The sequence below is a fragment of the Sus scrofa genome, chromosome X (genome assembly GCF_000003025.6).
Source record: "Sus scrofa isolate TJ Tabasco breed Duroc chromosome X, Sscrofa11.1, whole genome shotgun sequence".
In the NCBI taxonomy this organism is placed as follows: Eukaryota; Metazoa; Chordata; class Mammalia; order Artiodactyla; family Suidae; genus Sus; species Sus scrofa.
Window position 1 is genome coordinate 111,646,425 of NC_010461.5, and position 71,668 is coordinate 111,718,092.

The 71,668-nt window shown below is 47.8% G+C and overlaps 1 protein-coding gene across 1 annotated transcript; it reads left to right on the top strand.

Moving 5' to 3' along the window:
- VGLL1 (vestigial like family member 1) lies at nt 16,141-38,252 on the top strand. The gene is made up of 5 exons (XM_021079892.1): nt 16,141-16,344; nt 20,887-21,113; nt 29,586-30,005; nt 31,959-32,018; nt 37,025-38,252. The coding sequence occupies exons 2-5, from the start codon at nt 20,912-20,914 to the stop codon at nt 37,066-37,068; spliced, it is 726 nt and encodes a 241-aa protein (XP_020935551.1). The 5' UTR covers nt 16,141-16,344; nt 20,887-20,911; the 3' UTR covers nt 37,069-38,252.

A 71,668-nucleotide genomic window follows, 5' to 3' on the forward strand; every position in this document is an offset into this window, starting at 1 on the left:
GGAAATTATGGACGGGGGTAATAATTTGCATATCACTTCAGTGCTTTTTACCGGGAGCGTATTGATTACCATCTTAAGATATTAGTAGTGTTAGGCTATTGGTTCGGTGTGTTTACGTTCACTAAAGTATTTATTTAGCAAGTATAGATTGGGCCAGTGTGTATCTAGTAATACACTAGATGAAGTGAGGAGGGGGCTTTGAGAATAAAGGCAGCATTAGACATGGACCCTCCTCAAATGGCAGCTGCGAGCTGTTTTGCCATAAGACATCCTCCCCCAGAATGGGGCAGTCGTCCAGCAATACCACTTCTAGAGCCTAGCACAGTGCCTGGCACATAATAGGGGCTCAGATAGTTGTTGAATGAGTGGATTTATTTTATGGACACACTGGCTCACTCCCATTTATTTGAAGAAGGTCATTGGCTTTACCATTACCTTGTCATCATTTTTGGTGATTTCTTTTTCTTTGGGGGGGGGGCCCCTCACCTGTAGCAGGCGGAAGTTCCCGGGGCCAGGTAGCAAATCCATGCCACAGCAGTGACAACACCGGATCCTTAACCCACCAAGCCGCCAGGGAACCCCCATTCTTGGCGATTTCAATATTGAAATAAATGATCCCGTTCTTCCCCCAGGCCTCCCACCTCAGCAGCCAACTGTCCACACCCCACATCCATGAGTCTGCTTCGCTTGCTCTCCTTCGCCTCTACATCCTCAGACTCCAAACACACCCGCTATCTGATCATCTGATGACTTCTTCCCACAGCCACTTCTACCACAGTTACTGCCCCCAGTGCCCTGATGGCTTTCTATCAAAATGTCCCGGTAGCACTTAAAGTTCAAACACCTTCCTGTGCACAAGGCTCTGGGCGATCTCGTCGGGCCTCGCCAGCCTCCTCCCAGAACTCTCCCCAGCGCAGGGCTCTTCAGTCACTCGGCCATCACCTTGGTCTCTCAGTCCCGGCACCTCCGCACAAGCCTCAACCTGGGACGTGCTGCTACCCCTCATCTGCAGCTGCAGCTCCGATTCGACCCCTAGCCTGGGAACTTCCGTATGCCGCAGGAGCAGCCCTAAAAAAAAAAGAAAAAGAAAAAAAAAAGAAAGAAAAAAGAAAAGAAAGCAGGCCTGCAAATCTTAGAACTTTCCATGTCTGAGTCCCACGCAATTAGGAGTCTGCTTATACAATTTTCAGAAGTACCAGTTAGTATGTTCATTCAGTGAATACAGACTATGGCCCAAACATTGTTTTAGGCCTGGGAATACAGGAATGAACAAGGGGGAATTGGAGGGGAGATAGACAACACACCCCCCACACACATTTGGCCACGCCCAAGACATGAAGTTCCTGGGAGGGCCAGGGATCAAACCCATGCCACAGCAGTGAATATGCCAGATCTGTAACTGCGAGGCCATCAGGGAACCCCAACATGGGAACTGCAGTTTGGCTTTTTTTTTTTTTTTTTTTTTTTTTTTTTTTTTTGTCTTTTTGCCTTTTCTAGGGCTGCTCCCGTGGCATATGGAGGTTCCCAGGCTAGGGGTTGAATCGGAGCTGTGGCCACCGGCCTACACCACAGCTCCCAGCAACACCGATCCTTAACCCACTGAGCAAGGCCAGGGATCGAACCCTCGACCTCATGGTTCCTAGTTGGATTCATTAACCACTGCACCACGACGGGAACTCCTGCAGTTTGGCATTTTTCATCCACCTCTACATGGATTAAATCTTGAGCCACTGCAGCTGCGAACCCGCAGCCCCCGCTGAGCAGAACTCAGGGTGGAGACCAGGAGGGAGGCGCTCTGTGCTCTGGGAGACTGGAAGAACAGGTCTTCAGAGAGTCAGATATTTTGAGGAGAAGCTTTTATGAGCCCAATTCTTGCATCTCCTCATAGCTAGGAAAACACTAGAATCCCTCCTGGTGCTGTCTGCTCCTTGTGACTGGTAGTGACCTTCAGGAGACCAGCAACACACTTCTGTAAAATGTGTGCCTGTCTGCACCCCCCCACACCCCCCTTTATCACTTAAACTGATATTATCTCCCCTGCCTCTTGGGGCAGAATTTCAGTCATCTGCGAATGCAGCCGCCTCAGAGGGTGAGAGCCGGTGGGCCTGCAGCCTGTGAAAATTCAGTTGCATATCAAAGGAATGATTTCGGTGAGCTCAGAACTCTTTTGTTCTGCCACCAGCCCTTTGTTGCAAAAACTCCTATAAATCCTAGCTCCGCCCCCTCCTCCTGGGAGCTGTTTCTCAGGGCTACCTGAGATGCTGTCTCCCAGGTTTAAGTCCTAATTTTGCCCCAAATAAAACTTAACTCTCAACTTTCAGGTTGTGCATTTTTTTAAGTCGATAAATACATATTTTTTTCTCTGTTTTGGCCACCCCCGCAGAACATGGAGTTCCCAGGCCAGGGATCAGATTTAAGCTGAGGGAGTTCCCACTGTGGCTCAGAGGAAATGAACCCAACTAGTATCCATGAGGTTTCTGGTTCCATCCTTGGCCTCGCACAGTGGGTTAAGGATCCGGTGTTGCCATGAGCTGGGGTGTAGGTTGCAGACACAACTCGGATCTGGCATTGCTGTGGCTGTGGTGTAGGCTGTCGGCTACAGCTCCGATTAGACCCCTAGCCTGGGAACCTCCATATGCCACGGGTGTGGCCGTAGAAAAGACAAAAGAGAAAAAAAAAAAGATACCTTGGAAAAATTTCACATTCTGAAAAATTTGTGCTAAAAATTATAGGTCTTGGAAGTTCCCTTGCGGTGCATAGGTTAGGGATCTGGTGTTGTCACTGCTGTGGCTCAGGCTTGATCCCTGGCCCAGGAATTTTGTACACCTCAGGTGAACCCCCCTCAAGAAAGAAAGAAAGAAAGGAAGAAAGAAAGAAAGAAAGAAAGAAAGAAAGAAAGAAAGAAAGAAAGAAAGGAAGGAAGGAAGGAAGGAAGGAAGGAAGGAAGGAAGGAAGGAAGGAAGGAAGACCAATTCCAGGGATAATAATAATGGGGTTATGTTTCTCTGGTATTTATGACCTGAATCCCAGCTAGTTAATCCTCCACAGTCTTAAACCCTGGCTCAGCTTCTTCCTCTAAGATGTGTGCCTTCAGGGCACTCGGGTCTAATAAAGACCATCCTCACTGAAATGAAATGATTCAGGACATAGACTTTGTTTTTCATCATTTTACCTTGGGAGAAATGCCTTTGCAGTACCTCCTCTGCATTCACAGCTTTGATGGATAACTTACCGTAGCCACTACCGAAAGCACTGAACTAGCCACACCAGTACTAAAGGAGCTTCTCTCTGCAGATATCCTGCTTTTTGCTTAGGGTCTTGATATATTGTTAAGGCCCCCTCACCCCCCCTTTTTTTTGGTCTTTTTAGGGCCGCCCCTGAGGCATATGGAGGTTCCGAGGATAGGGGTTGAATCGGAGCTGCAGCTGCTGGCCTAGGACACAGCCACAGCAACACGGGATCCGAGCCGTATCTGTGACCTACACCACAGCTCACGGAAATGCCAGATCCTTAACCCACGGAGTGAGGCAGATCAAACTCGCGTCCTCATGGATGCTAGTCGGGTTCGTTAACCACTGAGCCATGACGGGAACTCTGCTAAGGCCTTCTTAGGCCTTTTTAACAGCAATGAAGTTTGTCACTTCAAAATGTTACCATGCTAGGGAAACAGCGTGATAACTGGCATAATTTCTGTGTTAGCTCAACAGCAGTCCCCTATTACTCAGTAAGTAATTGCCAACACAGAAAAACTCACTGTTGCAAACAAACTCTGCAAAAGAAAGCCTTTGGAGCTCCTAAGCAAAGGAGTGACATGATTTGCTTTCTGCTTCAGAAGGACCATGCTGACCGCTGAGAGGAGGATGAACAATGGAGGAAAAGGGCGGCCCTAAAGGGACCACGCGAGGGTCCAGGTGAGAGGTGATGGCAGTGCCTATGAATCGAATAGCGGTAGAGATGGGGAGAAATGATGGCATTCATTCTGGGTATGATTTGCTGGGAGAGGTGATAGCATTTGCTGATGGAGTGGATATGGGGATTGAGGGCAAGAGAATAATCAAGAACGAATTTTTAGGGAGTTCCCGTCATGGCGCAGCAGTTAACGAATCCAACTAGGAACCATGAGGTCGCAGGTTCGATCCCTGGCCTCGCTCAGTGGGTTAAGGATCGCCTGTTGCCGTGAGCTGTGGTGTAGGTTGCAGACACAGCTCGGATCCTGCGTTGCTGTGGCTGTGGTGTAGGTTGGCAGCTGTAGCTCTGATTTGACCCCTAGCCTGGGAACCTCCATATGCCACAGGTGCAGCCCTAAAAAGACAAAAAGACAAAAAAAACAAAGAATGAATTTTTAGGGGTTCCCATTGTGGCTCAGCAGGTTAAGAACCTGACGTATCTTGGAGGATGCAGGTTTGATCCTGGCCTCACTCAGTGGATTAAGGATCCCAAGTTGCCATAAGCTGTGGTGTAGGTCACAGATGAGGCTCAGATCCATTTGGCTGTGGCTGTGGCCTAGGCCTCAGCTGCAGCTCTGTTTCAACCTGTAGCCCGGGAGCTTCTATCTGCCACAGGTGTGGCCTTAAAAAGAAAGAAAAAAAAAAAGAGTGGTTTCCTAGGAGTTCCCTGGTGGCACAGTTGGTTAACCCACTGAGCAAGGCCAGGGATTGAACCTGCATCCTCATGGATACTAGTCAGGTTTCTTTCTGCTGAGCCACAAGGGGAATGCCTTATACATTCTTTTTCTTGTATTATCTCCCATCATGTTCTATTCCAAGACACTTGATATTGTTCCCTGTGCTATACAGCAGGGCTGCATTGTTTATCCATTCTTTTTTTTTTTTGCTTTTTAGGGCCGCACCCGCCACATATGGAGGATATGGAGGTTCCCAAGATAGGGGTATAATCAGAGCTGTAGCTGCCGGCCTAGGCCACAGCCACAGCCACGCAAGATCCGAGCTGTGTCTGTGACCTACACCACAGCTCAAGGCAATGTGAGATCCTTAACCCATTTCTGGAGCTTTCTGGATCTGTGAGTTGATGTCTTACATTAATTTGGGGAAATGCTCAATCACTATTGTTTCAAATAATTCTTCTGCTCCTTTCTGCTATTTTCATTATGTGCCTATTACACCTTCTGTATTGTCCCATAGTCCTTGGATATTCTGTCTTTTCTCAGGCTTTGTTTCTGTTTGCTTCTCAGCTTTGGAGGTTTCTGAGATATCCTCAAGCTCAGAGATTCTTTCCTCAGCTGTACTCGGTCTGTTAATAAAGCCCATCAAAGTCTCCTCCATTTCTGTTACAGTGCTTTTGATCGCTAGCATTTCTCTTTGGTTCTTAGAATTTCCACCTCTCTGCTTACCTGGCCCACTTGTTTTTTTTTTTTTGGCTGTGCCCACAGCATGGACCAGGGATCAAACCTGTGCCACGGCAGCCACAATGCCAGATCCTCAACCCTCTGCACCACAGGAGAACTCCTCGTGCACCTGTTCTGGCACAGTGTTTGTGTTATCCTGTAAAGCCCTTGGCATCTTAATCATAGTAGTTTTAAATTCCTTGGAGTTCCCTGGTGGTACTGTGGGTTAAGGATCCAGCGTTGTCACTGCTGTGGCTTGAGTTGCTGCTGTGGCTGGAGTTGGACCCCTGGCCTGGGAACTTCTGCATGCTAGTGGTGGTGGGGGGGTGGCAAAAATAAAATAAGTTCCTGGTTTGTTAATTCCAACATCCCTTTCTTTTCTCTCTCTCTCTTTTTTTTTTTTTTTTTTTTAGCTATTTCTTGGGCCGCTCTCGCGGCATATGGAGGTTCCCAGGCTAGGGGTCGAATCGGAGCTCCAACTGCCAGCCTCCACCACAGCCACAGCAATGTGGGATCTGAGCTGCATCTGCAACCTACACCACAGCTCACGGCAACACCGGATCCTTGATCCACTGAGCAAGGCCAGGTATCGAACCCACAGCCTCATGGTTCCTAGTTGGATTCGTTAACCGCTGAGCCATGAAGGGAACTCCAAGGTCTCAGTCTTTTAGTGAGTCTAGACCTCTGGACTGTGAAACTTACAAATGTTTCTCCCCTTTAAGTGGGACAGTATGGTTAGAGGGGGCTGGAGTTGGGTATCTCCTTTCCCTCAGGTCAGTTAGGCTCCACTAAAAACCCCAGTGGGTTAGGATCTGGTCAACTAGTTTCTCTTGAGGGTTAGACCTTATTACAAAAAAACCCGGCGCCCTGGTGTCTTCCCAAATGGCTCTTCTTCCCCTCTCTCTGTCGGCAGCATGAGGAGAATTTTTGTCAGACATTTACCATGAGAGCCTGGACAAGTCCCCAGAGCTAAAACTCATCAACTGTGGGGGGTCACTGAGGACTGGGCTCCCCGGGAACACCTTCCCTCTCATACTGGCCCGGATGGAGCCTCCAGCAATTTGTCGATTACAGTCGAGAGTTTCCTGTCCAGGCACTGCCTCCCTCAGTGGCTTCTGATCCAGGAAGTTGCGATTCTCTGTGTTCCCTTGTCAGTCTCTTGATGTTGGGGGCAGCGGTTTGCCCTGTGACCTCACTTCTCTTGGGAATCTAGGAAGAGTCGTCGAGTTTTCAGTTTATTTTGCTTTTTACCTATTGGTAGGATGGAGTGTGACACACAAGGTTCTTACATGCCAAACCAGAACCTCAAGTGTTTTCTTAAAAGTTGGAATATACAGGGCGTTCCCTGATGGCCTAGTGGTTAAGTATTGGGCATCATCAGTGTTGTCTCTCGGGTTTGATCCCTGGTCTGGGAATTTCTGTATGTGTACGCCACAGGGACAGCCCCCCAAAATTTTAAAAAATAAAATGGATATATATAGGTGTACATACACCTATATATATCATGTATCTGTATATATCAGCATACATATGTATGTGTATATATATATATCTGTATATATCATATTTTATGCTGATGGGATGCTGTACAAAAATGGATGTGCACGAGAGGAGAGGATAATTGCAGGTCAAAACCCTTGAGTAGGCTGTTTCAATCGGAGAGATGCAAGCAAGTTGCCTTTTGCAGGGCAATTCAGTTGATCAGTGCAAGTTGTAGGGCAGCTAACATCGGGTTTAGCCTTACACTGCGACCAGCAGTTACCCACATCTCACTCCACCAGGCCAAAACACAGCCTGTGCTTTTGCTCACTTGATGGACTGGATTATGCAGAACCATCAGCTTGAAAGTTGCCTCCATCAGTGGAGACTGAGCATGGCAGAAGTGAACAGCGGCGCTCATCAGCTCTGGAGCATGTGTGAACACCCCAGAGACTCCCCGAAATACTTTGTAGAGGAGGGATTGACCTGGAAAGGACTGCAGAGTCCCACAAATGTGGGTGCCCAAGGGAGCTAGTGTCATTTGGATAGTGGTGTAAATGTGACTTCATTTGTACCCAGAGATTGATGAGGCTCTGGTCAAGTGCCCCTAGGTCAGTGCTTCTTAAATTTTAGCATGAAAAACCTGAAAAACTAGTTAAAACAGTGGGCCCCACCCAGAGAGATTGTGATTCAGTAGGTCTGGGGTAGAGCCTGAGATTCTGGACTTCTCAGGTTTTTTGTTTGCTTGTTTGGTTGTTGGGTTTTTTGTTTGTTTGTTTGTTTGTTTTTGCTGCACGCACAGCACGTGGAAGTTCCCTGGGCCAGGGATCGAATCCGTGCCACATCAGTGACCCAAACCACAGTAGTCACAACGCCAGATCCTTAACCCGCTGAGCCACCAGGGAACAAGATTCTGCATTTCTAACAAGCTCTCAGGTGCTTGCTGGTGCTGCCAGTCTTGAGAGAAGTCTGGCTTGGAAGCAGTGGGGCCACAAAGAAGCAATGATCCCCTTTCCATGGGCAGGTGGGGGGGTGGAGTCAGGAAAAGCTCACATACCTTTCCTGTGAAGAAGAGGTGGAAGTATTGGACATGACAAGAATGGGAGGAGAAGGAGGGCACTTAACGTGATGGTGACACCCGAAACTAAATTGATCATGTGTTGATCGACATTGATAGTTAACACAACTGCAATGAACGCACCTGCTGTGCTGTCAACCACTGCAAGGAGACACGCATCTTAGGTAACGCAGTCTTCATGGATGTGTTAGTTCTACTGTATAAATATGATAGGAAAAGATTTGAGTAACACTTTGGCTCTTTCGGTCCTGTGAAGTTAGATTATGGGAATCGAAATTCATTTACAAAGGAGGAGAGGAGGGCCATGTGTTTCATTCCCTACCACGAACCATAATAGATTTTTCATAAATACTTTAAATATCCCCCTCCACCCAGAAAACCTTGCTTATTTAATAGCTGCAGACTCTACCTGTCAGATAGAGAATTTGGCGATGCCTCCTTATTGATTGACATTCTTTAGTTTGATAGTTTAGTTTTGTTTTTAAATTAAGCAAATATCAATGGTGTTATCAGTCTCTCTGGAGGTTTGCACAGATGAACAGTGTTCACAGTGACTTGCTGTGACCTTGTTATAAATCAGAACATTGTTGGGGTTCCTGCTGTGGCTCAGCAGTAACGAACCCAACTAGTACCCATGAGGACTAGTATCCATGGGCCTCGCTCACTGGGTTAAGGATCCGACATGACCGTGAGCTGTGGTGTAGGTCGCAGATGTGGCTCGGATCCTGCATTGCTGTGGCTGTGGTGAAGACCGGCGGCTGGAGCTCCAATTCGACCCCGAGCCTGGGAACCGCCATATGCCATGGTTGCAGCCCTTAAAAAAAAAAAAGGAGCAGAAACATTGAAGTGATGAGAATGGATGCCCCCCCTAGACTGGGTTTGGGAGGGAAAGGAAAGGTGAGAAATATAGTGAACTACCATGGACCGAGCATGGGTTCGAGAAGCGTTGCTGTGAAGGGGGACAAAAGAATGGACATGGAGGTGAGTGGGGTGTTACTAGTGGGAGATACGTGGGCATATCTGAATAGTGATCCAGGAGAGATGGCGAAATTGAGGAGGGAGAGAAAGGAGATAACTGAGTTTAAGACACGCCTCGAAGTTAATTGGTTTCTGAATGCAGAGCCAATTGTCCGGATACCATCAATTAATTCATCCATCTGTTCCCTACTGATCTGAAACCTTTAAAAATGCGAAATACTTCCTTGTACTCCGGAGTCTGTCCCACGGATTGCCACGACTTGGCTTCCAAGCTCCTAAGAGCGTTTTCAAATGTGCCCATGGCGATTGACCTGTTTTATTTCAGCAGTGGTTTCCCGTTTGTGACTCTCTCGGCCTCGGCCTCTGACCACCTCTTCTTAGCAGACTGCTCTTGTTCGAGGGGTACAGTGTTCTCTGGGTCATCTCGCAAGACACGAGACGTCTCATCCGTGTTCCGCATTAGCTCTTCCCTCAGAAGTCCGTGGTCTTGCTCATCCTGGTGTTTGTCTCTCGTGCCGCTGGTTGTCCTTGGACGTCTGGTGATGGACCATTCACGTGAGGGACTAGAGGGCTGTGTTTTGGTCCCTTGGTTTGGAGTCGCCCTTCACCTGGTAGGTTTCCTCTCGCAATGTGACAGCGCTGCGAGGATGGATGGTTGGGACGCGTCGCACACGAGGATCCTAGTCAACCTCTCGGCTCGCTCTTCCGTGACTCGCTTTAGCTCCCCGCCCCTGCGAATTCGGAGCATTTCGGGGGCTCTATTTGGGAGATTCATAATCATTTCCCCAATATCCTTCTCCTAGTTCTGGGTTAGCAGGGTGTGGGGTCCATGGTATAATTTCTGGAAATTTCCTATTATTTCTGAAAGGTCATGTAACAGTGGCGTAAGAGTCCGGACTGCCCGGCTGGGGCAAACTCTTAACTAACCTCTGTCAACTTATTTTTGAATTGGGTAATAAAAGTGCCTTCCTTGTAGAATTATTTAAATGGTTTAATACATGTAAATGATTTAGTGCAGTAGCCGGTCTACTGAAAGCGCTGAACAACTATTAGCATTACGCGTCTCTAGTCTGATACCTTTTCTGGCTTTCTAGCACTGCTCTGGATTTTGTTCTTGTTTTTTGTTTTTTGTTTTTGTTTTTGTTTTTTTTTGTCTTTTCAGGGCTGCACCTGTGGCATGTGGAGGTTCCCAGGCTAGGGGTTGAATCGGAGCTGTAGCTACTGGCCTACACCACAGCCACAGCAATGCTGGATCCGAGCCTCATCTGCAACCTACACCACAGCTTATGGCAACGCCGGATCCCCAACCCACTGAGCGAGGCCAGGGATTGAACCTGCAGCCTCATGATTCCTAGTCGGATTCGCTTCCACTGAGCCATGACGGGAACGCCTCCGGATTTTGTTCTTATTTTTATATTTCTTCAGGCATTTTAGTGGGACTTGAAGGGAAGATGAGATTAAATACATGCGCTACATCCATTACCTTGAACTGGAAGTGAGCCCTACATTTGAAAACAATAAAAATAAACACTCCAGGAGTTCCCATGTGATGCAGTGGAAACGAACCCGACTAGGATCCTTGAGGATGTGGGTTCGATCCCTGGCCTCGATCAGTGGGTTGGGGATCCGGCGTTGCCATAAGCTGTGGTGTAGGTTGCAGATGAGGCTCGGATCCAGCATTGCTATGGCTGTGGTGTAGGCCAGTAGCTACAGCTCCGATTCGACCCCTAGCCTGGGGACTTTCCATGTGCCATGAGTGTGGCCTTAAAAAGACAAAAACAAAAACAAAAAAACTTCAGGTTAATTTTCTACTATTTTGACTTTCACATTCTCTTGATTTACTTAGAATAAGCACAGCTGTGAGGAACCAGCGAGATCATCTAATAGAGCACTCTCCCTTTAAAAATGGGCAAAGAGGAGTTCCCTGGTGGCGCAGCAGGTTAAGGATCTGGTTTTGTCACTGCAGTGGTTTGGGTCACTGCTCTGGCACAAGTTTGAGCCCTGGCCCAGAAACTTCCACATGCTGCCCCCCCCCACTTCAAAAGTAAAAATAGGCAAAGAAATGAGAAGTAACTCCCTCAAGTCTGTGAATCTATTTAGGGGAAGATCCTATACAAGAGTCGAGATACTCTCACAACATGGTAAATCAACTATCCTTCAATAAAACTTTACAGTGGGGCGGTGGGGGGAGAGTCAAGATCCCTTGCCTCCTAGCCCAGGTCCCCTACAACCGAAAATAAGTAAATCATGACCGCAGGTGCCAAGGTTATAAACTCTGAATGTCTGGGACCCTCTTCTGCCCCTTTCCTCCTCTCGCAACAGAACAACCCCTTATAGTTAAAGCCAATTCTTCTACCTGGACTTTGATCCCATCCTCTCCTGCTTCCTCCAATATTTTACATTATAATAATACCTACTTTTGTAGTATATTCAACCTCTTGCTCTTAACTGGATCCTTCCCACTGGCCTTGCATCATGTTGAAATCTATCCCTTCTAGAAAAAGGAACAGTGGAGTTCCCTGGTGGCTCAGCAGGTTAAGGACCTGCTGGGGCTCTGGTTACTGCTGTGGTGTGGGTTCAATCCCTGGCCCAGGAACTTACACAGGCCACAGTGTGGCCAAAAAGGGGGAAAAAGGGAACAGTGAAGTCATTCCAGCCCTCCCACTCCCAGTCCTAGATTCTGCTCTATCTTTCCGCTCTCTTTCACCTCCAAACTCCGGCAATGTACTCTTCGAATTGTCCAAACTCTTCTCTCATCCCGCGGGAGCCTGCCGCTGGCCTCCTCACTCCAGCAAACATCTCTCACTAAAGTCACTTATGATTTCCAGGCTACTGCATCCAACAGAAATGTTTCAGGCATCAGATTCTCCCACTTCTCAGCGGCATTTGACTCACCTTCTTGAAACACGTTCTTCTTTGGGCCGTGGGAATCCGACGGGCTCCTGATGTTTATCCTGCCTTCTTCTCAGTCATGTTTGCTGGCTCATCGCTCTGACTCGGCCCATAAATGTTGTGGTTACACAAGCAGGTCTTGGTCCTTTTTTATCCCTTTTAAACAAATTTTATGGGGAGTTCCCGTCGTGGCACAGCGGAAACGAATCCAACTAGGAACCATGAGGTTGTGGGTTCGATCCCTGGCCTTGCTCAATGGGTTAAGTATCCAGCGTTGCTGTGAGCTGCGGTGTAGGTCATAGACGTGGCTCGGATCCCGAGTTGCTGTGGCTGTGGCGTAGCCTGGCAGCTGCAGCTCCAATTTGACCCCTAGCCTGGGAACCTCCATATGCTATGGGTGCGGCCCTAAAAAGACAAAAGACAAAAAAAAAAAAAAATTATGGCTCCACCCTTGGCATATGGAAGTTCCTGGGCCAGGAGTTGAATCCAAGCTGCAGCTTCCACCTTTGCCAAAGTGGTGGCAGCTCTAGATCCTTTAACCCACTCTACCAGGCCAGGAATCAAACCCATATCTCTGCAGTGACCGGAGCTGCTGCAGTCAGATTCTTAACCCACTGAGCCACAGTGGGAACTCCTCCCTTATTTTTTTTTTCCACTGTACAGCAGGGGAGTCAAGTTATACATACATGTATACATTCTTTTTCCTCCCATTGTTCTGTTGCGATGTAAGTATCTAGACATAGTTCTCAATGCTACACAGCAGGATCTCATTGTAAATCCATTCCAAGAGCAATAGTTTGCATCCCTCCCATTCCCTCCCTCTCCCCCTCACTCCCTCCTTCTCCCCCCCGGCAGCCACAAGTCTATTCTCCAAGTCCATGTCTTTCTTTTCTGTGGAAAGGTTCATTGTGTATATTAGATTCCAGTTATAAGTGATATCATATGGTATTTGTCTTTCTCTTTCTGACTTATTTCACTCAGTATGAGAGTCTCTAGTTCCATCCATGTTGCTGCACATGGCATTATGTCATTCTTTTTTATGGCTGAGTAGTATTCCATTGTGTATATATACCACACCTTCCGAATCCAATCGTCTGTCGATGGACATTTGGGTTATTTCCATGTCTTGGCTATTGTGAATAGTGCCGCAATGAACATGCTCCTCCCTTATTTTTTAAGGTGCTTTAGTTCTTCTTAATGTCTCTCTCTGTTCTCCCAGGGTGAGTAAGAGCAACAAGGCTTCAACGGGCATCTGTATAACATCATTTCCCACATCGTATCCCCAGCTTGGCTCTCTCTCCCTCTGATTACTGTCATCCCCTCTAAGATTCCTCAGAATCAACATGTTCATGAGCTCCTCTGTAGCTCAGTGGGTTAAGGATCTGGTGTTGTCACTGCAGTGGCTTGGGTCACTGCTGTGGCACGGGTTCAATCCTTGGCCCAGGAACCTCCACATGCTATAGATGTGGCCCAAAAAGAAAAAAAATTAGCATGTTCAAACAGAAATGTTTATTTCCTGAAGAAGACATGCTTGTGATTTTCCATAGCTCAGTGGAAGACATACTAAGCGATCAAGTCACACAACCCCCAAAGCTAGGCACTACCCTCAAGACCCCTCATTCCGTGTCTCCGATTCGCTATCAACTCTGTGGATCTTATTTTCTAAACAGATCCTGAATCCACCCCCTTCTCTCTGGTCTCCCTCAACCCCCAGGTACAGCTGCCATCATCTCTCCCCTAGACAAAGTGAGCTGCCCTCTAAGCAGTCTGTTCATGGCCTCGTGCTCCCTCTTTGCTTTTTTTTAAATTTTATTATTATTTTGTTAATAGTTATTTCCCCAAAACAATTTTTTTTCTACTATACGGCATGGTTCCCTCTATGCTTTGTCTACACTGCAGCCAGACTTGCGTTTTCCAAATGCATATCTGATTAGGTCACGTCCCTCCCTGCTTCCCCACCCTCCTCAGCACCTATCTCTGTGAAACCGATTAATAGCTGCTTCCTCTTCTTAAGAAAGAGGCAAAATTCTTCCATAGGGCCCGTGAAGCCGGGCTTGCTCTGACCCCTGCCTCCCCTTCCAGCTCCCCTTGTACTGCGCTCTCACGCCTGCATTCCTTTTTGCCTGTTACTCGGATTCGCCGGGGCCCCTCCTGCCGCAGGGCTTCTGCACAAGCCGTATCCTCGGCCTGGAGCAGTCATCCCTTCCCTCTTCTCATGCTTACCGCCTTCTCTGCCTCCCCGATCTCCACTCAAGCTTAATTTCCACTCGGAACACGACCCTGCCTTCCATGACGAAGTCAGGTTTCCTTATCAGAGGCTCCCGGGACCAGACGTGGATTCCTCACCGTTGCAGCTGTCTGTTTATCTCGGGGGGGGGAGGAGTTGTTTTTGTTTGTTTTTCTTTTTAGGGCCACACCCGTGGCATATGGAAGTTCATAAGCTAGGGGTCTCGGGGTCTCCAGGTCGAATCGGAGCTAAAGCTGCCAGCCTACACTACAGCCATAGCAACGCCAGAGGCTTAACCCTGTTAGTGAGGCCAGGGATCAAACCCGCATCCTCATAGATACTAGTCAGGTTTGTAACCCGCTGAGCCACAACGGGAACTCTTGCAGTTGTCCCTTTATTTGTGTGAATATCTGAATAATTTCTCTCTCCTTCGGTACTCATTCATTCATTCATTCACTCATTCCACAAAGGGTTACCAAGCCCCTACTCTATTCCAGGCATGGTTTTAGAAGGGGTGACTGACTGCAACACGACGTCAAGCGGTGGAAAGAGCCACGGAGAACTAGGAAGCAGGAGAAGAGGACAGGTTGGCTTGGACGGGACCGTTAGGGAAGGCTTCTCGGAGGAAGTGGCTGAGCCGAGGTTTAAATGCAGGGGAGGGCGAGTGGGGAGGGCCCCTGGTGATGAGCGTGGAGGAGCCTGAATAGACAGCAAGGTGTTTAGCCTGTTGGAGGCCCAGTGCGGAGTCAGGGGGGCTGGAGGGGAGCAAAGGGGACAGGTGGTAACGGATGAGGACAGAGAACAAGGCAGGAGCCGGCCCGGAAGAAGCCACTAGGTTTCCTGTTTTCAGGAAGAAGCCACTAGAAGTTCGTCAACGAGGAGGGACAGGACTTAATGCACATTCTCAGATGCTCACTGTGCATGTCTTGGGATGACAGATCAGAGATGATGGAAGTAGAGTCAGTGAGGCGGCAGGGGACCCGAGGAGGAGCGATGGCGATGGCGGTTTGGACCAGGTGGCCACGGAGGGCAGATAGGAATGCGCTGGAAGGATTTGCGTTTCAAGATGTGTGGATGCTCCAACCTCTGCAACGGGTTTCCTTCTCACTTAGAGGAAAAGTCCACCGGCGAAGGGTGGCCGGGGAGGCCCGCTGTGCCGTGGCCCTGTCGCTCCTTGCTCCCCCTTCCAGCCACGTGAGCTTCCTCGTCCACCCGTGAACAGGCCAAGCGTGATCTCACCTTTTGCATCAGAGGCTCCCCCCGTATCAGGAGAGCAGGTGTTAACAGGGTGTTCCCTCAGGGTGCTGCTCAAGGGTCATCTTATCAGAAAATTCTTTCGAGACCGCCCTGTATAAATGAGACACTTCCTATTGCCTGTCCCGCCTTCATTTCCCTGATTCCACTTCTCGCTATAGTACTGACTCCACCTGACAGTCCACGGGACACACACGCATCTATGTACCCCCACCACACACACACACAAAATGTGGGTGTGCTTATTCCGAAAAGACAGGGGTTTGCTCTGTTTTGTGCCCTATGGTATAGAACTCCCAGAAGAGCACCTGGCATGTAGTAGGTGTTTAATAAATGTCTGTTAAATTAATATGCTAGAAACAGAGAATGGGAGGAGCCAAGGAGAAAGCCAGGCTTTGGAGTCTGAATGATGCTGCCACTTATTGACATAATAGTGAAGATTTGTCGAAATGAGGCTTGGGACTTCTTTGCTCCAAACCTCCATCCAGTGGATTCCTGATCTGCCTCATCTATTGCAGATTCAGAGAAGCCCTCAACCCCTCCGGGGGCCCACGGAAGCCTGAGAAAAGTCCAGAACCCTAGGGAGCTGGGCTCCCCTTCTCTTCCCACGGGGCAGAGAGGAAGAAACGAGTGACCAGCCGAATTGATCCTCTCCCTTCCCAAGACTGCTAGGCACATCAGTCGATCCCAGCCCCACCACTGCCGCTTTAGACGCTCCTACTCTGTGTGTGGTTTCCAGGCAAACAGTTGGCCGCCCACCTGAAGAGACAATATGGCTAAGTGCTTTTTTTTTTAATGCAAAAAGAAAGAAATAGAAAAGAACTACCTATTTTCCTCATTCCTGCAGGAGCCCAACCCGATTGACTCGTTGGAGTACATTTTCCACATTCTTAATAGATAGCTAGCAGGAAATGCCTCGTCTAGGCTCTGCTAGAGAGTAGCGAGGGGAGGGCACGGAACCGCCGGGTCCCTCTTGGGCCGGCACTGAGCGGCTCTAAAGGGGGCCAGGCAGCTCTGGCCTTTGAGACGCACCTCTTTGCGCAGCCCCAGTGGCTCGCCTTGCTCTGTCTCAGCCGATGGTCGAGAGTTAAGGTAAGAGAAGGTGGAGGCTTTGGGGAGGCAGGAGGGATGGAAATTCAGCTGGGGAGGAATCGAGGCCGGGGCGTCACATCCTTTGCTCAGGGAGATCCGAAGCCTTTGGGGCTTTCGTTGCAAGCCATCATTGTGCCAACCTCTCAGATGCCCCACGCGGGCCCGCAGGGTGCTGGGTACCATTTCACAGAAAGGTGGCAAGCATGTCCAGGTCGGCAGACTGACCAAACCGCTGCGATCGGATTCCGTGTTAAAATATTTGCATGGAGGACTCGGCGGTATTTCGATGCCTACTCGGTGCCTTTATGTTTAGTGCGCTGGGGAAACGGCAAACCACGGTGGACTTTTGGAGTTTTGCGGTTGGAACGGCACAGGTGGCCAAGCTTGGCCCTGGTTTTTGTTTTTTCTTCTGCAAGAGGCTTTCACTACAAAGCCAGGCACTGATCCAGAAACATCTTGTCCAGGAATGTCCCACCCTTTCTTCCACCCCGCTCTCCTCTCCGTCCCAGCTTTGCGGCGGCCCCTCCTAAACCAGACCCACCCCGACCATTCCCTCCTGAATAGAGACCCCCGGGGCGGGCCCCGGTGGAGCTAGAACCGCTCCAATTTCTCCAGATGTGCTGTGAGATGCGGTTCTGCAAAGGATTAAACCAGATTACAGTTCTCAGAATTCGAATAGCCCTCAAATACGGATCCTCTCCCCCGAGGTCCGAGGACCGCCCAGGGAACTGCTGCGAACTGGATCCAGAGATGTAAAGCCAGGGCTGTCTGTTGAGGGTGTGTCCACCTGTTCGGCGAGGAAAAGAGGGGCAGAGGTAGGAGTTGTGGTTTATTTGGGATCCGCAGTTGTGGAAAGTCCGAGCCCGCCAGGTGAGGGAGCCGAGGCGTTGCTCTGACCTGCTCGGGCTCTTGGCTTTCCCGGCTGTGGCCACTTGGCCTGTGGTCTCTGCCCAAGGCGGCTAGGAGTGTGCTTCACGGCCCTGATGTCCCACGGGTCTGGCCGGCTGCTTCTCGTGGCTTCAGAGAGACTTAGCAAAGACGGACGGTAGGCTGGGTCGAACCTGAGCTAGAGCAGTGGCCTCTGGCAAGAGGGTAACAGGGCAAAACCCACACAGGTGCTAAACAGCCCTTGCAGGTAGAGGCTTTCAGCACACGCAGGCCGGCCTGCCTGCCCTCCAGGGAGCCAGGGTCCTGACGTGAGTCCCACGGAAGGGACGGGACTGTTAGTCCCATCAGGTTGTCAGAAAGGGATGATGGGAAAGACAGACGTTGAATTGAGGCACCTGCGTTCCAACCCCACCTCTGCACCCACCTAGCCGCGTAGCCTGGGCCCTTGATTTCCCTGCTCCAAGCCCAAGTTTGCTCATCTGTAAAATGGGAATAGTAAGACCTACTCTTAGGGTTGTAAATATTGGAGCAAATATACGTGGAGCTTCTGGCATTCAGTAGGTCTTCTGTTATACTGCAGCTTTACAAAAAACACCGCGTCCACATTTCTCATTACTTTATAACTCCTAAGGCCATTGCTTTATTTGATTTGCTATCTTTTGAAATATATTTGACTATAGCGTTGTGTAGATTTAAGGCATACAGTATGTTCACTGACACATTTCTATGTTGTAGTGATAATAGCACCTCTATCATGATGCATAATTATCCATTCTTTTGAGTAGTTGGAAATGATTAAGTTCTAGTCTCTCAGCAAGTTCAACAACTATAATACAGTATTGTCTGCATACACTGCACTGTGCCTTTGATCTCTAGGGCTTATTCGTCACTTACTGCAAGTTTGTACCCTTACATGACAGCTGTCCTGCCTCCCATCCCCTGGGAATGACCATTTTATTTTCTATTTTTACAAGTTTGGCTCTTGAAAATTCCACATATGAGTAAGAGCATCATCCAGCACTTGTCTGTGATTTTTCCCATAACTCACTCAAGGTTGACGTCTTCACTTTATTTCTACAAGTTCAAGTATCTGAACACATCATGTGGTTCTTCACTGAGGAATCATCTACCTTCAGTGAAATGCACAGGTCTTAAGTGTACAACTTGATCAGTTTTGACAAACGTCGATATCCGCATGTAACCTTTACACCGCTCCCCCCCACACACACCCCCGGCCGGTGGAAAACATTTCCAACACCCCTGAGAGGTCCCTCCCGCCCCTCCCCAAGCTCCACGCCACAGGCAACCGCTGTTCTGACTTTTATCACCATAGGTTATTTGTGTCTGTTTCATGTAAATGGCATCATATAATATGTGGTCTCTTGTGTCTGGCTTTTGTCACTCAGCTTAATGTTTTCGTGATTCATCCTTGCCGTTGGGTGGATCAGTAGCCTGTGCCTCTTTAGTGCTGAAGAACATTCCATTGTATGAGAATGTCACAGCTCGTTTATTTGTTCTCCTGGTGGTGGATATCTGTGCTGTTTCCACTCTGGGGGCTCTTACAAATGAGGCCGCGGGGAACACACATGTAGAATCTTCGGGTGGACATCTGTTTTCGCTTCTCTTGGTTGTGCTGTGTACCTCGAGAGGGGTTGCTGGCTCACATGGGAAGCACACCTTTAACTTTAGAAAAAAGCGACAAACAATTTTTCAAAGTGGATGTTAACCATGGGTTTTGAAGTGAGGATAGAGTGGATTCATTTGTCATGTTGTGCATGGCTGTCACCCTGGGTGAAACAGGTTGACTTGCTCCATCAAAGGCTTCTGCAGACAACAGAATCCAGCCGTGACTGGGGCTAGAAGGATGCTGAAAGGAGACCTTCTTCTAAGTAAGGGTCCCCGGCTCGCAGCCGGATTCCCTCCTAATGTTGCCATCATCATCTGCTGACACGTCTAGCAGAGCCGTAAAAGAAGGCTGCGAAATTTTCATATACCTCCATGCCTTCATTTTATCCAAGAGGCATGTGAAGCCCAAAGAGGCCCCGTGATTCCTTCAAAGTCCCACAGGCAGCCAAGGAAAACTCCAGGTCCTCCGACTCCTAATTGGTGTGATTCCTTGTGTTTTTCTTTTTTCTTTTCTTTTTGCCATTTCTTGGCCCGCTCCCGCGGCACATGGAGGTTCCCAGGCTAGGGGTGTGATCAGAGCTGTAGCCGCCGGCCTACGCCAGAACCACAGCCAGGTGGGATCCAAGCCACATCTGCAACCCACACCACAGCTCATGGCAATGCCGGATCCTTAACCCACTGAGCAAGGCCAGGGATCGAACCTGCAACCTTGTGGTTCCTAGTTGGATTCGTTAACCACTGAGACAGGATGGGAACTCCTCCCTTGTGTTTTTCTGCATGAAACGGCATTCCCTTACTCAGCCATTGTTTACTTAGTGTTGGGTGCTAAGGATAAAAAAAAATGACCAAGAAATGGCCCTCATCCTCAAGGATCTCAGAGACTAGAGAGGGAGACAGGCTATTAAATTCAAGCCATGTTTATTACATGCATCAGAATGAATAGATTCAACGCATCTTTAGCCAGAGCGCAGGGCAAGTCCGATTGGATGACCACAGGTAATAAAGCCTCCAGCCCGCTTACTTCCTAGTAAAGGAAGGCCACAGCCTGTTTCCAGTGCCCGCTCTGTGCCAGGTCCTGGGTGCAAAAGGACAGCCTCTGCCTCAGGGAGCCCACAGCTAGGATCCCACGACGGAGGCTAAGTTTAAGGCAATTCAGCATTGCTCACTCTTGAGCTGGATTGCAGGCACCGTTCTAGACCCAGAGGAAGTGCAGTGAGCAGAGCTAACAATCCGACAGTTTTTCAGGGGCTTTTCCCCAATGTTGCTGCAACGTATTAGTGTGAAGAGTGTCTTTTGCATTTGGTTGACAGTATGTCAGTCTAGAGGCCTTGGGACTGGTGTGGTTTATAACCGCTAGTTTCTAAGATGGGGGGTGGGATGGGGTGCATGCGGGACACCATGGCATGTAGACGGCAGCATCCGGGAGATGCTTCTTAGGGACCCTGAAACTGCCCTGGGGCGCTTAGCCAAGTCCGCTGGGGCGCTTGTGCCCTTGTCCAAGGGCATCTCCACGTAGTTCCGGGGAAATGCAGGCACTTCCATAGAATGCAAGTTCCTCCACTCTGGGCCTCAGTCTTCTTTCTCCCCCATTTCCTGATGCTTTTTGTTTTTTTAAGGGAGGGAGAACTTTATTTGCTTATTTCAGCTGCACCCACGGCATATGGAAGTTCCTGGGCCAGGGATTATCCAAGCGGCAGCTGCCACCTACACGACAGCTGAGGCAACGCCAGATCCTTAACCCACTGTGCCGGGCCAGAATTAGAACCTGTGCCACTGCAGTCGCTTCTTAACCCCCTGAGCCACAGTGGGAACTCCTCTGCTCTTCTAACCATGTTCCCAGAGAATTTTTCTCATTTGTAAGAGAGGGTCCCTTCATCTAGTTGTAGAGCTGTCTTGTTTCCCTTGGGGTCCCAGAGAGAGAGCCTGGCCCTTGGGAGCAAACTGCTTGCCCTTAAGGATGCCGCTCATCCAAAGTAGCGCTGAGCCACTTGGAAAGAGTGCCAGTGACATTTTGTGTTTGGTCCGCAGCTATCCCCTGTCCCCTTGCGCGACGATGGAAGAAGTAAGGAAAACCACGGTGCAGAGGCAGAGCCCCATCAAGACTGAATGGAATTCCCGCTGTGTCCTTTTTACCTATTTCCAAGGGGACATCAGCAGCGTGGTGGATGAGCACTTCTCCAGAGCGCTGGGCACTGTCAGGAGCCCCCAGGGACTGAGCCCTTCCGGCCGCAGCGGGGATGTGATCCTGAGGAATGGTGAGCACGTCACAAGGGAGGGGCTGGAATTTTCTATCAGGCCTTCACGGAAAGACCCATTCTCATGCCCTCGATCCTCTTAGACCATGTGTACCTCTGCTGAGTTTGCAACACGCTGTCTGGTGAGAAGCCACGCGCCTTTCTCACTGTTAAAGCGAACTGGTTTACCTATTTCCATTGTCTTAAAGGCTGGGCTCACTACCCAGGGTCACAACTGTTCACTATTATCGCCATGATCAGTATTGCTGTCAGGACCACTGCTGCTGCTACCAGGGGCTGACAGGGCAGGAGCACACTGTACCTGTGCCCGGCCGCCTCTCCATCAATAGGGAATGCTCTGGGGAGAAGGGGTGGGGCCAGAGGGGGACAGATGAAAGGTCTTGCCTCATTCCTCTCCCAACCCTTCAAAGCAAAAGGGGTGCCTGTTGCACACCTATTGGTTTTTTGTTTTTTGTGTTTTTTTTTGTTTTGTTTTTGTTTTTTTTTTTTTTTGCTTTTTCAGGGCTGCACCTGCAGCATATGGAAGTTGCCAGGCTAGGGGTCGAATCGGAGCTGCAGCTGCCGGCCTACACCACAGCCACAGCAACACCAGATCTGAGCCACATCTGCAACCTACACCACAGCTCACGGCAATGAAGGATCCTTAACCGTTTGAGCGAGGCCAGTGATTAAACCCACATCCTCATGGATACTAGTTGGGTTCATTACCACCGAGCCACAATGGGAACTCCTACTATTGGGTAATTATAAAAAAAAAAATAAGCATCCTTTCTTCTCAAAACAATTACTTCAAGAGAGCTATGTCAAAAGATGCTCATCGAAATATCCAGGTCTGGAGACAGCTGTGAAAATGAAGCTGGCAAGCACTGCCCTGTGACCTTCCTGGCCCCTGGACCTGATCGCCTCCACAGGCCCCTCCCTCCAAGTGAACAAGGACATTTTGTGACTGCATTGGTATAAAAACAAATCTAGGAATTCCCGTTGTAGCTTAGTGGTTAACGAACCCGGCTAGTATCCATGAGGATGCAGGTTCGATCCCTGGCCTCGCTCAGTGGGTTAAGGATCCAGTGTTGCCATGAACTGTGGTGTAGGTCCCAGACGCAGCTCGGATCCCGAGTTGCTGTGGCTGTGGCTGTGGCATAGGCCGGCAGCCACAGCTCCCATTTGACCCCTAGTCTGGGAACCTCCATATACTGCAGGTACAGCCCTAAGAAGACAAAAAGACCAAAAAAAAAAAATCTAATCTGGGGTGGATTCATTTTTATATATTCATTATCATTTTTATACTCATTTTTCTTGTGGTTTTCAAATATTTTCCTGGGCTCCCAAATGTACCCCTGGGTCCTGGCATTGTGCCTGCTGTGCCAGGTGGAGAGGTCACCTTGCCACTTGGATGTGCGCGGAAATAGCTTCTCGTCACCTCTTTGAAACGTGAAAACAGAGCAGGGTCTGGAGGATTTATGGCCGAGCTGGCGTGTGGGTCGCCTTGGTCCCACTGGATGATGTACAGGCCTCCAAGGGGGCCCCTGCCTGTGGCTGACGAGCTCACCTGGTTTCAGACGCCGTCACCCTGGCTGGCCAGACTCTTTGGGTCTGGACAAGGACTTGCTATATTTTCTGCTACAGCTTTGACTTCTGTCCTAGAAGGAACTTTTCCAGTCAGGTGTCGTGATTCTCAGAGACTCTTGGGAGTTCAGGAAACACGCAGAAGGGAGCGTAGTAGCAGCAGGTGCTAAAGGAAGCCCTGGGTGCTGGGGCCTCGGTGGAAAGCAGGGCAGTGCTGTCCAAAGTGTGCTCAGTACTTCAGAGCAGAAGCAGGAATGGCTGAGGTTGAGTCCTTGGGGGAAAGGGTAGGTGGTGAGCGGGATTCAGAGGATCTAACCGGCTCCTCCTCAGCGGGGTCAAAACCCAGAGACGAGTCTGCCCACTTTGGCTGTTGGACTGGGTCAGTTCAGAACATGCTGGTTTGGATTATTCGTCACTCCCTTGTCAGCACCAGCAATTCATTAGCGTCTCGCTTCCTCCAGCCTGCTTGCCTGGTACACCCACCCTGAAATAACACCAACCCTTGGCCTCTTGGCCCATTTCTGGGCTTCATTCTGCAGTAAAGCTTGTAAGCGTGTCCTCGCGCTCTGCCCACTTCCCGCCTCTCCTGCTTTCTAGCTTTTTCTTTCTTTTTCGGCCGCCCTGTGGCGGATGCAGTTCCTAGGCCAGGGATCAGATCTGAGCCGCAGTTGTGGCCTATGCCACAGCTGTGGCAACACCAGATCTTTTAACCCACTGTGCTGGGCCGGGGATTGAACCTGCGTCCTGGAGCTGCAGAGACGCCGCCGGTCCCATTGCCCCACAGCGGGAACTCCTCTCCTGCTCTCTTGAATCCACTCTACTTATGGGTTCTTTCTCACCACTCCTCAAAACCACTTTTATCCAGGTTAGCTGGGACCTCTACTTTCCAAGGCAAAGGGTCCTTCTCTGGTGTCATCTAATGTGACCCATCGCAGCAGTGGCTGCAGTGGCTTTGCCCTCCCCCCTTGCAAGTATCTCCTTCACGCGGATTCCACACTATCACACGCTCAGGGTTTTCCCCCTATAGCCCCTGCCTACCATCCCTTCTCAGTCTCTCTTGCTGGAAGTCCTCTTCAACTCTTTTTTTTTTTTTTTGGTCTTTTGTCGTTTTCGTCTTTGTTTTTATTTTTTTTTTAGGGCCGCACCCATGGCATATGGAGGTTCCCAGGCTAGGGTCCAATCAGAGCTGGAGCTGCCAGCCTATGCCACAGCCACAGCCACTTGGGATCCGAGCCTCGTCTTCGACCTACACCACAGCCCATGGCAATGCCGGATCCTTAACCCACTGAGCGAGGCCAGGGATCGAACCCACACCCTCATGGTTCCTAGTCGGATTCGTTTCTGCTTCACCACAATGGGAACTCCCAACTCTCTTTTTTTTTAATGGCCACACCTGCAACAGGAATTGAGTCCAAGCTGCTGCAGCAGTGCTGGATCCTTAACCCACTGTACTGGGCCAGAGATCAAACCCATGCCTCTGCAGTGACCTGAGCCGTTGCAGTGGGATTCTTAACCTACCACACCACAGCGGGAACTCCTTTTTTTTTTTTTTCCCCATTCTTCAACTCTTTAAACATTTGAGGGCCCCGGGACTTCCATTTCAGACAATTTCTCCCTCTACCCTCAGTCCCTGGGGATCTCGTCCAGTCTCTTGTTCTTAAATACCATCTATATGCTGCCCAATCCCAAGGCATAGCTCTAGACTGGGTTTCAGACCTATACGCAGCTGCCTACTTGATACCATCACCTCACATAGCTCATAGGGCTCTCAACCCGAACAGGTCCCAAGCTGAACTCTTATCCCCCCCTTCCCCACCCCCACCCTGCTCTGTCCGTACTCTCCCTGTGTCCATAAATGGCAGCTGCATCCTTCCGATTAACTAGCATCTGACTCCCTCTATCCATACCCCACATCCCATCCTTTGAACAATTCTGTAAGTTCTACTTTGAAAATATATGCAAGCTCTAAGCGAGTCTCCTCACCTCCACTGCTACCCCCTTGGTCTGAGAAGCCATCGTGTCCTTGCCCCGCAGCACTGGATTTTTGCAGTAGCCTCTTCATCGGTCTCCCTGCTTCTGCCCTTGCTCAGTCTGTTCTCAAGGTAGCAGGAAGACTAATGCCATTAAAATGAAAATCATTTTTGTGTTTAAAGCCTTCTAATAGCTTCTCATCACACTTGGAATCAAATCTGAAGTCTCAGGGGGCCCAGCATCCTCTTGGCCCCTGTTATTTTTCTAATCTTGTAACCTAGCATTTCCGGCTCCTTGCCTCCAGTCTAGCCTGCTCGCTCTTTGTAGAACACGCCAGGGACAATCCTGCCTCAGGCCCTTTGCACTTCCTCTCCCTTCTGCCTGAAATGCTCTCTCCCCAGATAACTGCATGACTTCCTCTCTCATCATTCGAGTCTCCATCCGCATGTCAGCCCTTCAGAGAGGCCTTCGCTGAACAATCCACTTTAAAAATAGAAGCCCCCATCCTGTCACTCTCTGTCTCACCCCCTCTTACTTCTCCTTAGCATGTGTCCTCACAGGGCATATGATATATTTCTGTGTTTCGTTCTTGTCTCCTCTCACTCGCCTCGACTCTGACTTCTGGGGCAGCAGGGACTCGGTCGGTTAGGTGCTGTTTTCCGAGTACCCAGCTCGATGCCTGCCGCCGGGTAGGCGCTCCAGAAATATCGCGTGCATGCGTGAAATTGTGACTTGGCTCCCAGGGTGCCGATGTCTGTCACAGATGGAGTCCCTGTAGAGAGAGGATCCTCTGGTGTCTGGCTTTTGAACCAGGCATCCTGGGGCCGCGCCAGCTCCACCACCATCAATTAACCGCGTGATCTCAGGGCTCCAGGTCATCCGTCTGGGCCTCTGTTTCCTCGTCTGCCAAACCGAGGGCGATCGACCTATAGGAGGAACCAACGCTGTCCCGCATGTCAAGTGGCACATAGTGCATGCCAGCCATGTGGGCGGGAGCCGTTTCTGGGGTGGGGGTGGGAAGGCTGGGCGTGTTTGTGTCTGGCTACAGGGGAAACGAGGGTCTGCCTGCGAAACCTCAGGCTCACTGTCAGCTTCATAGCTGTGCAGGGCCTTCTGCTGCATGGCCGCGGCCCTGTTTCCATGTCTGCTCATGTCGCCCTGGCAGAGTGGGCTGTGCACTGAGCAAATGATTGTCAAGTGACAGGCTGCCTTCTTCAAGGCCTGTCTTATCACAGTTAGGAGTCAAGGCTCTCCTCAGCTCTGCTGCCTCCAGGGAGAGGGCCCCGAGAGAAGACAGGTCCCCAGGGGCTCCCGCTGGAAGCGTTAGAGGAGATGGTCGCAGCTTCGACAGTGGCAGGACATCTATAAAGTGGCTCTTCATCGCTGACCATTAGCACCTGCCCAACCCCTGCAGGCCAGTCCCAGGCCCCCTGGCCCCAGTGAGGCCCCGGCTAAGCCTTGCGGAGAACAGGCTCCCTTTCACGGGCTCCCATCTAAGGGTGCTCTGTCAGGCCGAACACTGGGACCCGTGTGGCCGGGAAATGCCGTCGAATCTCCTGGCTGCTTTTCCCAAATCAGAGTTATTTTTTTATTGACTCATGTATAATGTATACGGGCCCTACTTGTAGAAAAGAAAACACAAGCTGAAAGCATCTTCGAATTATCTCCCTTTAAAAAGGGCATTGGGGATTTCAGCAGCCTTGAGCCTGTCCAGGCTACGGTTTAACTTATACCTTCGCCGGCTCACAGGGTAGTTGGGCACGGTTGCTGGAGCACTTTGCCCAAGAAGCCTGAGAAAGAAGCCCACCAAAACCCAGGGTCTCGTTCCACCGGCTGCCACACCCAAGCCTGCTCTGTAGCCTCCCCGGGCCACCCAGTCCCCACTCTCGGGTTGCTGTGAATTCTGGAGTGGGACACTTTGGGCCTCCCCCCGTGCTCCCATCCAAACTGTGCCCCGCTGCACTCAGGGACCAAACAGGACCTTGGACAGGGGCACACCGCCTACTCCCCTTAATGCTTCAGTCAGATAATTCTGGAAAGGCAACAGGTTTTTAAAAGAGATATTCAAAACATGCTGGGGCCCTGCCTTCCACATTTCCTGCATCCAAAACCTCGGTCATATGCACGAGGTCTGGAAGGCCAGTTCAGCTGGCAACGGTCCAGTTGTCAGAGACTTCTCATTGCTTCGCATTTAGCCTTAGGACATGCAGCACCCTCATTCAGGAAGCGCGGGCAGTGATTAGCCAGCTCAGCCACTCTATGCTGCACAGCGCCCTGAATCGTATTAGCCCAGAGATAACAGTTTTCAAAAGCAGCAATCAGCCCCAGGAACAAATCTTTTATTCTCTATTTTTTTTAATATTTTAATTTAATTTTTTAATTTAGTTTTGCTTTTTAGGGCCACACCTGTGGCATATGAAGTTCCCAGGCCAGGGGTCTAAGAGGAGCTGCAGGTGCTGGCCTATGCCACAGCCACAGCAATGCGGGATCTGAGCCGCGTCTGCGAGCTACACCGTAGCTTGTGGCAACACCAGATCCTTAACCCACTGAGTGGGGCCAGGGATTGAACCCGCATCCTCATACGAGTTGGGCTCATTTCCGCTGAGCCACAGCGGGAACTCCCCCAGGAACAAATATCGATATGTGTTTCTTTGCCCTTGGCTTCACTGGAAGAGGCCACACTGGCTGTTGCTGGCTGTGAGCCAGGGAAAGGTTGGCCAGAATGTCTGTGCGGTGTAGATGGGAGCTTGTTTGGCCCTCATTGTCTGTGCCGCATGAAAAGCCGTGGGCAGACCACTCAGACTTTTTTTTTTTTTTTTTGCTATTTCTTGGGCCGCTCCCGCGGCATATGGAGGTTCCCAGGCTAGGGGGCGAATCGGAGCTGTATCCACCGGCCTACGCCAGAGCCACAGCAACTCGGGATCCGAGCCGTGTCTGCAATCTATACCACAGCTCACGGCAACGCCGGATCGTTAACCCACTGAGCAAGGTCAGGGACCGAACCCGCAACCTCATGGTTCCTAGTCGGATTCGCTAACCACTGAGCCACGACGGGAACTCCCACTCAGACCTTTTGATCTTGTACAGAAGCCAGGCAAATCGAACACTCGAGAGCCGGGAGAGGCGCGCGAGGAGGGGAAGGGGACCAGACAGACGGCCTCTTCAGCCCTCCAGCCTTCCTCTGTCTCCACACCCACGGCCCCTTCATTATCTTGGCCGATGAGAACCTCCAGGCTTTAGGCACCATCTGCCAGAGCGCTCGCCCCCATCTCTCCCTTGGCTGATGGGTGCTGAGAATGGGGAAAACATCCGTTCGTGTCGTGAGCGGCCCTCAACTTTTCGAGTGCTCCGATTCAGCAGCTGTTAATGGCATCATTTGAATAGTGTCTCTGAGACCAAAAGAGACTCCATTCCCGCAAGCTCGTCCACGAGATCTTGGCGAGAAGACACTGAGTCACCACTTGACCTCGAGCGTTTTGCTTTTGCCACCACTTCCTTTCCATCACTGATGCCTCCAGCTCAGCTCCCTCCTTGGTGGATCTGCTTTGCTAACTTGGTCTCTTAACATCCTCATGCCCCAGCTCCCCCCCTTGAAAATGGGGTTTCTGAGTTTCTGTTGTGGTTCAGAGGTAACGAACCTGACTAATATCCATGAGGATGTGGGTTTGATCCCCAGCCCTGCTCAGTGGGTTAAGGATCCAGCATTGCCGTGAGCTGTGGTGTAGGTTGCAGATGCTGCTGGGACCTGGCATGACTGTGGCTGTGGCAGTGGCTGGCAGCTGCAGTTCCAATTGGACCCCTAGCCTGGGAACTTCCAAATGCCATGGGTGCGGCCCTAAAAAGGCAAAAAAAAAAAAAAAAAAAAAAAAAGAGGAAGGCTTGTAAGTGGGCTTTCAACCTGTAGACTTGTGTCACGCAGGCAAGTGTTAAACCCTTTATGAAATTCTGTGGAGTCCACCTGTTCAGTGTATGCCAAACACCAGCTATAAAATAAAGCCAAACAAGGGCAACAAACAAGCACCAATCACCTTTAAGTAATTCTACTTTTAGAAAAGTTTCCTTAAGGAGCAAGGTGGACAAGGTACAAAGATGTTGGAGTTCCCTAGTGGCTCAGCGAGTTGGGGAGCCAGGATTGTCACTCCTGTGGCTCAGGTCATTGCTATGGCACAGGTTCGATCCCTGGCTTGGGAATTTCTGCATGCAGTGGACACGGCAAAAAAAAGGGGGAGGGTATACAAAGAGGTGTGTATGAAGGTGGTCGTCCCAATGCTAATTTTTTTGTTATCGCTATTTTTTTTAGGGCTGCATCTATGGCATGTGGAGGTTCCCAGGCTAGGGGTCGAATCGGAGCTACAGCCGCCGGCCTACACCACAGCCACAGCAACACAGGATCCGAGCTGTGTCTGCAACCTCCGCTGCAGCTCATGGCAATGCTGGATCCTTAACCCACTGAGCAAGGCCAGGGCTCAAACCTGCGTCCTCATGGATACTAGTCAGATTCGTTTCTGCTGAGCCACGATGGGAACTCCCCCAACGCTAATATTGAAAAAATGGAAATAACCAAGCTGCCCGGGCACCATGCTTGCTAGTCACGCTGCTGCCTTTTGATGGGATCCTATGCAGCCATTTAAAAAGCTGGTGTTGGCTCTGCTCATTGCTATGGGAGGATGTTTCAGATATTTCGGTAACAGGAAAGTGACCTCAAAAACAATATATGATATGACAATGCACACACAAATAGACACAAAATCTACAAAGAAGTTACACCTAAAGGTAGACAACAGCAGTCTCTGGATATTATGCTTAGGGTAATTTTTTTTTTACATTTTCTATATTTTTCACATTAAAAATAGTATATATCAACCAGAAACAGATGAAGCTAATCCCATTTTGAAAGCAATAAATAAATCTATCTTCTAAATCTTTCCTTCCCAGATAGTGCCATGCCTCCAAATCAGTGGCGTTTCTCTTCTCCGTGGACAAAGCCACAGCCGGAAGCATCTTTTGCAAATGGTGCCGCCAGCTGCAGCTTGAGCGGATCTGGTCCCCTGGCGGTGGATCAGTACCCACTGTCTCTGACCGGGAGCCCCTCCGTTCAGCCCAGCGAGCTGCGGCATTTCTCCTCCCTCGCCAGCCCCAGCTTCCCAGAGCCTGGCTACCCTCATGCCTTCTCCACTGGGCACTTGGTTCCAGAGCCCCAGCCCGATGGGAAATATGAGCCTCTCCTGAGTCTGCTCCAGCAAGAGAGATGCCTTGCGCATCCTCAGGAATCTGCCTCGTGGGAGACCGGCAGCTCTGCCCAGACCGTCGGAAGCACCGGATTGCTCTTGAACCTGCCTCCCAGCTCAGCCCCCTGTAAGGAAACGCCTCCGAGTACTTGGAGGATCGCCTCGATGGGTTGTGGTTGAGAGTCAGTTGGCCAGAGATGGGGTGCCGAGATTAATCGGTACTCCTCCAGACCCGGGGCTTCTGGAGGGCAGGATGTTCTGCTGAAGCCGTCAGTATATCTTCTCTAGGCTGCGCCGACCCTCCCTTTTTAATGACTAAAGGCTTACAGAGAAAACTAGCCAGATGCACCTGGCCCAGAATAGCCACCCCGGTCTGCCGACTTGGACTCACCCTAGAAAAATGACAGGCTGCTGCCTAACATCTTAGGGTACCGCATTCACCTCACTGTGAGCCAGCAAGTCATCCACGTGCAAACAGAACTCTGTGATGTACCTGCAGGCTCCAAACTCTATCCTCCCAACAGGTTGGCAACTGGCCACAATGCCAGACTCCTGGGCCAGCCAACACAGGGCAGCTGTGGAGGCAGCCCCCTTGCTGCCTGGAGACCGTGGCAGTGCTGGCTGTCTGGGGCTTCTGCTCCCTGACCGCCCCCCTCCCCCAAGGGAAAAGTCCTTAAGGCTCGTTCACCATTTCATTGACTCACTCACCCAACAGATATTGAATCAGCACCTACTAGATTCAAAATACCCATAGAAAAGCAAGACCCCCTTCTTTGTAAACGGATGGGGAAGAATTGGCCTGGGTGTACTTTCACCCAAAGAGCAAGCCCCTCTGCTGTAAGATTGGCCTTTCACACGAAATATCGGTAGTAATAGTTAATAGTTTCGTGGGGCCAAGTCTGCATCCTTTGGCCTTCTGCACCCTGGAGGAATTTTCTTTGACAGCTGCCTGTTCCATATATATCTGTGGTTCTAGTGTTCCTTGCCTGAAAGAACTTGCTAGAAGCTGCCTTTGCTTTTTTGTTGTTGTTGTTGTTTTTGTTTGTTTTTTTAGGGCTGCACCCACGGCGTATGGAAGTTCCCAGGCTAGGGGTCCAATCAGAGCTACAGCTGCCGGCCTACGCCAGGGTCACAGCAACACGGGATCCGAGCCGTGTGTGCAACCTACACCACAGCTCACGGCAATGCTGGGTCCTTAACCCATGGAGCAAGGTCAGGGATCGAACCTGCGTCCTCATGGATGCTAGTCGGGTTTGTTAACCGCTGAGCCATGACGGGAACGCCAAAGCTGCCTTTACTTCTGAACTAAGTATATATAGCACACAAAGAGCCTGCTGGACATGGCCTACCTAAGTCAGGCGCTGGCATCCATCCTCATGACAAAAACAAATTTCCCATTAAAACTCCACTCTGTCATCACCAGAGTTTGATTAGGAAATGTACTTAAGTGTAAATCATAAAAAAATGTCGTGCTTGGGAAACCTATGAAAAGTCCCACCCCATACTCTTTTTTTTTTTTTTTTCCAAAAATCTTCTCCTGGATTCAGAGGGAAAATTAGGCCAACAGTCGGTGGATATATGCTCGCGCGTACACACGGCAGAGCCCTGTCTCGACAGTTGGTTAGAACACATGTGGCTCAAATCATCGCCTCCCAGACATAAGCTGACGCAGTTCAAATCCAATTCAGCAAATATTTAGTGAGCGCCTACTATATGCCAGGCACATGGTAGCAAAACCATAATGCAGACGTTATCTTATTCCTGAAAGCTCTAGATATGTTCGCAAACAAATGTTGACCACTCAAGTCTCAACTGCTGCAAACCCTTCGCCCCCTTTTACTAAAGCTGGTATCTTCATACTGATCCGTGACAGAGGTCATGCATCTTTGAGGAAGTCAGTGACCCCTGGGGACAAAACCCAAAGGGCCTTAGAAACAGAAGCTCACCTGTTTTTGCAGCATCTGATAAAAGAAAATGTCACATGTCTGAGGGGCAGCGACTTGGGGTCCCTGGGGTGCTCCTGGGCACTTGGTAACCCAGCCCCAGATTTCATTTCCAATTGTATTTTCTTCCTTTCCAGTTAAGAAAATCTATTTCCCCCCAGATGGTGGATCTGCTGGTGCCAGCCTTGCAGCCGAAAGTAAGTACCTGCCTCTGCCTCTGATAACACGTCTCTGCATCCTGAGAACAAACTTGAGAAGCTTGTGTAAAAACCAGGATCCCCAGCCACTGAAATGGCCCTCGTTTCTAAAATTTAGGATTTTTGCCCTTAGAATTTGTTTCCGTTTAGTCTCAAAGAGCCCATGTGCTTGGCATCTCGGGAAATGTTTGGCCCATTTTCTTACTTTGCTGTTAAAACAACTCTACTGAGTTCTTTAACCTGAGCTGGATTTCAGCGCGGTAACCAAGGCGACGCAGGAAAAGGAGCAAAGTCACGGGGATTAGCTTGCTCTTTCCCAGATGTTGTCATTTGTAAGATGAGGATCAAAATCGTGCCCACGTTGTTGGATTTCTGTGGGGATTAAATGAAATAGTGTATGTAAATACTTAGGATTTCCGTTCGAACGGAAAGTAGCCCCACTAAGACCGGCACAGAGAGGCAGCAAGAAGTGCCGTTGAGGAGGACGCGCGGGTGCTTTGGGCTCTGCTCCCGCTGTGTTTGAGAAGCACCAAAGCAAGGGCGGCCACGGCCCCGTGTGGCTGGTTACGCTTTGGTGTGGGGTCAGCGTGAGCACCGCACACAGGCCTCAGGAGCATGTCAGCTCCATGATGGCCAAGACAGAGGGGTGCGCCCCCAGCACCCCCCCCCCGCCCCCTAGCTCAGCCGTACCTGGCACAGAGCTCAGCACATAAGTGTCGAAGGAATAAGTGAGCACATGCTGGGCACCATAAAAGAGCATTGAAAAAGGACGGGGTGAACGTCTCTCTGCCGATCGAGTACAAATGATTTTGTTTGGCCGTGCCCAAGCGAGCAGCTAGATTTAGGGCTGATTCAAGAGCCTTAGGGTGGGGAGTTCCCACTGTGGCGCAGAGGAAATGAATCCGACTAGGAACCATGAGGTTGCGGGTTCGATCCCTGGCCTTGATCAATGCGTCAAGGATCCGGCATTGCCGTGAGCTGTGGTGTAGGTGGCAGAAGCGGCTTGGATCCCGCGTTGCTGTGGCTGTGGTGTAGGCCCCCCAAAAACCCAGAATCTTAGGGGTGGCTCTTGCAGGCTTCATGGAAGCCTCTGCCCAAGGGGTTGAGCTGTGCCAATTCAGGATTATAAAGTCCCTCAAGTACTTTGCAAGAATTCATACATTTTTACATTGTAAGCCTTAGAATTACTAAAACCCCAATGCTTTAAATTGTTCAGGGGCCCCCAAATAGCAGCAATGACATGCATGGGTGGTGGCAACGGGCTAGATACCACACTCTGCCACCTGCTCAGTCCCCACAATGACCTTGTGGTACATGGGTGAGGACGTCCTAGATGCCTTATGTGAGAGGTGGGCAGGACATAGGGAATGAATGAATGGATGACTCTCCCCATTTTGTAGATGAGTAGACTGAGTCTCAGAAAGGCGGAAGGACTTGCCTTCACATCGCACAGCAGCCTTCACAGTGTCATACTATTGTCAGAACCATCAATTCCACTAAACGTAAACCATCAAAACCAATTCCAATTTAACACAGTGAAGATTAGCATTTCACTGTCCACAGGTCCACTCTGCATCCCCAGTAAGGGGCGGGGGTGCTGAAGGCTTGGAAAGCATGCAAGGGGCAAGGGGATGAGGTTGCCACGCAGAGAGGAGGTGACAGGGTGGGGAGTGGGTATCGGGCTATGCCAACAGCCCCCTCACCTATCCTGCCGCTGTGGCTCTGGGCAGAGGGAGGCAGCAAGATGTGGGGACTGGGAGGGGGGTAAGGTCCTAGGGCTCTGAATAAAATGACCAGGAGCCTCCTCCCGCCCCTGCAGCATGGCCCAGTCCCCTCGTGCGCTTGCACACCCCATGAGGCAGGCACCACCGGGAGGGTGGAGGTGAGTCTTCAAAACTTACAGTGCAAAATGTTTCATGAATTTGATTTTTTTTTTTTTTTTTGTCTTTTGTCTTTTTAGGGCCGCTCCCTCCACATATGGAGGTTCCCAGGCTAGGGGTCGAATCGGAGCTGCAGCCGCTGGCCTACACCACAGCCACAGCAATGCCGGATCCAAGCCACGTCTTCAACCTACACCACAGCTCATGGCAACGCCGGATCCTTAACCCTCTGAGCAAGGACAGGGATCAAACCTGCGTCCTCATGGTTCCTAGTCGGATTCATTTCCACTGTGCCACAACGGGACCTCCATGAATTTGATTTGGTTTTTTATGTGAAGAAACAGACACTGATTCATTGCACATTGTTTCAGCGTCTCAGGTAGTAACACGGAGATTGCTCTTTGCCAGACCCAGGGCTCTTTCATTCATCCAGCTATAAACACAGTCGTGTATAACACTGCCTTGGTCCCTGCTCTCAGAGAGTTTCTAGTCTAGGGGGGAAGATAGAGTCCACTTGGGGGGAAAAAGGAAAAAACAAAATATCTGTAGGCTAAGAGGCCACAGAAGCTGCCGTGGAGAGGAGAGACTGCAGAAAGACAGGGACCAGGGGAGCCCAGAAGCCGGAGACGGCAGCCTGGGTCAGACGGCGGCGCGGGAAGCCGAGCGAAGTAGATGGATTTAGATCTATTGGGGGGGGGCAGTGAGCTCTTCCATTTCCTGCTGGAGCAACTGGGTGGAGACTGGTCCATGTGCTGAAGAAGATCGTTCGGAACACAACTCTGGGCCGTGTTCAGTCCCGAGGCCTTGGCGATGGACACCTCTCCACAGTTGTGTGTGTCGCTATGGAGGTCACGAAGGGGGGCTGGGGTAAACGTTCCAGATCGAGCCATATACAAATGACGTTTAAAGCCATTGAATGATGCCCTGGGCAGAGAAGAGAGTTGGGCAGAGGACAGAGTCTTGGTGTGCGCCGGTACGTAGAAGCTGGGCCGTGGCGCGGCCCAGTGAGACGGCGCGGTCCCCGTGGGAGGCGAGCCGGGAGCGTGGCCTTTCCGAAACCGAAAGAGGAGAATATTTCCAAACACAGAAAGTGATCAGCTGGCTCAGAGGCTTCCAAGAGGTCAAGGAAGAGAGGGCCAGACACATTTCTATCAGATGTGGCATCAGATTTTGAGACCCTGGTGAAGAGCAGGTATAGCATGTGGATGGAAGGCAGGCTGGGTGCGTTGAAGAGGGAATGGGAGACGAGGCAGCAGAGACCATGGAGTCAGCAGCTTCTTGGAGAAGCTTAGCATGGGGCAGAGTGAACAAAAATGAGGTGTTAGCTAAAGAGACTAGTGGGGTGGAGAAGGTCTTTAAAAAAAAAAGAACTAGAGCCTAGACAAAGACGAAGAGACCAACGACGGAGGAGGAGGATGGCGTCGTGGGTGAAGTCATTGGGAATAGAGAAAGGACGCAGGGAAGCTATGACATCTGCTAGGAGGAGGGGACATTCTACCACTGAAAGCGGACAAAAGAATAAGGACACAGATGCAAATGGCTTGGCAGGCTTGTGTGTGGGGGGAGTCCGAAGCATACTAATCAGATGACTTCTACTTCCTCAATTAACTATGGAGCGAGATCATCAGCGGGGCGTGAGAATGGATGGGCTGCTGAGGAGAGTGGCAGAGTAGGCACGAGTCTTCTTGGGCACCAGGGAAGCAAGTCGGCTGTGGGCAGACACAAGCAGGACTTCAGAGTGCCCACCTGAAGGCTGAGGTCAGGAGTTTAATTGAAAACCATCAGCTGGCTCATGTGATTTTCATTTTTTTTCTTTTTTTTTGCCATTATGTATTACTTTTTTATGTATTACTTTTTAAAAATTACAGTATAGTGGATTTACAGTGTTGTGCCCATTTGTGCTGTACAGCAAAGTGACCCACTCATACATATGTACACATTCTTTTTCTCATATTCCATCGTGTTCTATCATAAGGATTGGCTAGAGTTCCCTGTGCTGTGCAGTAGGACCTCATTGCTTCTCCACTCTAAATGTCATAGTTTGCACCTGCGTGTGATTTTCGCCAGTGCTGCTGGGTTGGTGTGATGCACAGAGAAGGCAAAAGGAGAGGCTCATCCAAGGTTGAGGTTTTGCCAAGTGAGTATGTGGGTGGAGAAAGAGGAAAAGGAGTTGAGGGGATTTGCAAGAGAAGGATGATAACCAGGTCCCATGGTATCTAAGCTGCTCGAAGAAGGATATGGAAGCAGATGGAAGGTGACAGGTACTGAAGGTTGGTGGATTGGGGGATTGGGTTATATAGAAATGCAGTGATAAGACTACTTAAGCCAACGACCCTGGGAGGTGATGGTTAGAGAGTGCCACCTGTGTAGGTGATGACAAGGTCCAACACGTGACCACAGTGAATAGCTGACAGAGGTGGCATGATGTGAAAGTCATTAGAAGGTGAGGAGAATGACCAGAATCATGGAAGTGAGACAAAATAAGAACTAGTAGCTCCCCACAACACAGGTGCTGGATTTGGGGAGGGGGTGTTCATTTGATTGTTTTTTGGGGGGCCGCACCCCCGGCTTACTGAAGTTCCCTGGCCAGGGATTGAACCCATGCCACAGTACCAACCTGAGCTGTGGCAGTGACAATGCCAGGTCCTTAACCCCATGCACCACAAGGGAACTCCCATGGGTGGTGTTTTTAGCCTCGTTCACAAATGGGAAAATAGAGTTTAAGTAACTCTTCCAAAGTCAAGCTAAGTGCCAGTGTCAATTTCCTGTGTCCCTAGTCTTAGCCACTAAGCTAAGCTAAGCTGCAGGGTGACCAGACAATAATTCCACTCTGCTACATGCAAAGTCACTGCCTCTTTAACCAAATAAGACCTAACATTTATTGAGCTTGTATGTCCCAGGCACTCTTCTAACCCTTTACATGTATTTAACTTAGGTAATCCTTACCAGAATCTTGGGAGGAAGGTATCGTGAATATTCCCTTTTAACAGATGAGGAAAGTGGGGCTTAGATGGCTAGGTCATTGCCCAAAGTCACAGAGCTAGGAACGGTGAAGTCAGAATTCAAACCTGGGCTCCTAGGATCCCAAGCCAACTTCTTCCTGATCACACTTATCCTATTTTTCAGAAAGCCGGGCTCCAGAGAGAAGAAAAGATTTGTTCTTTTACTGAAGCTTGGTCTGAAGATGAGAATTCCCTTTTGCGAACCTGCCTATGGTTTCCTCCTGCGAATCCGCGAGTCCAGAGACTTCACCGTCCTTTTCTCTTTGTGCCACGAAAGAGTGCCGAGTCCGGAGCAAGTTGCTGTTCTCCCCGAAATTCAATACTTCTCTTCCTTGGCACCCGTGCCCTGTGGCAGGTTTTTTTTTTTTAACTTGTTAAGTGAATCCTGAGCATGGAAGATGGTTAAAGAGCTGTCCAGGGTCCAGCTGACCCTTTGCACCCATTGCCCTCCTACTCAGAAGTCAGCGCCCTTACTCTCCTTCAGTATCGTCCACATCAAGTGAGCCTGTGGTACCCAATGGGGTTGTCCCACCCTTCCACCTGAAGTGTCCTAGCCTTGACCCCAGACCATGGGCAATTTCCCTCTTTCCTCTACCCAAAGCAAAATGGAAATGGGGTGGGCAAGACCCATTGAGAGTAGCTTGAGGCTGGGCACTCTGCATCCTCCAAGTCTGGAAGGAAGCTGAAAGGGTCTCAGGCTGATCGTGATGAAGGAGATACTTTCACTTGGAAAATTGGATTCTTCCACTCCGAAAAAGTGATGGTTGCAAATGGAATTGCTGAGCAATCTAAGAACTAACTTTCTGCACATTAGGAAGCAAACTCTCCCAGCCCAAGTGGGGCCTAGAGTAAGTTCTGTATCCAGAACATTTCTGAGATGCAATTCCCTGAGTTCCTGGCTGCTCTCACTCTCGGGAGAAGGAGCCTGGCATCTGACACCCCACAGGCGCACATCCGTGCCTTTAAGGCTTCAGCAGTGGCTCAGAACCTTTACTGTAGCTCTTCCACTGTCGATGACATCTGGGAAATAGTAACTTTCTGTTCAGCACAGAACCGCTGAGGCCACACATGCGGCCGCCCACAGCATCTTTTACACGAATTGGAGGTGAAAGGCAAGGCTGGCTCCGAGACACAGCAGCAGGATCTCCTTGCAGATAGTCCCAGATAAAATGACAGATTTTCCCAAACCCATTCATCTCTCCAATCTGGTAGACAGCCTGGGGTCCAGCGTGAGCTCAGTACTTAACCCCCGACAAGCCCCGAAGCCTCTGCCGCCAGCGTCCCCCATATGCACACCCCACTTGCTCCCATGTAACAGCTCAGAGGGTGAATAATAAAATGACATCTCTGGCTTATGCTATTCTTCATCCCGAGTTCTTTCATGTCCGTGATCTCATGCAAACTTCCTGGCAACCTGGGATTGATATCATTCTCTTCACATGATACCTGTGGATACCGAGGCTTAGAGTTGGCCAATGACCTGCCCAAGATCACACAGCCACCAGCAGGGCCAGAGCTAAGCCAAGGTCTCTGACTTCAGAGCTCTTTCCTCTCCACCATAATACTTACCAAGGGTTACCGTCAAGGTGGCTCTTAGCTATTTTGTCCTCCCCTCTGCTATATAAATAGAGACCACAGCTCTGGCATGAGTGAACTGGTCACTTTGGCAGTAATACAGTAATTCTCCTGTCTCAGGTTTTTCCAGTGTATTACATATGTTTCTGAGATTTAGTAAGAGGAGAAAAAAAAAAAAAAAAACAACAACCGCTCAGCAAGTACATTTTCTCTCAAAGTTATTTACCTTCAAAAGCCATGTTCTTCTTAAGGTAGATGGTTGGGGAAAACTCAGGGTCGAGGCTGGTTCTAGCACTTGTGATGCATAATTACACAAGTGCGTGTGTATCTTGGCTCGCTGCAGAAAGCCTCGTCTGTGTTGGAAGATAACATGTACCATCAGAATCGAACTCTTAATATGCTATTTAGGGACAAGAAGAAATGACTCCAAGTGGGCTGGCCTTTCATGCAGGCTGGGTAATCTGATAATATTTCCCTGTAAATCCCTCCGCCTGGAAGCTGTCTCTGGAAGAAAGCAGAAAGCCGTCCTCAACGCTCCCAAGTACAAGAGGGAAGAAAAGGCCTCCCTCTCTCCCTCTGAGACCCCTGCTCCTCTGACAGTCAAGCCCGGCCCAGATCGTCTCCTTGGTTCCAGACTTTGACTTCGGTCTGTCGAGATCTATCCTCTCTCACTTCCTCAACTCACAAAAAGCTAACTTCAAAGGCATTTCTTTGACTCACTCAACCACTTTATTCTTGATAATTGCACACACACACACACACACACAAGATGTGTGCTGCTATTCACACACAAACACGGGGCGGCTGGCCCCCGTGTGTTGTCTGGAGCTTCACCTATATGCCTCGTTGATAATCTTGTGAGAAGCTCATTGGGGATGGGGTGGACCTAGCGGATGGATAGGGCTGGAAGCCATAAACTTCATTCACATTTTTCTCCACCCTGTAGAGAAATTGACAAGTGGCCTGATGGGCTCTGATCCGCCAGCGGCTGCCCCTCCCCCCAAGCACACCCATTCCTCAGCTTTACAATCTGAAAGAATGAGAATTGTTTCAGATGGGCTGAAAACTCACATACTTAAATGATGCCTGGGTTAAAAAAGCAATAAAAGGTGACAATTTCCTTTTTCTGGTAGCAAAGACTATCTTTCAAGAATTCCAAATAAGGATGTTGTTTGCAAAGTCAACTGGGACTTGGGTTTTTCATTCTAAAAATCAGTATCACGTGCAACACTGAAAACACAGTCACCCCTCTGGAAATAAAGCTAAGTAGTTAGCTTAACACAGTTATCTTTCTCTATAAACAATAGTCTACTCTTTCCATAACTGTTTCTCTAACTTTATGTAATCGAAAATAGTTTTGTAAACCATTCGTATTTTCAAAATGTGAAGAAATAACACAATGGTCCATTTCGACTCTTTTAATGTGTAAGATTTTAAAATAGCATGTCATTGAATTTTTTATAGATTAGTGGTGATTACGGAAATGAACTGGACTATAGAATTTTCATAGGGATTAGAGTTTTATCACTATTTCTTATAAATTTAATTGAGATGAAATGAAGACTCAAAGATCTTCTCACAGAGAATTTTGGTAATTTTTCCCCCTTGTTTTAGCGATACAGCATGCTTTGAAGCAAGTCGAGTCTACTGATTTTCAGCAGTTACAACTACATTTCAGGTTATGACTGTGCCCCTCCACTAATCTTTCAAAGTGATCAGGCTTCTCTTTTTTTTAAAAAAAAATTTTTTTTGATCTTTTTAGGGCCGCACTCATGGCATATGGAGGTTTCCAGGCTAGGGGTCCAATTGGAGCTGTAGCCACCGGCCTACACTACGGCCAGAACAACACGGGATCTGAGCCGCATCTGCAACCTACACCACAGCTCACGGCAATGCCAGATCCTTAACCCACTGAGCGAGGCCAGGGATCGAACCTGCGTCCTCATGGATGCTAGTCAGATTTGTTTCCACTGAGCTATAATGGGAACTCTATACTTTAATTAAAAAAAAATTTTTTTTAGGAGTTCCCATCATGGCTCAGCGGAGAACAAAACTGACTAGCATCCATGAAGACACAGGTCCAATCCCTGGCCTCGCTCAGGGGGTTAAGGATCTGGCGTTGCCGTGAGCTGTGGTGTAGGTCGCAGATTCGGCTTGGATCCCACAGTTCTGTGGCTGTGGTGTAGGCTGGTGGCTGCAGCTCTGATTTGACCCCTAGCCTGGGACCTTCCATATGCCACAGGTGCAGCCCTAAAAAGACCTCCCCCCAAAAAAAGTATAGTTGATTTACAATGTTATGTCAATTTCTGCTGTACAGTAAAGTGACCCAGTCTCATATCTATCTATCTATCTATCTACCTACCTAGTCTTTTTCTCATATTATCTTCCACATGTTCTATCCTGAGATTGGATAGAGTTCCCTATACTGTACAGTAGGGCCTCATTGCTTATCCCTTCTAAATGTAATAGTTTGCATCTATTAACCCAAAACTCCCAGTCCGTCCCCCTCCCTCCCCCTACCCTTTGGCAACCACAAGTCCTGTATATCCGTGAGTCTGTTTCTGCTTTGTAGATAGGTTCAGTTGTGCCATATTTAAGATTCCACATATCAGTGAATCATATGGTATTTTCCTTCTCTTTCTGACTTATTTCACTTAGTATGAGAATCTCTAGTTGCACCCATGTTGCTGAAAATGGCATTATTTCATTCTTTTTAATGGCTGAGTGGTATTCCACTGTACATATGTTCTGCTAAATCAGGAACAAAACAAGAATGTCCACTTTCACCACTGTTATTCAGCATAGCTTTGGAAGTCCTAGCCATGGCAATCAGAAAAGAAAAAGGGAGTTCCCGTCGTGGTGAAGTGGTTAACGAATCCGACTAGGAACCATGAGGTTGCGGGTTCGGTCCCTGCCCTTGCTCAGTGGGTTAAGGGTCCGGCGTTGCCGTGAGCTGTGGTGTAGGTTGCAGACGCGGCTCGGATCCCGCGTTGCTGTGGCTCTGGTGTAGGCCGGTGGCTACAGCTCCGATTCGACCCCAGCCTGGGAACCTCCATATGCCGCAGGAGCGGCCCAAGAAATAGCAAAAAGACAAAAAAAAAAAAAAAAAAAAAGAAAAGAAAAGAAAAAGAAATAAAAAGAATTCAAATTGGAAGAGAAGTAAAACTATCACTATTTGTAGACGACATGATACTATACCAAGAAAATCCTAAAGACACTGCCAGAAAACTTAGGGCCCATTAATAAATTTGGTAAAGTTTCAAGATACAAAATTGATATAGAGAAATCAATTGTACTTCTGTACACTATCAATGAAAGATCAGAAAGAGAAATTAGGAAAACGATCACATTTACCATTGCATCATAAAGAATAAAATACCTAGGAATAAACCAACCTAAAGAGACAAAAGGCCTATACTCTGAAAACTATAAGATCCTGATGAAAGAAATCAAAGACGACACAAACAGATGGAAAAATACACCATGCCCTTGGACTAGAAGAATCAATACTGTCAAAATGACTATACTACCCAAGGCAATCTACAGATTCAGTGCAATCCCTATCAAATTACCAAGGACATTTTTCACATAACTAGAACAAAAGATTTTAAAATTTATACGGAAACACAAAAGCCTTTTCTTAATGCTACTGAAAACCGGAACTAAGCATTAGGACACTTGGGTTCCGGTCCTGGCTCTGCCACTAGCTAGCCATGCCATCTTGAATGAATCACCTTCTCCCCCGCCCTCTCTGCCCCAGGTCTCAATTTCTCTATGTGTAAAATGAGATGATCCCTAAGGTCATTCCAACTTAGACAGCCTATATTTTGAAATAAATTAATAGTTATGACAAGACCTATGAGTAGTTGCCAGAGTGGGGCTTAAAGAAAAGGACATGTTTTGGTCAATTAAAGAATAAAGAATTGGCAGTCATGGATTTGACACTTAGCTCCAAGTTGAGTGCCTCCACCTATTAGCACAGTAGGATCTATTTCAGCCATGCTCTTTGTGGGCTGCCTGAGCATAACAGAGGTAGAGGGGTCTGGCCATTTCTGCCCAGCATGAGACGCCTATACTGGGCAATATTCGTTCTGGAGTTTCTACGGCATTGGCTGAGACTTTGTCAGATCTGCATTCCAGTCTGAGTCTCTCCCTGCTCAGTTCTGCTTCTCCTATTTTTATGCAGGTGTTACCCATACCGTACGCTTCTCAAACATTTAACTCTTTCTCGGAGCCTGGGAGACCCAGATGATAATATGGCAGTATTTTTAGAGCAAAAACATAGAAATCTCAAGACTTGTTGAATAGATGGTGATTAGACTAGTATGAAACATTCGGCTTGAGAAACAGTTGAAAATCAAGCTGGAGAGGTAGACAGGGGTCAAATTAGTTAGGTTGGTTGACACTGTCATGTAGAGATAGAGTTAAGGTTGGTGTCAAACTGGAGCCTCAGGTCAGTCCCATCTTCAGTCACCTACCTGGACCATCCTCCTGGCCAGCAAATGACTCTCTACATAACAGAAGATGGTTGCATCTGCAGAACTATGTGGTCTATATCAGTGACTCCCAAAAGCCCCACTGGGTGCATATTATCACCTGGAGTCCATGGTGAAAAGAAATATTCCTCCTTTCTCTCCTCGACTTACTGAATCAGAGTCTCTGGGGACAAGATACCCCTCATTCCCCATCGTCCACCCAGCCCCACCCCCTGACTTTAGTCTTGTGTGTAAGCAAGTGTCTCAGTTTCCTATTACTTCTGTAACATATCACCACAAATTTAGTGGCTTAAGACAAGGCAAATTGCTTCTCTTACAGTTCTGGAGACCAGAAGTCCTTCTACATGGGTCTCACTGGGCTGAATCAAGGTGTCTGTGAGGCTGCATTCCTTCTGGAGGATTTAGGGAAGGGTCTGTTTCCTTACCCTTTCCAGCTTCTACAGGCTGCCCACATTCCTTGGCCTATGGTCTCCTGCCTTCATCTTCAAATCAGCACCACTGAATCTCTTTGATCATTCTTTCATAGTTACATCTTTCCTGACTCTCTTTTTTTACCTTCATCTTCCATTTTTAAGAATCCTTGTGATTATATTGGGCCCCAAATATTCAGAATAATCCCCCTGTTTCAAGTTCAGCTGATTAGCAACCTTAATTCCATCTGTACCCTTAGTTTCTTTTTGCCATGTAACAACATATTCACAGCTTCTGGGGATCAGGAAGTGGACAGCATGGGTTATTATTCTTCCTGCCATGCTAGGCTTGGAAACCACTGACCTATGTGATATAACTGTTTCTTCTTGAGGCCATTTATCGGAGGACATCTGTTTAGCAAATCTGTATGGCAGAATTGGTGGGGTTTTTTTAAAGGAAGAGACTACTCTAAAAAAACATGCATACCCCTTGACCAAGCAACTTCACCTCTAGAAATATGTCCAATGAAAATAATTTGACAAACGTACAAAAATTTAAGTACACAGATGTTTAACACTGCATTGTTTATTCTAGTGAAAAATCAAGAAGAACATAAATCCTCTAAAGCAGGGCATTCATTAATCAACTTCTGGCCCATCCATCCAATATAACATAATATATAGCACTTAAAATGATGCTATAGATCTATATTCATGAAAATGCATATTAAGTACAAAAAAGCTATATATACTCACTGCACACACATGTACTTTAAGCTCATTATAAAATATGCGTATATAATTAAAATAGGTGTAATTGTTTTGTGTGTGTGTGTTTTGGTTTTTTTTGAGGGGGTGAGTTGTTCAACTGAGTTTGCTAGTATTTTATTGAGGATTTTTGCATCTATACTCTTTAGGGATATTGACATGTAGTTTTCTTGTAGTGTCTTTTTTTAAAAATTATAGTTGACTTACAATATTGTGCCAGGGGTAAGTGTTTTGTACAGTACTGTTTGTAGCAGCAGAAAAACTACGAGTGATCCCAATTTCTGGGATTGGCTAAATGAACGATAATACATCTCCATAGTTGCATACTATGGAGCAGGTATTAAGAATCAGGTAGATTTATAGCCATTGCTATGGAAAGACATCTAAAATATAGCATTAGTTGAGAAAGGCAAGCTACAAAATAACCAGTTTAGTACTATCTTCTTCCTTTTTTTTGAAGAAGGAGATGTTCGTATAGAGTTGTTTGCAAAATGCCGTCCAATTCCAGAGGTAGGGGTACCATTCTCATCCTATCACATGATATTCCATGTGACCAACGCTCTCTCTGAAACACAAGGTGTGTGTGTGTGTGCACACACACGTACCTGCAGGTAGGTTTGTGTTTATACACAGTATGTGTATACAGCACATGTGCATTTGTACATGCATAGGAAAGGCACAGACAACTACTGAGATAATCTCAGATGATATCTTTTTTTAATTTAATGAATTTTATTTTTGTCCATTATAGCTGGTTTACAGTGTTCTGTCAATTTTCTACTGTACAGCGAGGCAACCCAGCCACTCATACACATATACATTCCTTTTTCTCACATGATCAGGCTCCATCACAAGTGATCAGACATAGTTCCCAGTGCTATACAGCAGGATCCCATTGCTTATCCATTCCAGAGGCTATAGTTTGCATCTATGAACCCCAAACTCCCAGTCCCTCCTACTCCCTCCCACTCTCTCTTGGCAACCACAAGTCTGTTCTCCATGTCCATGAATTTCTTTTCTGGTGAAGGGTTCATTTGTGCCCTATATTAGATTCCAGATATAAGTGCTATCATTTGGTATTTGTCTTTCTCTTTTTGACTTACTTCACTCAGGATGAGAGTCCCTAGTTCCATCCATGTTGCTGCAAATGGCATTATTTCATTCTTTTTGATGGCTGAGTAGTATTCCATTGTGCATATATACCACCTCTTAGTCCACTCCTCTGTCGATGGACATTTAGGTGGTTTCCATGTCTTGGCTACTGTGAATAGTGCTGCAATGAACCTGCGGCTGCATGAGCTCAGACAAGATGTTAATGGTAAGTTCCTTTAGGGAGCGGGACTGGGGAGATTGTGTGAGTGTGTATATGCGAGTGTGTGTGTAATTTTACTTTTTACGTTATACCTTTTTGTTCTGCTTGGACATTTTACAAGCATGAGTCACTTTCATTAGAAAAGTTTGAGAAAAATGAACGGCGGTTAGCTTTGAGGGGGGTGGTAATTGTGAGAGAGCAGAATGTGTTCTGTTCTTTCAGCGCTTCCCTGGTAACTCAACCAACTCTCCTTGCAGGTCCTATTCCTTTTGTAATATTGGAAGAGAGTCAGTGTCCTCTGGGGGCAGATCCAGCCTCACGAGATTACCAAGGCCAGGCCTCTGCCTTCAGAGGGAGACGTTGTTTTTAGTTATCTAGGACAAATCATTGCTCATCAGAAGAGTTTTAGTAATCTTCCCTGGGAATATTAATTACCTGTATTTAGTGATGATTTTCTTTCTTGAATAGTTACGATTCTGTAGAAATAAAAATTCATTTTAAAAAACATCTATTTTCTGTTACAAAGTGACTTTTACATACACTGTCACTTTCAAACCTTACAGTGACCCTGTGACAAATGAGGACACTGAGGCTCGGGGAGAGGTTTCCAGATTGTCAAAATGGGGAAGAGGGAAGGAACAGATGTTTCACGAGCACCTACTGTGTGCTAGTTACAGTATCTAACTTACCTAACTTTATCTTCACAACATATAGGTGTTATTTGCACCTTGCAGACAAGGAAACCGTGGCTGTGAGAGCTGCAATCATTTCCCTCATGGTCACTGTCTCAGTGTGTTCAAGCTGCCATAACAACTTAGCACAGACAGGGTGGCTCGAATAACAGAAATTTACTTCTCACAGTTCTGGGGGCTGGAAAGCCCCAAATCAAGGCAGAGGCAGATCCAGTGTTTGGTACGAACCTGCTTCCTGGTTCAGGGACGGCCGTCTTCCTGCTGTGTCCTCTTCGGGTGAGGGAAGGGAAGAGGGAGTTCTCTGGATTCCTTTTCTTTTCTTTCTTTTTTTTTTTCATTTATTTTTTTGTCTTTTTAGGGCTGCACCCGTGGCATATGGAGGTTCCCAGGCTAGGGGTCCAATCGGAGCTACAGCTGCCGGCCTACACCACAGCCACAGCAACACAGGATCCAAGTCGCGTCTGCGACCTACACCCCAGCTCACGCAATGCCAGATCCTTAACCCATTGAGCAAAGCCAGGGATCGAACCCACATCTTCATGGTTCCTAGTTGGATTCGTTAACCACTGCACCACGACAGGAACTCCTCTGGGCTTCTTTTCTAAGGGCACTAATCCCATTCTTAAGGGCTCCACCCTTGTGACCTAATCACTCTCAAAGGCCCACTTCCTAATACCATCACAATGAGGGGTAGGTCAAAACATGTACATTTGGGGGGGACCCAAACATTCAGTCTCTAGCAACCACACAGCTCGAAACTTGGCAGAGGCAGCATGCCAAACCTGCTCTCCCTTTTCTAAGGAAATCGTTCTGCCAGCCCACTGGGATCTCTTTGTGACTTTTCCCTGATGAGTCTTAAATTCCCTTGACTGGATCCTTTAATTCAAAAAAGAGTTAATTTTCACTTTTTATTTTTACAGAATACAGAATCCTGCATTTCACTTATTTATTTACTGTCTTTTTGCCATTTCTTGGGCCGCTCTCATGGCATATGGAGGTTCCCAGGCTAGGGGTCGAATGGGAGCCGTAGCCACCAGCCTACGCCAGGGCCACAGCAACTTGGGATGCGAGCCGCGTCTGCGACCCACACCACAGCTCACGGCAACGCCGGATCCTTAACCCATTGAGCGAGGCCAGGGATCGAACCCGCAACCTCATGGTTCCTAGTCGGATTTGTTAACCACTGAGCCACAACGGGAACTCCTGAATCCTGCATTTTAAGGTCTTAAAACTTCTGCTCCCGGCTCTCACTGGCAAGGATGGTGGCAAACAGGAACTCAGCTCTGAGATTTGGTTAAAAAATATAAACACATCACTAATTTAGATTCATTTTGTTATTCCCAAGTAGTGGGCAGGGAAGGGAGAGAGGAGTTTTTGCGGCAATTATTCCTTTTAGAAAACAACAACAACAACAACTCTGGCCCATAAAAGGATCGGCTATGAGTGATCCCCTGATAAAACCTCCTGAGGGGGAGGAGGAGGGGGGTGTTGTTGTTCACTGGTACAGAGTCTCCGTTTTGCAAGATGGAAAGTTCTGGAAATCTGCTGTGCAACATTGTGAAAATACTTTACAGGACTGAACTGTACACTTAGAAATAGTTAAGATGGTAAATTTCACATTATGTGCTTTTTTTTTTTAACCACATTTGAACTTTATTTTTTATTTTATTTTATTTTGTCTTTTTGTCTTTTCTAGGGCTGCACCTGCAGCATATGGACATTCCCAGGCAAGGAGTCTAATCAGAGCTGTAACCCCCGGCCTACACCACAGCCATAGCAACATGGGATCCGACCCGTGTCTGTGGCCTACATCACAGCTCACGGCAATGCCAGATCCTTAACCCATGGAGCAAGGCCAGGGATCGAACCCGAAACCTCATGGTTCCTATTTGGATTCTTTAACCACTGAGCCACAACGGGAATTCCCACATTTGAACTTTGAAAAAATTTTTCTTAGAGAGTTCTGGAACTTTCAAATGATGTCCCAGAAAGGAAAAAAGAGAGCAGGAGAGGTTGTGCTCTAGCAATGCACGTATGCTGTTTATCCTTGACACCCCCGCCCCCACCCCGGAGTCAATGCAGACCCAAACCTCTCATGCTCATGACAAGGTGAGGAATCAAGCCACAGAGCTGATAATAATAACAGAATGAGGGAGCTGACCATTTCTCTGCACTATAATTTCTATATGAAACCATCCACAGTGAGCTGGGCCCTCAGAGACTTTCTCCAAGACCATTAACTTAAAAAATATTTATGAGTCAGCTATTTTTGGTCGTGCCACTAGATGGTACAAAAACCTAGTTTTCTGGTAATGAGTTGCTCACGCTTTGAAGGCAACAGCGGAGGATTACATTTCAAACCCCATGAACACATTCCCCGTGAAGCTGGAAAGTGAAATGCGTTGAAATAGCATCCGGGGCAAACAGCACTACAGTCTCATGTCCTGTTAAGTGGCTTCCAGCTTTTGCTAATATCAGAAAAGGCAGTTTGGGAAAGACAATCAGGACCCCTTTTCCAATTTCCCAACCCTTTCCCTGGGATTTTGTGTCCCCAAACCTAACTGCAATGGTGACATGTCCACTTTAACTGGCTCAACCTCAGTAACTTCCAGAATTATTGAAATTATGGTAGGAATGTTTCCAATTCTAGGTCCAAAGAGCTTGATACTTTGAGAGTATATTGTCTTTTCTACTGAAAAGAGAAATGCTTTGGAGTTCCAGAAGAAGGGGTAAGCAGGCTTCCGTTTACATACAGTGAAAAAAAGAGAGAGAACAAATCCATGGTTGTAAAATGACGAGGTTCTAAATGGAATAAAACTAGAATTTAAAAATGGGAAGCCAGCAGTTCCCGTCATGGCTCAGTGGTTAATGACTCCAACTAGGAACCAAGAGGCTGCGGGTTCGATCCCTGGCCTCACTCAGTGAGTTAAAGATCCGGCATTGCCGTGAGCTGTGGTGTAGGTCGCAGACGTGGCTCGGATCCCACGTTGCTGTGGCTGTGGTGTAGGCCGATGGCTACAGCTCCAATCAGATCCCTAGCCTGGGAACCTCCATATGCTGTGGGTACAGCCCGAGAAAAGACGAAAAAAAAGAAAATGGAAGCCAAATACCAGATGAACCTGTTAACGCGTCTTCTCATATCACTGACCTTGAATTTGATTTCATCCTCAAAAGTTGAAGGTCAACCGTCAAGTCTCCATTCATTGACACTATAACATATAACCACGCAGGAAGTTCCAGAAATTCAGGTATATTTCCCTGCTCACGAACGAACACATTTTGTGATGTGAAAACAACAAATAACCAACAGATGTTTTAACCAGGCAGAAATCCAACCAATGAACTTTTCAGACTTATTGTTACCTGTCACCTGAAGCTGATGGCTTCGATAATTCCGAATAAACCGAAAAGCACTATGGCCACCCACTTGCTAAATGAAAGCGCTAGCTTGCAGAAGGGCAATACCCAGGGCTGACTCCTTTCTCTTGTATCGTACCTAGCACAGCAGCTGGCACAGGGACCTCGTTCCATAAAAGTTGGTTCAAAAAATAAATGAAAATAGCATTGTGCCACTGACCAAGTGATATTACTGTTGGCCAACAAAGAGAACAGATGGACTTTACACATCCTTCCTGGACCTGCACCCTCACCCCTGGGTTAGATGCCCTCCTCTGAGCATCTATGACGCTCCGGTCGTCCCCATCACAGCACCACCCCATGTTTATCCCAACTGACTATCCCCTTGTCTGAGTTCCCCCTTAGACTGTGAGCTGGGTCTGCTCTGATCATCAGTGCACTTCCTGTGCCATGTTTAGGAATGACCGGATGCAGGTTCCAGAAGCACAAGGTTAAGGCTAAGGAAGGATGGATTTACCACTCTTTCTCCATGTGTTCTTGCTCAGCCAACTGTGTGACCTGGGGCCGCGTATCTGTACCTGGGCTTCCTGGGAGCTGGCTGCAGAGCAGTGGGCTCAGGGCTGGACTCCAAGGGGGCGCAGGGCAGGTCCCTGACATCAGGGCTCTGAGACGTCTCAGGATGGAGGGAAGCTGTCCCTTCCAGAACAAAGTTCACTGGGGAAGCTTAGTTCTAGCCTCAGACAGACAGAGCTTCGGGTCCATTTCTAGCACTTTCTGACCAACTTTGGGCAATGACCTCATCCCTCTGAACCTCATTACTTTATCAGGGTTTGTTCTGAGCATTTTATCATGGCCATTGACTATCCTCAAGATGAATTCCTAATTGCCCACGTGTGGGTTTTAGCATTTGGACAATTTCGAGTAATATTAAGAGCTATGATTTACTGAGCGCACATCGTGTACCAGGCTCCAGGCTAAGTGCTTTAGATGCATCATCTCATTGAATCTTCACAATAAACCTTTGAGGCAGGAATTAGTGTTGCTATTTTACCGATAAGGAAATTAAAGCTCCGAGCGGTACCATAAGTGGCCCAGTTCATGCAGCTGGTAAGCTGGATAGCTGGGATTCAAGCCTGGTTTTGTCTGACTCCAAAGCCCACACTCTTAACCCCTTAATTCAACTGCTGTAGAGTAATTAAGGGATATTAAAATGGAACCTTGTAAAAGCCAGAGAATAAATAAATAGAAAGCTTTTGCCTTCTCTTGAAAGGCCATTAGTTCCAGCAGGCTTTTGGTGTCAAATGGAAAAAATAATAAGGTTGGCCCATCAATTAGTAAAAGCAGGCCCTCCTTTCCATTGCTAGCTAAAATAATTACCAGCCATTCAATCACTTTAAATGACTCCAACCCGGGCCGGTGCGGCTTTCCACTAACGACAGAACATCAAAATAATAGGTAGATGGCAGCTCTAAGGGACCTTTGACTGCATTGTTAAAAAACATTATTAAAAACAAAACAAAAGCAGAAGTTCCCAGTTCTCAATCTACTAAAGCCAGGCACTCTTTCCAAATTCGGTAAGACCTTTTGTCAAATGCACTGCGCTCCGTGTGAAGGAAGTAGGAAGCGCCGCCGTCCTTCCCCGGAGAGCTGCAGACTGCCCGGAGGTCCGTCCTGGCGTGGCCAACAATGGGAATGGCCCTGGTGACGAAAACTACTCCTCTTGTTGCTCTGGTTTCAGGCCGAAATGTGCAAACTGCTAAGTTTCGGGGAAACATTTTAGTCAAACTGAGCGCAATTTCCACCCCTTAGGAGGGAGGCCAAATGCTGCGCAAGGTCCGAGATGCACGGAGACCTGGCCGGTACCCGGGCTTTCGCGGACTCCGGCTTGGCTAGGGGCGGGGGGGGGGGGGGGGGGGGGTCTCTGCTGCCCTCTGCTGGCCACAGGCTGGTCCTGCAGCCGCCCAGAAAGTCACTCCAAAGTGCCGCTTCTGGGGCCTCTCCTCCTATTGCCACGCTCACTCTCACCGCCACCGACTAGTACCACGTACCCGATGCCTCTCGGGACCAGGTACTGAGCCACGTGCTGTGGAGACAGAGGTTAAGTCCCGGACAGAATCCCAAACATAGTCACAATAAAGTGCAGTTAGCGTCACCAGAGGGGATGGAGCAGGATGCCTGAGCTCCAACTCTCTCTCCACTGCTAAGTGAGGTTCTGGGAAAATAATAATGCCACCCTCTCGCATCTGCCCAGGGCTTGATCGTTTCAGCATTCGCTTAGTACACACCTCATTTGATCATCACAACAAACCAGTGCGATTTGCAGAGCGAGCACTCAGAGAGGGTGCATGAGTTGCCAAATGCAGCCCAGTGCGCTGATAGGTTACAGAGCTTAGACTTGACTGGCTGACTTGGAATCCACTTCCTTTCCTCCTGCATCACTGCTTCCTGATGCCTCCTAAGAAGTGGGTCGATCGAGGTTAAGGTCAAGTGCTCCCAGAGTCCGACCATTGCTCTAGCTAGCTTTATTTCTCTTGTGTCCCCCATCTTTTAAATGGCAAGAATAAGAGCACTTATAAGGGTATTTTGAGGACTAAATGAGTAGAGGCTTATGCCAGTCATGTAGTTAACACTTAACCATCAGCTCTCAAGATCATTGTCAACACGTGGGGTAGAACACTTGGGGCACGTGTGACGAGTCCAGTCTGCCAGCTCATTTTTCAGTCTTCCGGGGACCATACCTCTGCCTCTTGTCTCCAGGAGGACCTGCGGGAATAAGAGGCTGCAGAGGCTGGAAGAGCGAATTCTGCCCTGGAGAGGTGACCCTGCCTTTCTAGGGAGCGGGACAGCGGGAATGGGCTCAGGCACCAGGACCTGGAAAAGAGGATTTTATAATGTTCTTGTTAAGATCAATCCTGGAGTTCTCTTGTGGTGCAGCAGGATAAGGATCCGGCATTGTCACTGTAGGGGCTTGGGCTGCTGCTGTGGCCTGGGTTGCATCCCTGGCCCGGGAACTGGCCACATGCTGTGGGAGTGGCCAAAAATAAAACGAACCAAAAAACCCACAAAATAATCTCATCAATTAGTGTGTCAGCATTGCTCTGGACTCATCAGTGAAGAGTCACCTGCCACGGCGTCAGAAACCAGACATGTACATTCGTGGTTTAATTAAATTACGCTTTAAGAGACACAAATGTTTGGTATGTGTATACATATATTTTAAGGCTGAACCTGCGACATATGGAAGTTCCTGGGCTGGGGGGTCCCTGAAGCTTACACCACAGCCACAGCAACACCACAGCCAAGCTGCATCTAAAACACCAGATCCTTAACCCACTGAGTGAGGCCAAGGATCAAACCCACATCCTCACAGAGACTACATCAGGTTCTTTTTTTTTTCTTTTTCTTTTTTTTTTTTTTTTTGTCTTTTTTTGCCATTTCTTGGGCCGCTCCCACGGCATATGGAGGTTCCCAGGCTAGGGGTCGAATCGGAGCTGTAGCCACCGGCCTATGCCAGAGCCACAGCAACGCAGGATCCGAGCCGCGTCTGCAACCTACACCACAGCTCACGGCAACGCCGGATCCTTAACCCACTGAGCAAGGGCAGGGACCGAACCCACAACCTCATGGTTCCTAGTCGGATTCGTTAACCACTGCGCCACGACGGGAACTCCTACATCAGGTTCTTAACCCGCTGAGACACAATGGGAACTCCTGGTATGTATATCTTTCAATTTTTGCAGTCATCTTGATTTTCAATATTATGTTAGCTTCAGGTATACAACATAATGATTCAAAATTGTTATATACATTATACTCCATTTAAAGTTATTATAAAATACTGGCTATATATTCTGTGCTGTACAATATATCTTGTAGCTTGTTTATTGATATACATTTTAATAGCTAGAAATGGCTCTCGTTAACAGGACATTTATCAGAGAAAGACCGTGTAATGTGTACCCATATAAGCAATTGGAGCCTTTTACCTGGCTGTAAATACAGGCGCAGCTCGTTTTAATGTGCTTCGTTTTATTGTGCCTTGCAGATATTGGTGGGGGTTTTTTTGTTTTTGTTTTTGTTTTTTTACAAATTGAAGGTTTGGGGCAGCCCTGCATCCAGCAAGTCTATCGGTGCCATTTTTCCAACAGCATTTGCTCACTTCAAGTCCCTGTGTCACTTTTGGTAATTCTCACAATATTTCAGGTTTTTTCATTATTATTCTCCTTGGTATGGTGACCTGTGAACTACGATGCTACTACTATGACTCACTGAGGTCTCAGATGATGGTTAGCATTTTCAGCAATAAGGTTTCCACTCCAGGGATCAAACCCATGTCACAATAGTGACAACACCAGGTCCTTAACTGCAGGCCACCAGGGAACTCCAGCATAAGGCTTTCTTTTTTTAAGGCCGCACTCATGGCATATGGTGGTTCCCAGGATAGGGGTCTAATCGGAGTTCCAACTGCCAGCCTACACCACAGCCACAGTAATGCCAGATCCAAGCCTCGTCTTCCACCTACACCACAGCTCACGGCAACGCCGGATCCTTAACCCACTGATCGAGTCCAGGGATCGGATCCGCAACTTCACGGTTCCTAGTCGGATTCATTTCCGCTGAGCTGCAATGGGAACTCCTATGGCATTTTTATTTTATTTATTTATTTATTTATTGTCTTTTTGCCTTTTCTAGCGTCGCACTCGCAGCATACGGAGGTTCCCAGGCTAGGGGTTGAATTGGAGCTGTAGCCATCGGCCTACGCCACAGCCACAGCAATGCAGGATCCCCGACCCACCGAGTGAGGCCAGGGATCGAACCTGCATCCTCATGGATACAAATCAGATTCATTTCCCCTGAGCCACGATGGGGGCTCCGCACCAGTTCCTCTTAAATGTGTTCTGCCACCTGTTTTCTCTGCATGGTTAAATGACACCCTTATCAATTAGCAGTTCCTCCCTATACCTCCCCTGATATCTTACAGCCCCCCCCCGCCAGAAATGTACAATGGTCAGATTTCTTTGGGAGGCTTTCTTTTCTTTTCTTTTTTTCCACACCCACGGCATGCAGAAGTTCCAGAGCCAGGGGCTGAACCAGCACCACGGCAGTGACCGGAGCCACCGCAGTGACAGCACCGGATCCTTAACCCACTGAGCCACCAGGGAACTCCTTTGGGAGTCATTCTTGATCCATCCCTCTCCTTAGGTTCATACAAGGAAACACTTAAGACCCAGCTATGCTGAAGTGAACATGGTTGCCAATTGAAACATGCTTTTCCTTTTTTTTTTTTTTTTTTGTTTTTGTTTTTGGGTCACTTCCTGTGGCATATGGAAGTTCCCAGGCTAGGGGTCGAATCGGAGCTGTAGCTGCCAGTCTACGCCAGAGCCACAGCAAGGCAGGATCCGAGCAGCATCTGCGACCTACACCACAGCTCATGGCAATGCCGGATCCTTAACCCACTGAATTTCCCTCTAAGCGCTGCTTTTGCGGCATCCCATAGATTTTGAATGGTTGTGTCGTCTTTATCATTTGCGGATCCTTAACCCACTGAGCGAGGCCAGGGATGGAACCCAAATCCTCACAGAGACTACATCGGGTCCTTAACCCACTGAGCCACAATGGGAACTCCCTCCCCAGAGATTCTGACTTAATTCATTTAGAGTGCAGCCAGGCATCACGGGGTTTTAAAGCTGGCCAGGGGATTCTAACAGGCAGGCAGCGCTGAGGCCCCTTGCTTGATTCTGGGCAGGCGTCATGGGCCGTGTGATAACTTGGTCTTAGAATGACTTTAGTGTCCCCACCCCCACCCCCGCCCAGTGGTGTCCAAACTGCAAGCCCAAAGTTCGAGAAACCCACACTCCAGAGTGACTCGCTGGGGTTTGGTGCTAAATCTTAAAACGCCCACTTCCCAGGGCAGGGTGACTCAATTGTGAAGTCGCACCGCCCCCGCCCCCTCCTTTTTAGTTCCTCTGGCCCCACGCTTGCGCCTGTTTTATAATTAGCAGTTGATTGGCATGAAAACCACCTTCCTTCCTGAACGCGGCCTCGCAATTGTGTGTTTCAACTTCTGACCCAGATGCCAACCGACCACTTCAGGGGCTTTGTTTGTTTGTTTTGCTTGCTTGTTCTTCTCGTCACTACATTCTCGAAAGGCCTTTGGCAGCTTGGAAGCGGAGTCAGGCTATTTCTGCACACAAATAGAAGAGCGCCTTTCTAAGCTTCTGTTTGCAGCAATGGTAGAAAAACTTATTTTTCTTTTTGCAGGAAAAGATAAAAACCACCAGCCATGGGGGACCAAGACTCAAGGTTCACTGAGAAGATTCAGTTTTTCATGTGATGCTGAGAGTTTGTACGCCTTCTGAGGTCAGGCTTTAGCCAATCAGGCCTCTCTTGTTTGCAGGGAGACTTCGGATTCTACTCATTGGGTTTTGGGGTGCTGCCAGCATGGATGGTTTTGAAACCTTTCCTCACCAGTTTAGTACTGGCCAAGGCAGAGGTACCACTACAGCTTTTTCCCTGAGAAGGTTTCTCCTGCAAAAGCCTCTCACTTCCTTTTCAAAGTTGACTTCTTTCGCTCATCAGCAAGAACATGAAAATGTCTTTTTTCACTTCTCCATCTCCCCAACTCAGCAACTTAGCGCGCCTCCGACACTTTGATTTATTCAAATCAGGCAAAATGTCAACCTATTGAAGATCCGTGAGGGCCGTGGGTAGTGTCACCCACCGCCCCGAAAAGCCAACGGATCTCAGCTCTCTGAACGGATGTCGGAGGGGCAAAGCTGAGCCTGCGTGCGGGGTCTCTTCCTGCCGTGGAGTAACTCAAGGTGACTTGGGCACATTACTGAGGAAGCCAGGTCTCCTGCCACTTTGAATGGCACCATCTTGGCCGAAAGGAAAATAAGTCGCTGAGAATTTCCCCCCACACTTTGGGATTTCTTAGAGAGCCACCGCATCATTCTGCCAGCTCATGAAGCAGAATCTTTTGATCCCCACCATGGTCTGATCTTATGGGACTGGTAACAGCCCCGGCACAGTGACAGTTCAGATGAGGTCTTTATGTGAGCCCTATGAATTGATCTGTCAGGATGGGCACGGAGGTGGGAAGGCCCATGGTGTCTTAGGTATCGCTATGATTTTCTTTAACAGCCAAGATTGATTGATTGCTTTTCTTTCTTCCTTTTTTGGCCACCCCTTGGCGTATGGAGTTCCCAGGCCAGGGACTGAACCTGAGCCACAGCTGCAACCTATGTTGCAGTTGCCGCAATGCCAGATCCTTAAACCCACTGTGCCAGGCCGGGGATTGAACCTGTGACCTGCTGCTGCACAGACACTGGGATCCCACTGTGCCACGGCGGGAACTCCACTGTGATTATTAAATGTTCCTTCCCAGAGGTTTCCACCAGTGCCTGAAACGTAGGCTTCCTATGACCGGGGTTTGGCCTCAAACACTGCGACTCTTTCTGTGGTTCTGGGCTGCTGGTGTCCAGCCCGGTGCTCTGGGAGAGTCAGAACCATTACAAGAAATCTCAGGGAAATGTCTAAAGTCTCCTGTTGGAATGGAATTCGGTGGACTCTAATGGGTCTTGAAATAATTGGATCGGTGTCTGAGGCTTGGAAAGGCAGGGAAACTGCTCAGCAGGGAAACACATTGGCCCAGCCAGTAAGAAGTTGGTCCTGAGGTGTTGGGTATAACAGAGAGCTGCCCTTGGTCTTGGCTGAGGCTGGATGGCTTCCTCTCGAGCATTTGTCAAGTGACCTTTGTAGGGAAGCAAAACTTGCCACCGCAAAATACCTCTTTGGAGGTGGATTGTTTTGAGCTGAAAATAATCAAAGCCCAAAGGACTCAGGAAGAAACTTTGACCTTCTTTTAGGCCCCCTCTGTGCTTAAAAGAGTTTACACAGAGGGCCTGTTCCCAGAATAGGGCGACCAGCTGAAACACCTGCAAAGAACCCGGGCTGGGTGCGGTGGGGGGAGCGGGACCCGGAGAGCAGAGTCCACTCTGTTTTCCATTGTGTCTGCAGGGCCCAGCAAACATTCATTTAGCAAACATTTGCTTTTCCATCTCTGTGTCAATTGCCCTCCTCCCCTGTGAGGTCCCAAACCACGACCCCCAACATCCTCTTTTATCTTTAGCGGAGGATGGAACTTAAGCGAAGGGCTTCATCCATCTGGGGAGAGACTCAGTCCTCCTGGGTCGCTCCCATGCACCTGTGGTTTGCAACTTTGGTGTGATTCTCTCCTATCAATCTGTCTCATGTCAAGTTAATTCTCAGACCCCCCCCCCAGAAAAATCTAGAAGTGTAGAGGAAAATCTCTTCCTCCCCAACACCCTTGTGGTTAGACAGCACACAGAGCTCTCTCTTAAAATCTTTCATAGGAAGAGCGAAAGGACCGATCCGCCTGGCTTATTCCACTGAGCACGGGTGAGTGTCTCCTCTGAGCTGGGGGCAGGGGCTGCGAGGACAAGGCGGTCCCGTCTCAGTCCTCAAGGAGCTGAGCATCTAGCCTGGAGACACAGCATGGTGTGCTGGCTCAGGAGAGAGGATAAGTGTTCAGAAATTTTGCGAACTGGTTGTTAAACACACCACTGTGAAAAATTAAATTATGGGGAGTTCCCGTCGTGGCGCAGTGGTTGACAAATCCAGCTAGGAACCATGAGGTTGCGGGTTCGATCCCTGGCCTTGCTCAGTGGGTTGAGGATCCGGCGTTGCCACGAGCTGGGGTGTGGGTTGCAGATGCAGCTCGGATGTGGTGTTGCTGTGGCTCTGGTGTAGGCCGGTGGCTACGGCGCCGATTAGACCCCTAGCCTGGGAATCTCTATATGCTGTGGGAGCGGCCCTAGAAAAAGGCAAAAAGACCAAAAAAAATTTTTCTTTAATTATGGGAGTTCCTCTTGTGGCTCAGTGGGATCCATGAGGATGCGGGTTTGATCCCTGGCCTCGCTCAGTGGGTCAAGGACATGGCGTTGCCATGAGCTGTGGTGTAGGTCGCAGATGTGGGTCCGAGCCCGTGTGGCTTTGGCTCTGGCCTAGGCCAGCAGTGGTAGCTGCGTTTTGACCCCTAGCCTGGGAACTTCCAGATGCCGCAGGCCCTAAAAAACAAAACCACACACACAAAAAAAAAAAGAAATTAAATTACATAGGAGTTCCCTTGTGGCACAGTGGATTAGGACCTGGCATTGTCACTGCTGTGGTGTGGGTCACTGCTGTGGTGTGGGTTCAGCCCCTGGCCCAGGAACTTCCACATGCCTTGGACGTGGCCAAAACCATTTAATTATGTAAACTTACAATGGAATCAAATATAGTTAAAACAAAGGTAATAAGTACTCAAAGCTTAGCACTTCCTAATGATTTTTCTGCCTGTTATTACGATCTGTGTCTGTGTAGTGGAAGCGCTGTATAAGGCTGCACAGCCAGGCACCTCTTCCCAAGTCAGCGTCGAGTGACCTCATGCAGTTAGCTTGAAATTGGCCGTGGTAGGACTATTTATACCAGGGAAATCAGCAATGATTGTCAACAAGGAATTTTTTTCCAGAGAGCCAGTTATTAAACATTTACAAGCACCCCACGGGACACAGACTAGCAAATACGTGGTGTTAGTAAACCCAGGAGGCCTGGGTTTAGGATTCCAGTCGAGGTAGAGGCGTGGAGGAAAGCTTCACACAGGAGGCAGTGCTTAAGCAAAAGCCCTGAAGGATAAGCAGGCATGAGAGCCCACAAGCAAGATAGGGCAGAACTGAGTGCGGAAAAGAGGCATTTCTTACCTTCAGAGGATCTCTGTCCAGTGGGAGAGACAAACGAGGCAACAGGCTGAAGGAGGTCCGAGGTCCAGGGTGCTGCTGGGACCTGCTGGGGCTGCTTTTGAAGCCCAGGCCCCAGCAGCACCCTTGACCGCTTGTCAAGGGTGAAGGAGGCCTTCCTGGAGGAGGTGATGTGGCATCTTAAGCTGAGATCAAAAGATCATTAGGAGTGGCCACGTCTCTTGGAAACTGACATAGGAAAGCAATGCCTTCTGATATATTTAAATATGTTGCCAGCATATTCTGCGTAAGAGTGAAGAATTGCAATTGCTTGCAAAATTCTCAAGAAGCGTCTCACTCTCTTTTCAGCTTCTGTAATTCTCGATGTGTTGCCTTGTGGGTGTGAAGAGGCCTCAGTTTCTAGAACAACCTCCCACCTGACAGGTCCGACTGAAGGCTTCGGAGGGCTGCTCGAATTATACTACAGGGCTTGGTGGGGGGTGGAGAAGGCAATGGGGTGCATTTGTTAACTTCTGAACTAAATGGGACCAAACCTCTCACTTGGGGGAGGAATAACTAAGTCCTATTTTCAAAGGTCTGGTGTTTGCTAAGCCCTCAAGTTTCAGGAGCAGAGCTTAAACTGCACCATGTTCTTTTCAATAAAATACATTCACATAAACATCACCGCCTAACTTTTCCAAGAAAAAATGGCTTTGGGATAAGGATGGATTGCATTCCGGTGTATGTGCGGGGAGCAGGAAACTTGCACAGCAAGCGGGTCTCTAACTACAGAGAATCCAAAAAATGATGTCTCGCTTTGGTAACCTGGGGAAAATACCTACTTTCTCTTTGCATTTGGTGCCTTTAAAAAAATAAAAAAAAAAAACCCAAAAACTAAAGGTCAGATTAGCAACCTAAAAATGAAACTAGAGTGGAGGTGAGGAAAGCTTACTCCACGGCTGAGAAGAGGAAGCAGGTTTAGTTATCCAAGACCCTGGGCGGTGGGGAGGGGAGATGGGGACCCCTCTTTTTACAAACAGAATGAATCCCTTTGCAAATAAGCTCTTGGAAAGAAACCAGCGCTGAGCTTTCTCAGAGGCTTGGAGATTTCATTTATCCCTTTGCATTCGATTCAAGTTCCTTGTTCGCATGGCACAGTTCATCACGCCAGTTCGGGTAAAGGATGAGGGGGGAGATTGACTCAAAAATGCCAGGCATCCTCTAGGGGCCACATTCTGAGCTGAGAGTCTCAGAAGCAGTGGCCAAGTTGGACCCAGGCCCTGTCCTCATAGCATGTACAGTCTAGCAGGAAAAAACCCCACCACACTCGCAATTACACGATTTGTTATCTGATTATAAGGATGATGAGCACTCTGAGGGAGAGGAACCAGAGACTGAGGAAGAAACTTTTCTCTACCCTTCTAGGTTCTTCTAGGTTCTTCTGGCTGGTCTAAGAATTAAAGTGATATGAGACAGATTAACAGGAGAGAATCAAACAAAAGTCGAATACCATGTATGCACGAGAGAGACCCGGAGAACTGAGTCACTCCCCCAATGGATTAAACCCTCATCCTAAACACCCATCTGCAGCTCGAGGCAAAGAAGATGTTCAGGGTAGTGGTTTGGGGCTTCGAAGGGGAGGAAGGCAATTCACATGCAGATGGCAAAGCAAATATTTGGCAAACAACTATTTGCTGGTTCATGCAGAGTGGATGGGACCCAGGGAGGAATTTTAACAAAGACTCCGCTGGGTTCCTCTCTAGTTCACACTGTAGTTTTCCCCGGAGAGGGCTCCCTTCCTGGAACAGGCCCTCAGCCTACATTCTTTAGGCAGTTAGAAGGAAGGTCAAAGCTTCTCCCTGAGTCTTTTTGGGCCCTGATTGTTTTCAGCTTGAAATAATCTACATGCCAAGGAGACACCTTGGGGCCACAAAATTTGCTCCCCTGCAGATCCCATTGGACCCCAACCTAATGGGGCTGGAGGGAAGGTCAGAGAACGTGTCCCTCAAGAAGCCGTATTGAGGGAGTTCCCGTTGTGGCTCAGTGGAACAAATCCAACTAGTATCCATGAAGATGCGAGTTCGATCCCTGGCTTCGCTTAGGGAGTCAAGGATCTGGCGTTGCTGTGGCTGTGGTGTAGGGCGGCAGCTGCAGCTCCGATTCAACCTCCAGCCTGCGCACTTCCATATGTCATGCGTGTGGCCCTAAAAAGCAAAAAAAAAAAAACCACCTTGAAAACACTCGAGTATGCCTGTAGCTGGGATGAGGGAGGTATATCTGGTACCTTTGTTTTTCCTTCGAATTCTCTTATGAGGCAATGCATTCCAAAATCAGCATGAAAACTGAAAAATTAAAACTCAGAAACAACATAGAAGAATCATCCTCCAAGTCTATTTTGTATTCTCAGGATCCTTCTACCCGAATGCTCAGTGATTGCCCCTGGACAGAGGTTCTGGGATCTTCCATTCACCCAGGGCTTTATTTCTTGCCTGCTCCGGACAAAATGCCATTGAGGCTGACATTGATTTAAAATGTGTGCGTCTACTGCGCTGTACCCGGCAGGCGCCGCAGGAAGGGATTTGCATCAGTAAATGCATTGCCTCAGTCACGGGAACAGCAGCACTAACCGGTTGTGTGGGTGCTGATCATTTAAACATGACGTTATTGAATTTTAAAGTTTTGATTTTCTGTCTTCACAAACAACTGTCTTCCTTCTGGCCCCGATGACAAATTATCATAGACTGGGTGGCTTATAAACAACAGAAATTTAGTTGTCAGAGTTCTGGAGGCTGGGAAGTCCTAAATCAAGGCACCAGCAAATTCAGCATCTGGTAAGAGCCTGCCGCCTGGTTCACAGACAGCATCTCTTGCTGTGTCCTCACGTGGAGGAGGGGGCGAGGGAGCCTCTTATCAGGGCACGAATCCTATTCATGAGGATGCCACCTTCATGACCTAATCATGACCTTCCGAATGCCCCACCTCCACACACCATCACATTGGCAGGCAGTGGGCATTATGATTTCAATACGTGAGTTTGGCGAGTTCCCGCTGTGGCGCAATGGGGGAGGGGTATCGGCAGTGCCTCTGGAGGTCTGGGACGATGGTTCTATCTCCAGCTGGCACAGGGGGTTAAAAGGACCCAGTATTGCAGTAACTACGGCTTGGATCTGATCCCAGGCCTCAGAACTCCATATGCCATGGGGCAGCCAAAAAAGAAAACACACACACACACACACACACACACACACACACACACACACACACACATATATGAATTGGGGGAGCCAAAAACAGCCTATTGCAACCATTATGCATTTTGATAGTGCTGTAGGACTAGTTACACTTTTGATTTGTGTTTCATACTTTACACAGCAGATATGTGCTTTTGCCTGTTACTTCTGTTGGGACTCAAGACAGTCCGCCCCCAAATATGCCACAGTGGCACATTGATCATTTTGAATCAAAGTTACTTAAGAAATGGGGAATGCAAGAGGGGCTTTCTGCCCTCCTCTCTGTCTCCCAGGAAGCAGGAAACAAAGGCCGTGTGAAAGGCGAGCTCCCTGCGTCTGGAGGGAGAAGGACTCATCACCAGAGATGGGGGATTCGGGCCGAGAAACTTCTGTACACAAACCTTGTCACTTCTTTCACGGGCTCCCTCAAGCTCAAACTCTGTTTAGGTTCTTCTCTAATCGAGCCCCCCAAATCTGCATTTCTTTGTCCTGGCAATTCTATGTATTGTTCTTTTGTCTAAAAAATATAAAATCTGCCTGCTTTAGCCACTTCTTGGGACCTATTTCTATGAGAACTCCATGCGCATGAATTAAAATTGGTTTTTCTTTCTCCTGTTCATCTATCTTGTGTCTATTTTTTTTTATTAGCCCAGCCATAAGAACTCAAGGGGGGAAGAAGGGGAAATTTCCCTTCCCTGATGACACTTGGCATCTGAGAAGCTGGCAAGGAAGCCCTTGCATTGCCCTCTGCCCACTGCAGCCTCAAACATGGCTTCTGAAGAAGAGCAACTGCCTAAAGGTGACAATACGCCCAGCAGACACTGAGCCTCTTTTTTGCCCTTCCTGCAGCCGTGTCTCCTCACACCCAGGATAAGTACTGCATAGAGAAAGGGGCCTCTACTCTTCCCACAGCCATTTCTCTCCCAGTGTAGACAGAGTTGTCTAGCCTAAGAATGCCCACTGACCTAAGACTCCTGCAAAACTCAGCACTTTCCATTTGGCAGAAAAATTTTTTTTCAGTTACACTTGCATAAAAGAGCCTTTCCTCTTTAAATTTCACTTTGAACTCTTCCTTTGGCTGCACCTAAATATCAGAGTGAAACTCAGTCAAAACCACAGTGTAGACCCCAAAGAAATAAAGGTTTTCTTGAAACTTGACGCTTTTCTCAAAAGTTTTTTGAGAGGGTGCAGAGCGAATCAGCCTCCCTTGGAATTACAATAAGGAGTGCCATCTAGGGCTGCTGCCATGAGACGGGGGTGGTGAAATAATACCCATGAGACTAATATTGATCATCACGACACCTACAACTATTCCTCTGAATGAAGTTTGTGCTACAGGCCAGGAGGTGTCGTGCTAAGCAATTTACAAAAACCTCATTGGTGCATGTCAGCAACCCCATGGGGAAGCCGAGCTGAAGCTCGAGCTCCCTTGACGATGAGGAAAGGAGGCTTAGAGAAGTCGACACAAATGGCCCACATTCTCACAGCCTGGGTTTGGGACGTACATTCACCTCGTGTCCGTGTCCGTGGTCTTAGCCCGGGGCCAGGTGAATGAAGCGGGACCTATTTGAACTAATGATAAGCTGATTTCCAAGGCAGGGGAACAGCACGTCCTTATGTCTGGGTTCCTGGAAATGAATGACAAACATGACACCCGTTATATACCTACAACTGTGTACATATATGCTCTCTACCCTTGCTGCTGCTGCTGCTTTTGGTGACTCTTGTTGTGACTGGCCGTGACGCTCACCATTCGGTAAGTGCTTCTTACTGGATTCCTCAAAACGTGTTGTATTGCCTGACCAGAAGTGCTGCTGTCTGGGAGCACGGAGGGGCTAGGAGAAGGCAGCCTGGACGAGGACCGTATGTTTAACTAGGTGAACAAAAGGATTTGGGTTTTTCTTGCAGGGACCGCAATGGGCCAAGCTGCGCGCTTGGGCGCCACTCTTTGGCACAGTCATACCCAAGCTGGGGAAGAGCTGGGGCAGGAAGCTGGACAGGCTGTAATTGCACTGGTCATGGGCATGTGTGCGGCCCCTCCCGGCTGATGAAGAACTTCGCATATGGAGGCTCTCGCGTGGTCTGCAAAATTTTTTGTAGTGTTTTATGTTGAAAGAATTATAAATGTATAGGAAGTGGCCAAGAAATACACAGGAAAGTCCTGAGCAACCTTCCCCTAACTTCCCCCAAAGTTAATTTTACACAACCATAGCACAACATCAAAGTCCAGAAAGTGCGGCTGGTAAAATCCGCAGAGAGTATTTAAATTCTAGCAGATCTATACATACACGTGTGTGTGTGTGTGTGTGTGTGTGTGTGTGTGTGTGTGTGTGTGTGTGGCTCCATGCAATTGTATCACACGTGAAGACTGGTATAACTGTCTGTTTAACCATTCACCCACCAGAGGACATGTGGGCTGTTTCCAGTTTGGGGTTACTCCGGAGAAAGACACTATGAACATTTGTGGACAATTCCTGCATGGGACTTTAAGACCGTAAAATTGTTTGTAGTATTTCCTTATTAACCTCTTAATGGCTGTAGGGTCTGCTGCGATATTTTTATTTCATTCCTGACATTCGTGACTTGTAGCACCTCTCTCTCTCGTTTTTTCATTTTATGGCCGAACTCAAGGCATATGGAAATTCCCAGGCCAGGGAATGAATCTGAGCAGAAGCTGCGACCTCCACCAAGCTGCAGTAAGGCCAGGTCCTTAACCCACTGTGCCTGGGCAGTGACCTGAGTCACAGCAGTTGGATTCTAAACCCACTTCGCCATCGCTGGAACTCCTGTATCTTCTCTCTTTTTACCTTTTCAGACTTGCTAGAGGCTTTTCAATTTTATAGAGTTTTTCCAAAGAACTAGTTTTTCGTTTCATTAATTTTTCCTGTTGCTTTCGTTTTCTTTTCTCTCTCTCCCCCCCCCTTTTTTTTTTTTTTGTCTTTTTAGAGCCGCACCTGTAGCATATGAAAGTTCCCAGGCTGGGGGTCAAATCTGAGCTACTGTTAACAGATCGGAGCCACATCTGTGACCTACACCACAGCTCACGGCAATGCTGGATCCTTAACCCACTGAGTGAGGCCAGGGATCGAACCTGTGTCCTCATGGATACTAGCTGGGTTTGTTACCACTGAGCCACTACGGGAACTTTTTTTTGCTTTTTAGGGCCACACTTGCTGCACTTGGAAGTTCCCAGGCTAGGGGTCAAATTGGAGCCATAGCCACTGGCCTATGCCAGAGCCATAGCAACGCCAGAGCCATAGCAACGCCAGGTCTGAGCCGAGTCTGCGACCTACACCACAGATCATGGCAACGCTGGATGCCCAACCCACTGAGCAAAGCCAGGGATTGAACCTGCATCCTCATGGATCCTACACAATGGGAACTTGTGCTTCCATTTTCAGTGTCACTGTTTCTGCTCTTATTTGTTTCCTCCTACTTTCTTTACCTTTATCTTGCTCTTCTTTTTCTAGGTTTTAAAAAGGTTAGATCCTTGATTTGAGACTTTTTTCCTTTTCTGATTTAAGGATTTAGTGCTATAAATTTCCCTCTCAGCACTGCTTTAGATCCATTCCCACATAGGTTATGTTGTATTTTTATTTTCATTCGGTTCTATGCATTCTTAAATTTCCTTTGAGATTTGCCTCCTTGGCTCATGGATTATCAAGTGCGTGGCTTAGTTTTCAAGTGTACAGACATATCCCTTTTATCTCCCTCTTATTGACTTCTCCTTTGGTTTTGGCCAAAGAACATACGCTGTATGATTTCACTTCTTGTACTTGTTCTTTTTTAATGACCCAGGATGTAGTTATCACGGTGAATGTCCCATGAGTGCTTGAAACAAGGTGTATTCTGCAGTGGCTGGGCGTGGTGTTCTATAGCACATGCCAATCACATCCTGCTGGCTAACTGTGTTCATGTTTTCTATATCCTTGCGGATTATCTGTCTAGCAGATCTATCAGTTGCTAAGAGTGGGGTATTGACGTCTCCGACTAGCATTATGTGTTTGCCTAGTCCTTCCTATCTATAGGTTTAGATCATATGTTTTTCATCTGTGTTGTTTGGTGGTCTTCTCCATGGATTGACCCTTTTATCATTATGTAATATGCTTCTTTGTCTCCAACAATTTTCCCTGCTCTGAGGTTTACTTTATTTGATATTACTATTGCTGCTCCTGCTCTCTTTTGATGAATGCTTACATGGTGTATCTGTTTCCATCCTTTTACTTTCAAATTGTCTATATTGTTGATCATTTAAAAATGTATTCTGGGAGTTCTCATCATGGTTCAGCAGAAACAAATCTGACTAGGATCCATGAGGACACAGGTTCGATCCCTGGCCTCGCTCAGTGGATTGAGAATCCACCATTGCCATGAGCTATGGTGTAGGTCGCAGACGTGGCTCAGATCTATCTTTGCTGTGGCTGTAGTGTAGGCCAGGAACTATAGCTCTCATTCAACCCCTAGCCTGGGAACCTCCATATGCCATGGGTGTGGCCCTAAAAAGACAAAATAAATAAATAAATAAAAATTTAAAAAACATAAAAATGTATTCTGCCAATCTCTTTTATTTGGTGAATTTAGGCTATTTACCTTTAAAGTAATTATTGAATTGTTAGGGCTAAAGTCTATTGTTTTTTAATATTTGTTTTATATTTGCTCCCTGTTCCTTGTTCTTTTTTCTTTCCTTCCTGTGAGTTACTTGAACGATTGTTATAATTCCATGTTTTTATTGATTTATAATGCATTCTGCTTTTTATGGTTTTCTTTGTGGTTGCTGTAGGTATTACCACACACATGCATAAATGACCACCTGCTAATGTTGGTGATATTCTGCTACCCTGTGGACATTTTACTACTTTGAATGAAGTATAGAAACCCTAATTCCATTTAGGGCTCTTTGCCCTCCCCACTTAACAAATGCAATTATCTTAAATATTTCCTCTGCATGAATTGAGCTCCATATTAGATAGTGTTATATCATTTGCTTCTGCCATAAAATATAATTAAAGATACTCATGAAGTGAGGGATAGTCTACAATGTTTACTTCTTTTTTTTTTTTTTGTCTTTTTTAGGGTTGCACCTGCAGCATATGGAGGTTCTGAGGCTAGGGGTCCAATCAGAGCTGTAGCCGCCGGCCTACGCCAGAGCCACAGCAACGCGGGATCCGAGCCGTGTCTGCCACCTACACCACAGCTCATGGCAATGCCGGATCCTTAACCCACTGAGCAAAGCCAGGGATTGAACCTGCAACCTCATGGTTCCTAGCCGGATTCGTTAACCACTGAGCCACGACGGGAACTCGCCATGTTTACTTCTATTTTTACCCATTCCATGTTCTTCATTCCTTTCTGAAATTTCCTTCCTTCTTCCGCTATTTCATTTCTCCTTAGAGAATTTATTTAGCTAGTCTTTCAGGGAAAGCTTGCAAATTCTCTTAATTCTCCTTAATGTGAGAACGTCTTGATTTCCCATTTGTTCCTGAAGGAGAGTTTCTCTGGATACAGACTTTGTGATTGACAGGAATTTTCCACTCCTGAAAAATGTTATTTCTGAATGTGTGTGTGTGTGTGTGTACACTATGCCACAGCCACAGCAATGCCAGATCCAAGCCACATCTGCAACCCACACCACAGCTCACAGCAACACCAGATCCCTGACCCACTGAGCGAGGCCAGGGATCAAACCAGCATCCTCATGGATGCTAGTCAGATTCATTTCCGCTGCACCACAATGGGAACCCCCTCTCTCAAGATTTTAGAAACCCCTGAAAGAACCTGATTGAGTGTTGCAAGCTTCTATGAAGTCTCAGGGGTTTCTACTCAGCTATAATTTCCCAAGAGCATAGAGACATAGCTCAAAATCCACTGTTCTGCTCCCATAGCTACTACTATTTTGGCAAATTATGTTGACGAAAAAGAAGGTTCTCACAGTAATTGATGTTGACATTTTTATCATTTCTACCTAAAATTTATTTATGCTGCAAATTACACCCTTCCACACAGCATTCATATACCTTTTCCTTACTAATAGATTTTTCTTACAGTGTTTGCTTTGAAACAGTTTTCTATCAACTTCAGAAATGGTGCTAGTTCATCTGGAATATTTATTGTAAACAAATACATTTTTTAGCTTCAACCAAGAATTTTACAGGATCATCTTTCTTATTAACGCTAAGCCTGTTGTAGGATAGTTGCTCCAATGGACTAAAAAAGTACTTTCCTCTCCATCATATACAAAATGGTGGGTGCAGTTTTAGATGGGGTAGTCAAGGGATGCCATCTCAAAAGAAGGCAACATTTGAACTGAGATGATACAATAAGAATCTAGCTACACAAACATTTGGGTCAATAGCCTCCAAGGCAAAGGAAACAAAAATGCAAAGGTTCCTGAGATGGGCACATGATACGCTTGTTTGAGAAACAACCCGGAAAGAAGTAATGGTGGATGAGCTCAAAAAGAATGATAGGAGTCATTTCTAAATGACCCGATAGGCCATCATCAGGACATTGGGTTTTATTCTAAGGGATTCCACTTGGATAAGAAGGCTTTGGAGGACTTTAGAAGGATTTTAAATGACATGATCAGATTTACATTGTATTTGTTTGTTGTTTTTTCTTTCTTGGCTGCACCCATGGCATGTGGAAGTTCCTAGGCCAGGGATCAAGCCCGCACACCACAACTGTGACCCGAGCTGATGCAGTGACAAGGCCAGATCCTTAACCCAGTGTGCCACCAGGGAACTCCTGATTTACATTTTAGCATCATCACTCTGGCTGTGATATAGGGAGTCCATTGGAATGGTGCCAAGAATATAATCAGGGAGAGCAGTGAGGATGCTATTGCAACGGTCCAAGCAAGAACAACTGTTTCCTCCGGACCTTGCTTAACCTGGGGGTGGAGGTGGTGGTTAGGTATATGTAACCCACTGGAATTTTTGAGGGTTTAGATTTAAAGGATGAAGAAAATGTGAAGGATCAAAAATGACCCCTAGGTTTTTGCTTGAGTAGCTGTTGAGCTGTGGTGGCATTTACTGAGATGGGGAAAACTGTCAGAAAACCACATTTGTGATGATAGGAAATCAAGTGCCCTGCTTTGGCCATGTTATATTTGAAACATCTTTTAGACATCTCAAAGAAGTGGTTAAGCAGAAGGCAGAATATGTGAATTTGGAGCTCAGAGAAGAGGTCTGGACTGAAGGTGAAAACATGGGCATCACCAGTACACACAGGTAATACATGAAACCATAGGACTGGAGGAAATCCTTTAGAGAGTACCGACAGATGAAAGAGCCCAACGTCCAAACTCCAGAATACTCCAACATTTAGAGGTGGAATAAAAGGGGGAGAAGTAGCAACAAAACTGAAAAAGCGACCAGGGTGGTAAGAAGATACGGTGTCACTGAAGTTAGGAGAGGAAATTATTTCAAGAAATATAAAGCATTCAGTCACGTTGAATGCTTAAGAGGTTGGATAATATGAGAACAGCAAAATGACTATTGAATCAATCCATATAGAATTTATTAGTGACTTTGACAAATGTATTTTCAGTGGTGTGGTGGGGGTGAGAGCCCAGCTGGAGAAGATGGAAGATTGAGTGGGTTAACTGATGAATGGATAAACAAAATGTCGCGTGTCTGTACCCTGGAATATTATTCAGCCATAACAAGGAATAAAGTACTGACACATGTTACAACATGGATGAACCTTGAAATATTGTGCTAAGGGACAAGCCAGTCCCAAGAGACCACATATTATATGATTCCATTTATATGAAATGTTCAGAATGGGCAATTCTATAGAGATAGAAAGAAGTAGATCAGTGGTTGCTTATGGTGTGGTAGGATGAGGGGTAGAGGGTGATAGAAAAAAGGGTACAGAGTTTGGTTTTGAAGATGAAAATGTTCCAATTCTATTGTTATACTAAAAATCATTAAAATTGTACCCTTACAATGGGAGAATTGTTTAATATGTGAATGATATCATCAATAAAGCTATTTTAAAAAAAAATTGAATGGAAAATGAGAAAGTGGAGAGACTATAGACAACTCTTGGCAAATATTTTTTCGCAAAAATTTTGCTTTGAGAGGGACTAGCTGGAGGAGTGTATAACAACAAAAGAGAATTTGTTTAAAGATGGGAATGATTAGAGTTCATTTGTATTTTACAGCACTGATGCAGCAGGAAGGGAGAAATTGGTGATGCAGGAAAGAGAGGAGATTCCGGAAGGTATTTCCATCTACCAGCAGGGTAGATATACCTGGAGGTCCTGTGGACTCTAATTCAAAATTATATCCCAAATCCACCTAGTTCTCTTCACCTCCACCACTGCTATCTTGGTGCAAGTCATCATCGTCTCTCAGCAGGCTATGGTAACCCTCTCCTAACTTGGTCTCTTCACTGCCACCCTGGGTGCTCTCAAATCCATTCTCTACCCTGAAGCCAGAGTGATCTTTCTAAAGCTGATCTTGGTTCCCCTGATTAAAACCTATCAATGACTCACCATTTCCCTTACAATATAGTCTGAGCTTCTTAGGTTGGCCAAGACTCTCCAAGGTCTGACCCCAACTCTACATCCTCATCTCTGATCTTTCTCCCTTTTACCCATTAGATTCAACCATCGTGACTTTCTTTCTGATCCGGGAATTCATGGCTATTCTCTTCTCTCACAACCCACTTCCCACCTCATCACCCCTGTGGCATATGCTTTACCTCCACTTCTCCTTTAGCACATTCCTCCCAGGTCATCTTCTTTGACCACCAATATTAAATTATGTCCCCTCTGTGTATTCCCATGGCCCCCTGAACTCTTGCTCCCATAATGCATAGCATACATTTTTGTATCTTTTCAATTATCTCTCTTCCTCAGTAAAGTATACGCATCACCAGGACGGAATCTACCTTTTCTCTGTTCACTGCTTGTGTTGGTTTGCTAGAACGACTATTGCAATGTACCACAGGCGGGGCAGCTTTAACAACAGAAATTGATTGTTTTGTAGTTCTGGAGGCTAGAAGTCTGAAATCAAGGTGTGAACACCGCAGGCTGTGAGGATGGATCCTTGGTTTCTTCCGCAAGCTGTGAGGGTGGATCCATTCCAGGCTTTTGGTGGTTTGCTGGTGATCTTTGGTGTTCCTTGGCTTGTAGATGCCTCACCTTGGTCTCTGCCTTCATGTTCACATGGTTTTCTCACTGT

Excerpts from the sequence above, each read along its gene's own strand:
- VGLL1 (XM_021079892.1), top strand. The coding sequence starts at position 20,912 with ATGGAAGAAGTAAGGAAAACCACGGTGCAGAGGCAGAGCCCCATCAAG. Across the intron at positions 21,114-29,585 it reads GGATGTGATCCTGAGGAATG|ATAGTGCCATGCCTCCAAAT; the intron begins GTGAGCACGTCA and ends TTTCCTTCCCAG. Across the intron at positions 30,006-31,958 it reads GCCTCCCAGCTCAGCCCCCT|TTAAGAAAATCTATTTCCCC; the intron begins GTAAGGAAACGC and ends CTTCCTTTCCAG.